Source organism: Lytechinus pictus, chromosome 1 (genome assembly GCF_037042905.1).
Source record: "Lytechinus pictus isolate F3 Inbred chromosome 1, Lp3.0, whole genome shotgun sequence".
NCBI classification, from domain to species: Eukaryota; Metazoa; Echinodermata; class Echinoidea; order Temnopleuroida; family Toxopneustidae; genus Lytechinus; species Lytechinus pictus.
Window position 1 is genome coordinate 31,765,901 of NC_087245.1, and position 72,089 is coordinate 31,837,989.

General features: G+C 35.1%; 3 protein-coding genes across 4 annotated transcripts; 2 read left to right on the forward strand and 1 right to left on the reverse strand.

Moving 5' to 3' along the window:
- Nucleotides 1-9,035: 9,035 nt before the first annotated feature.
- On the forward strand, nucleotides 9,036-27,348 carry LOC129278351 (rho GTPase-activating protein 18-like). Its single transcript, XM_054914574.2, has 7 exons — nucleotides 9,036-10,073; nucleotides 11,357-11,428; nucleotides 13,660-13,828; nucleotides 14,730-14,821; nucleotides 17,429-17,506; nucleotides 23,465-23,624; nucleotides 23,928-27,348. The coding sequence occupies exons 1-7, from the start codon at nucleotides 10,005-10,007 to the stop codon at nucleotides 24,062-24,064; spliced, it is 777 nt and encodes a 258-aa protein (XP_054770549.2). The 5' UTR covers nucleotides 9,036-10,004; the 3' UTR covers nucleotides 24,065-27,348.
- A 7,210-nt stretch (nucleotides 27,349-34,558) lies between these two features.
- On the forward strand, nucleotides 34,559-49,690 carry LOC129261081 (rho GTPase-activating protein 18-like). The gene is made up of 7 exons (XM_064100442.1): nucleotides 34,559-35,710; nucleotides 36,173-37,406; nucleotides 37,990-38,064; nucleotides 39,852-39,902; nucleotides 41,903-42,102; nucleotides 43,353-43,435; nucleotides 44,036-49,690. Exons 2-7 carry the CDS (start codon nucleotides 37,170-37,172, stop codon nucleotides 44,125-44,127), a joined length of 738 nt encoding a protein of 245 aa, XP_063956512.1. The 5' UTR covers nucleotides 34,559-35,710; nucleotides 36,173-37,169; the 3' UTR covers nucleotides 44,128-49,690.
- An 806-nt stretch (nucleotides 49,691-50,496) lies between these two features.
- On the reverse strand, nucleotides 50,497-57,418 carry LOC129278473 (uncharacterized). Of its 2 annotated transcripts, XR_010293773.1 has the most exons (7): nucleotides 57,116-57,392; nucleotides 56,515-56,590; nucleotides 55,963-56,026; nucleotides 54,216-54,337; nucleotides 53,567-53,594; nucleotides 52,845-53,141; nucleotides 50,497-52,666 (listed from the first exon to the last, which is right to left on the reverse strand). XR_010293773.1 is itself a non-coding variant. In XM_054914658.2 (6 exons), exons 1-6 carry the CDS (start codon nucleotides 57,228-57,230, stop codon nucleotides 53,040-53,042), a joined length of 507 nt encoding a protein of 168 aa, XP_054770633.2. In that variant the 5' UTR covers nucleotides 57,231-57,418; the 3' UTR covers nucleotides 50,497-53,039. The 2 variants fall into 2 exon arrangements, 1 of the variants encoding a protein (XP_054770633.2); XM_054914658.2 differs by having other exon boundaries at nucleotides 50,497-53,141; nucleotides 57,116-57,418.
- Nucleotides 57,419-72,089: the final 14,671 nt, after the last annotated feature.

Here is a 72,089-nt window from a genome sequence, read left to right on the forward strand (position 1 = left end):
TCAATGAAATCTGTTCGTCTAAAATTAGGATTGAGAGCTGAAATCGCCAGAGAAACCAAGTATTGACATGGAAATAGTTCAGAGCTATCTTCCATTCATTAATGTTATAGTACGAAAGGGGTCCAAGAATGTCATCCATGTTTGAATGACAGAAGCATTTTTCTCATATTTCAATTCTTCAAGATTCCCGATGATTTTTTGTCAGTCGTTGCTCAGAGGAAACGATGTCTAGCGGAAACATTTATTTGCATTCACACCTCCCAAGCCCGCTGGATTTGTAAGACAGGAAAACGTCTCCTTTGTTTCTTTACGAATTGCAGACAGGCAAAAGGACATTTTGATCGGCGACGTGAGGAATTTGGGAGGTATCGGAAAGAAAGGGCTTCCGAATTTGGTGTGCCTGATTTAGGTCTGTCTGCGGTAGGCTGCATCAAAGCTGTTGCCAATTTAGGCCCTAGTTAGTCATGATTTCTCATGTTTTCTAATTTGTCAGGGAAAGGTGAAGAGGCATTTTATAAATAAAAGCTAATTTTGATGTCCCATTCCTGGCTTGCCAACATATGATGTATGCACTTTCTCCACTCCATGGGGTGCATTCCAACAAGATTTTTTTAACCTCACTTCTCATCATATTACAAAGGCTTTCGCATTCTACCGTGTACTGTGCCATAAGAACACATGGTGTTTATGTTTATAAATGCTTTATTTGTGCAGGAAACCTTTCACTTACCATTCTGGGGCATATTTTAATAATCTGAAGACCCAAATGTTATGGAATCTCTTATCTCCTATTAAAGAATCGTGTCACATTTAACTACCGATAGTTACACTGCTGATTTTATCCATGTCATTCTTGCCAAGTAACTGATTTACTGAATGAGGAACCCCATGTGCAAACGGCCTGGATGCTATCTATAATTTATCGTCTGATTTTCGCTAATCTTAGCAGGTGTTCCGTTATGAAGGCATGGGCTTTGGAAAGCAAAATGATATACCGTAATTTGTGATGACAAAAATTGTCTGGGAGACGAAAAGATCTTGGTTGCTAAGGAGCAGGGATATTACTGGAAATGGGATGGGATTAAGAGGGATTAAGCTTGGGGATGGAGTTTAGGGATGGCAGAATTGAAGGCTAGACTAATAATTACTTTCAAATGATATTTTGTTTCTTCAAGTCCGTAGTAGGTTTGTGAGGGTGAGCTATCAGTCAATGACCTAAATCATTTTAAGGAGATCACTTAAATGTTAAATGTTTCATTGCTGATGATTCAAATACATATCTCTACAAATAATATGGATGAAGGGATTAACGGAAGGGGGTGTCCTTAAAAAATTAAACCCAGCCCCTGGCATGGGGGATCTCATGTTCCTTATCCACTGTGTCAATCTTGCTATAATTTGGCAAACCTACAGATCGTGCAGGATTGGGAAAAAATGAACGTTTTTACCAGGTGAGACCAACTGATACTTTTGCAGGAATAAATTTCTCTTTGTAATTTTACGTCCTTGTGCCGCCGTTAGGTACACCCAGAAAGTCCAGTTTGCAATCATCCCTTGACTGCGCATTGTGTCGTTCATGCTCCTCCCACTTTCCCCATGATTCAAAATGGGCGCATTTTGAACGACAAATATTGGAATTGAATTTTTACCGTATTCAAAATTTCACGCCGATCTGAATAACTGCCCGCTGTTACCCCATCCTCACAGCGTTGCTGCAACTCTGCTTCTGATTTCAACCAATTCCTACTACTTTTATAGATAGGTCATGATGCACGTGCATCATTTGTTTTGGTACATGATGTAATCTGTTAATAATATATTTTCCTTTTGTTCAGTGGCAGCCAATAGAGAATCAGCCTCAAACTAAGAGAAAGAATTTTAACCACTCAAAAAAATAACAAGCTTGATCACTCTTCTGTTTTTGAGCGGGTTGCCTGGCTTGATTTGATTTGCAGACAATTACTGGGGGATGGAAGTTATTATTATGAACCGTATCTCTCGGAATGGCTTGATTGACAACAGGTAATTAGCTCATAATACCCTCCGAAAACATCTTCATGGATCCTTACTGCGCGGAGCAGTGCAGCAAGGGAAGAGGTCATACAGTTTGTTTTGAAGCTCTCTCGTTCGCGATCGCACGTTTCAAGCGATGGCAATAATGGGCGGGAAATAGTACAAGTTATCGCCCCCCTGTTGAAGTCTCTCGACTTAATAGGATAGAACAAAGGAGGGTTTGGTGTTTTCTTGGGAGGGGACTTTGTGCCTTTTACTTTTCTTTCTGTTGATGTAAGCTCTTTATTGAGTGATATGTTCATTTCTGGTTATTTGGTTGATTGCTTGTGTAATGAGATTTGTTTCCTTACACCCATTAGGGGTTCTAGCATGGGGTAAAAAGGAGTATGCTCTTGCTTGCTTGATGAAGGTTGTACATTATTGCTGACGAATTCCTAGTGGTCATGTGTCAATTTTCTCAGTTCAGTTTTTGCTCACTCCTTCCTATCTCTCTTCTTTACTCATTCTCCCTACCCTCTCTCTCCATCTTCCTTAGAAATGGTTTTAAAACTTTAAATCCTCTACTGAAGCTCACTTTGTCTTTCAGAGTGGACATTTTCTAAACGTGTTCATACATAAGGGTATTGAGTTGACTTTGTCCGTTCATTTCTTGTTTCTTTTCATTGATAAAATTACTACAACAAATTGCAGTTTTGTTTAATTTATATTCAACATTTGTTACGAAATTTCATTGATTTGTCTGTATTATCGATTATATTGAATATGTATTGTTACTTTGATTATATTTTGAAAAAATTGTTGAACGGAAATAAAATCTAAATCTAAATCTAAATCTAAATCTTTGTTCATATTGATACTAGAAACTAAATAACCATTACCACTGGTAATAACATCGCAATCAATGAGAACTACCATTGATCATGGTTACCATGGCAATTGCAGTCAATATCAAAGATACCAGCAACAAGTAATCCAATTTAACATTTTCAAATGATCATTCTTCCAAATCATTGAATGATTCAATATTTGAAATACATTTAAGTTCATTAACTGTCAAAGCTGTTTTTGATCAATTATGTCTCCAAGCTAGACATCATTCTTTAGTGCCTTGCTCATGTTGACAACTTGAAATATGATATCTGACATTTTCTCAAGACCTGATTTCTTTCTGAGCCAAAAGAGTGTTTCCTCTGCAGTCTCCCTCATGATATAAATATATTTCCTTTAAAATATAAGTTCAAGATAATGGAAATCTAGTATTGTAAAAGTTCAAGTTTGTGAATCAAGATGTTGTCCTATGTGATGATGATCGTGTTAGTGACAGTGAGCTCAGGAAAGTCCAAAAAACCTTGTGGTAAATCCCGGCTGTCATCCATGAAGGCTTCTGGTTTCCTAGCGGAGTATCTATCCCACAATGCCAAGTACATAGATGTGTCATAGATGGATTCAATCTGAGAGTTTGGTTCCTGTCAAGAGACCAGTCACGTCCCTCTCATTTTTGTTCTAGGATTGTTTTTGTATTTTACGCGGGATGTAAAAAGATGTTGTAAATGATCTTTGAACTCTTCTATATCGGGCTAACGGTTGTTCAGGCTTTTCTGTAACTTTTCAGATTTTAGGAAAATGAAAGAGCAAAATTCACTTTTCGTAATCCCACACTTTGTAAAAAAAAAGAAAAGAAAATTATTTTTCTATTGAAATGTCCATACCAGACCAAATAATTGCCTCAATCTCTGATTCTTATTCGTGTAACACACTGTAGACCCATCTGAAATTTTGGTAATAATTCAAGAATATTTAATATAATTACTGTTGGTGAAAGTGATTAGACAAACTATCATTTCCAAGGCGATTTGGATGTATCCATCTTTCAGAAATCAAGCTGAAGAAAAAGTGCCTTCTTTCATATTGCCAAAGAAGTGATAGTTTTGTCTTATGTATTAAAGGAGCACCTTGAGCACCTAGCAAGGTGGATACGTGCGCTATACAAATCCTATATGATTTTTTTTTTTTTTTCCACTGAAACCAAAAGGTGATTATTTACTTATATTGCACATTGGAAATGCTCTCATAGAAAGAAAAAAAAATTTCCCTAAAACCAAAACTCCAGATAATTAAGAAAGTAGTCCTCATCACTTATCACAACCTCACTGAAGTACCAGTTTGAAATTTACACAGCCTATAGGGAAACAATGTTAAAGGGATGGTCCGGGCTGAAAATAATTATATCTAAACAAATAGAGTAAAATTCACAGAGCAAAATGCTGAAAATTTCATCAAAATTGGATAACAAATAATGAAGTTATTGAATTTGAAAGTTTATCAATATTTTGTGAAAACAGTTATATGCACATCGCCATGAATATTCATTAGGTTGGCTGGTGATGTCACATCCCCACTTTCCTGTTTCTATGTTATTACATGAAATCATAAATGTTTCATTTTTTCATACATGTGTAAATGTGTCTCCTTTATGATGAAATAAGTTGCGGCAATAAGTAACTAATGCACTTAATCTGTTGTCAATCCAATTGTTTTAATTCTTGGTAGAAAATTTTTGAATAAACCTAATTTCATATAATAAAATACAAAAGAACAAGTGGGGATATGACATCATCAGCCCACCTAATGAATATTCATAAAGACATGCCTAGAACTGTTTCACCAGAATAATGCAAATCTTTAAAATTCAATAACTTTGTTATTTGTCATCCGATTTTGATCAAATTTTCAGCTTATTGCTTTGTGAATTTTACTCTATTCATTGAGATATAAATATCTCCAGTCTGGATCATCCCTTTAAAGCACTATTGTTTTTGTTGTAAATTACTACTGTTTATTATTGTTATCGATTGTCTCAGATTTAAAACAGCCATAACTGTCTTATTCCTTGTTGAATTTCTTTCAAAGTTTCAACATTTTTTGGGGGTCTTATTCTATGCTTTCATTTGAATCGATAGTGAAAAATCAAACAAGCATATTGCTGGAATTTTCATCAAAATCGGATGTAAAATAAGAAAGTTATGACATTTTGAAGTTTTGCTTAATTTTCTCAAAACAGTTATATGCACAACTCAGTGATATGCAAATGAGAGAGTCCATGATGCCCCTCATTCACTATTTTTTTTTTTTTGAATTGTACAATATTTGAAATTTAGCAAATTTGACAATAAAGACCACCTTCACTTCATCATATACTGTTGAAATAATGTTAATTCCAGATGTTCAGGGAGAAATAATTTTTTTCCATACGACCATGAGGAGAAAATTAGAATTTTTCATATTTCATATAATAAAATACAAAAGAAATAGTGAGTGGGTGATGTCATCAGTCTGCTCATTAGCATACCGACCAGAATGTGCATATAATTGTTTTGTGAATTTAAGCGAAATTTTGAAATTTCATGACTTTCTTATTTTACTTTCCATATTGATAAAATTTTCAGTGTTATGCTTGTTGGATTTTTCTCCTTTTATTCAAATCAACTTTTTTTTTTGGGGGGGGGGGTGGGGGATGAACTTGTCCTTTTAGGTTAGATCTCCCCTTTAATATTGGCTTTGAATAGGCTAACATAAAAAAAAACACAAAGAAAGATATGAAAAATTAACCCCCCCAAAAAATTCAACTAACATATTAACTGGCCTACAGTCATCCTGTACACGGCTTTAGGCTATGAGGGCTTTCATTTGAGGTATCCTCAGCTTAAAATTATGGATTCACATGGGATTAAAGGATTAGCTTTGAGGAGATCAGTAGTAGATATGAGATCATTCTCAAAGTTCCTTCCTTCTCCTCGACTTATTCCTCCCTTGTTCTGATGTAAACCAGAGCTTAATGCAGTACTCTTTCATGGATTCGGCTCCTTTCCTTTCATTTGGTGGCATATTAATACTTGTTATTGTCTGTTGATCATGGCCACCCTGCACCATGGAAAGCAGTATCTTTGTGTCTTCTCATTGTACACACTTCTAGATAGATTCATATTCATTCATTGATCCATATTAATAAATATAGAAATCTGCCCTCCACTGGCAGTACATACACAAGATATACGGAAGACAGTAATTTGGCACCATTAAATATTGAAAGAAATTAAATGAATAAATATTATTGAAATACAAATATAAAAAGAAATAATGTAATTCAATATCAATTTCAGTTTATTCAACCATAAAAATATAGATACAAATATCATATTGTGTTCGTATGCAAAATGCTTGTCAAGAATGGCCAAAAAAACAAAAGTAACAAAATTAATAAACAACATACAAATGTAAGCAACATAAAAAGTGTTAGTTTAATTAAATGGATAAGTTATGTCTTTTCAGTATGGTTGCATGTAGGTATTGATTTAAACATTTGAGAAGGGCATCTCTTGTTATTAACTACACTATGCAAAAACTGCTCATTAGTAAAATTTTAGATTTATTAACTTTTCAATATGTATGTTCATAAGATGAATCAACATTTCAAAACTCTCTTTTTAGTTAGTTTTGCTTTTGACTTTAATTTGATGTTCAATAATGTATATACATTTAGAAAGTGATATCGACAAAATAACACAAAAATATGTTGAATATATCCCCAATATTAATGTTTGAAAAAAGAATTAGATTTAGAGTTTGAATTTTCTTAATCTCCTACATTCATTACTTGTAATAACTACTATTGAAATCAATAAACAGCTGATATCTATCATTCAATGACATCCCATAGTTATTTTCACATGACCCTGTCTGTCTGTATCCTCTGTCAAGCTGAATTGGAAATATTTATTTATGGTAATTCAATTATGCAATATATCCTGATTATTATTATTTTCTAAATTTGAATCCTTATAAAGTTGAATATTATTTATTTTGTGAATACGCTTTGATGCAGTATAAATGACTGATGATTATTTTTTTATCCTTATATCGAGGTATTTTGAAATACATCATGTAAATATACTAACAATTTAAGAAGAAAAGTTCAATGCAACATTGTCATCACTTCCAGTATCACATTCCTTTCCTAACTTGCTTTTACATTTGCTTAAACTTTCCGAATACCAGACACACTTTGCCTACCCCACCCCCACGTGTCATACCAATTAAAGATAAAACTTGTCAAGCTCTTATTAAAGGAAAATGAATGAAGAGAATGATATTACACTTTACAAAAATAGCTTGGCTTATGGAATCATTTCCCATCAACTGACGTAGGATGCAGGAAGCATTTTGTAGAATCATAATCTCCACCGGTCAGTCAGAGTAGAGGCGCTATCGGCCGTAGCAGGATATGATACACTCATATGATGGACCACAGCAGTTATTCTGACAATCGGGGGGGGGGTGGGGGGGGGCCATCATGGACATGATTTGCTTTTTGAAAGGATATTCGCTCAGTGATGATGTGATTTATTGATAAATATAGATAGATAGATAGATAGATAGATAGATAGATAGATAGATAGATAGATAGATAGATAGATAGATAGATAGATAGATAGATAGATAGATAGATAGATAGAGTGAAAGATCTAGAGAGAGAGAGATAAACACCATACAGACAGTATATTGAGTGAGTGGTTGATATAGAAATGAGAGAAGTGGTGTAGAATAGAGAAGAGGAAGATAATGATGATTGAGAGGAGGGATGATAAAGGAGGTGAAGAGGTTAGAAGAGAGAGAGAGAGAATGGATAAATGGATTGTTTGATTGATAGATAGATAGATTGTTTTATTTATAGATAGATAGATAGAGTGAAAGATAGAGAAAAGGGAGAGAGAGAGAGATGTAGTGATTGAGAAAGAAAGAGGTAAAGAGAGATTTAAAAAAAATCATTTGAAATTGAAATTGGACTAGATGTGATGGTTATTCAATCAAAATGTCAAAAACTTGTCAATTACATGTAAACATGAATATATTCCACATGCTAGAAAAATCTTGCTGTTTGATTTGTAAATAAATGATAATCAATTCTGGATTCATCCTATTTGTTCATTAATTAGTTACATGCCTTTACATATATGCAGTCCCCTCAACTTTATTCAATAATATTTTATTTTTTGGCAGAAATTTTTACTTTCCTCATATTTTCTGAAAGTGATTAGATACATTTCTTTGGGATAAGTGCAACAAAAAAACACAAGTTGTTATTAGTATTAGTAGTTATCATTATCCCTGAAAACGCTATTTGAAAAGCCATGTCATCAGACTAGCTACCCTGTAATCAAACCTTGCCTAGGCAATCTCCCACAGAACAATACCTTCTCCCTTCCTACCATGTACTTATAGTCACTTAGGATGTTTCTTGTGTCCAGAATATTTTTTGCCTGAAGCAGTGTACAGTGAATATTTCATTTTCATACCGACCACAAGATGACAATAGGAAGAAAAAAAATCAGTAATTCCCCTCCATTATTTCAGGTAAAATTCAAACCAAAATTAATCAGCATTCCTAATAAGTTGGCTTGACCTTTATGTAGTCTACATCCTGTTGTGGAGGAAACTACTCTTCGACATATCATGCTATCAATTTTTTATGTCTTTGGACCACCAACCAGCCCTCACCTATTTCCTTTGGCAGTTCAGTATGCATTGTCTCTTGCCTTGCATGTGCAGCAACGTCCTCTGCACGATAAAAATTTCCTATTTTATAAACAGAGCGATCAATGCATGCCCTAATTTGGCACAGCTTTGGCTCTTCGATACCTGATCTGTTCAGGCAGTTGTTGGTAGTCTGTATTGTCTCATTATTTCGAATGTCTGCTTCCTTGTAGATGTCTGCAGCATTCGTGTTTATAGGATGTCCGTGATAACATGTGGCAGCATGTTCAATTTCTACGAATTGCATCTCAAAGAAACCTGACTTTCTTTCAAAGGCAGTGCCGTACCATCCTGGTTTCTTGCAGAGTTTACCAGAGGTCAAGGAAATAGTACAAATATTTTCAGGAAGTATTTACGGTGGACAACGCAGATCTGTCATACCGGCGCAACAAACTGGGTGTCTTGAATCCCTTGTTGTACGGGAACACATCAGATATCAAACTCTTGTGTCCGGATTGGAATATGCATTATGATTAAAGAGCTTTGAAACTAGTCCACACCGAGTTTATCGACATTCTGCACACTGCTATCCTTGTCAAAGTAATAAGGACGTTCTGACAGAGCATTGCCAAAGAGTTGTACGTAAGAGGGACTTCGCCAAGAAGCCGAAGGTTTATTGCCATTGATTCTTGAAACAACTGACATTCTACAGACTTGATGTCACATGAGCGGGTTGGTTTGGACACGACTGGATCAATTAATTGGTATTACTCATTTCAGCCTGATCTTATTACTTTCCAGTGGAGCTAGTATTGGTGTACCAAGAGATAGAAGATTAACAGCAGCGGCACGAAGTTTGAATCATCTTCCTACATGCAGGAGATGACCCCACTGTCTTATGGATTTTGATCATCATTGCTTTGCTTTGCTCTCAAGAACTTACAATTTTCTTCATGGTTTCTCATATTCTGGTAGTCAAGATTGAAGAAGTGTTGTGAAGATCAGGATCAAGATATACCTTTATAAAAAAAAAAAAATCTATTTTTGTTTCAACACCTGGAACCAATTGTTTATTTGTTTTCTTGTCCTATGAGAAACTCTCCTATGATCTGAAGATCTTGTTAGTGACCAATATTTCTCTTGACCTTGTACTGAAATCAACATCATTTCTTTTGACGTTGGTTTGGATTGACATTTACTTCAAGCACCTGTTACGGTTTATTTTGATGACACTATCTACATGTACCTGTACATGTATATTCCTACCACCATCCCTTTGTGCTGCTTTTAAGCAATCAGCGGTGTTAGGTTACCCCGCTACCTCAGATTGCCTCTGTTTGGATTATAGGGATTATACTCCAGGAATTATGTCCATGAAATCGTTCTATTTCTGATTGCGTATCCTATCCTTATTTCTTGTAAATTGATCCCCCCAAAAGAGCAAGTAGTGTTGTTTCTCCATGATTGCCAAAATGATGCTTGGATTGTGTAGTTTTCTGTCGAGGAAGAGATCGAAAGCGAGACTTCAGGTAATTTGTGTACTGTTAATTGCTTTTGTATTGAAACAAAGCACCATGTTTCTCTTGAATATATCTATGTTTCACCCTCTTTGGAGTTGTTTAAGATGAATTTTGACAAAAATTGAGATCATATCCTTGAGTCAACATTTTCCTGTTGGTCATTCAAGTATATTTCAGTCTAATACATGACACATAATTGTTGGTAATGTCTACATATGGATGTGTACAACTGTGTGTGACATTTTCGTATCTCTCATTTGCATATATATATCTTGCTTGTTGTGCATATAGATGTTTTGTGAATATAAAGAAAAATTTTAAATGACTTGACTCAGCATTTTGCTTGTGTGATTTTTTCTCAATTTATTAAAATCCATTTTTTTTTTTGGGGGGGGGGGTTGGAAGACTTGCCCTTAAAGGTATACATTATGAACATCCTCATGAGCACTCCCTACTAAGTAATTGATTATTTATCATACTCTTGTGAAAAGAAATATGGAACTGATCAATTTCACACATTTATTTTGGATTTATATGACTAGGTTCCAAAGGATGGGATCATATTTCACCATAATATTATTTCTTGACCGTTCACCAAGAGGAATAAACACCTAGTAGCAGTTTTGTTTTGATTATGTTTTGTTACTTACCAGGGCCCCGTAACACAAAGATAAGCAATAAATTTTACAGTGAATGTGTAATTGATTGCATATATAGTGATCGATGTACTCAAGAGTTAAAATCAGCACTTTGATCGAACACTAAAGTTTGTGTGACAAGGACCGGGAATAAACATCTGGTAAACAATCAGTTTTGAGAGCTTATAGAAACTCAAATAGGCAATTCATCATTTTGTTTTCTGGAAGTTTAGATTTCTTCATGAAGGTTGTTTTTTATGGAAATTAATATTAAAGTTATTAAAAGGAAAGTAGATTTCATGACAAAGTCTTAAAAGTTAAGTCAATTGTCACCATATCATGATCTGGTTTATTTACATATATCCAACTCTGTGAAATCTTGAAAACCTGAAGAAAAAAACGACCATAATGAAAATCACCAACACAGAGAAGAACATGTTGTACAATGTATTATTATTGCTTGGAAAAAGACCCGATATCTGACCGAAATGCCTTGCTTATTTTTAAAAATTTTTAGCAAGTATACATTTTCTACCAGAATTTTTGCCCCATATTTTGTGTATTTATACCGTATAAACGTTTTCAGATCATTACCCGACTGGCATTTATGTTTAATAATACAATACATTTTTGTTTTTTCTTTTGTGTGTATAGGACCTACATGGTGCTGATGAAGTCTTTTTAAGGCAAGAAGATCTATTCAAGAGCCTTGCTACAACCCTACCAGTAAGTACCTTTTCAGATTGATTAGCCTTTGTAAAATATTAGTCATATGAAGGAAGTGGTGTTGCGGTCTAGGTAGGTGGTAGAATACGTCCTGGACATTGTAGGGCGATAAATCAGACCACTATATCTGCTGTAGATGTAGATGGATATAGTTATGTAGACCCACTGCTTCCAAAGGGTCCAGCGCAACATACATTGCACCCAAGGGTTCATTACATGCCACCGCGCACAGAAAAATCAAGCCGTAGAAGTCGTGTGTTGTGGACCCAAGAAGTGAGATCCCAACACGCGCGACCCACTAGTTAGAAATCCACTGCCAAACGCGGTTCGTGGTGCGAGGTTAGTATACTAATATACTAACCTCGCAATACGTGTGAGTGCATACATTGTAGACACCAATACCCTTTGATATAAAGGTATTAAACTACAATTGACTCTGTCTACCCAGGGAGAGGTGAATCAGACCACTATATCTGCTGTAGATGTAGATGGATATAGTTATGTAGACCCACTGCTTCCAAAGGGTCCAGCGCAACATACATTATAGACACCAGTACCCTTTAATAAAGTATGAAACTACAATTGACGCTCTCTACCTGGGAGACCTGAATCAGACCACTATATCTGCTGTAGGTGTAGAAGGATATAGATTTGTAGGTTCAAGACCCACTGCTTCCAAATGGTCCAGTGCAACATACATTGTAGACACCAGTACCCTTTAATAAAGTATGAAACTACAATTGACGCTGTCTACCTGGGAGACCTGAATCAGACCACTATATTTGCTGTAGGTGTAGAAGGATATAGTTTTGTAGGTTCAAGACCCACTGCTTCCAAATGGTCCAGTGCAACATACATTGTAGATGCCAATACCCTTTAATATAAAGGTATTAAACTACAGTTGACACTGACAGTGGTGTATAGTGGTCATTGTAGACACCAATACCATTTAATAAAGTATTAAACTACAATTGACACTGTCTACCCAGGAGAGGTGAATCAGACCACTATAACTGCTGTAGGTGTAGAAGGATATAGTTATGTAGGTTCAAGACCCACTGCTTCCAAAGGGTCCAGCGCAACATACATTGTAGATGCCAATACCCTTTAATATCAAGGTATTAAACTACAATTTACATGTACACTGTCTACCCAGGAGAGGTGAATCAGACCACTATATCTGCTGTAGATGTAGATGGATATAGTTATGTAGACCCACTGCTTCCAAAGGGTCCAGCGCAACATACATTGTACACACCAATACCCTTTAATAAAGTATGAAACTACGATTAACACTGTCTACCCGGAGAGGTGAATCAGACCACTATATTTGCTGTAGGTGTAGAAGGATATAGTTTTGTAGGTTCAAGACCCACTGCTTCCAAAGGGTCCAGCGCAACATACATTGTAGACACCAATACCCTTTAATAAGGTATGAAACTACAATTGACACTCTCTACACAGGAGAGGTGAATCAGACCGTTATATCTGCTGTAGATGTAGATACAATTATCTGGGTATGAGACCCACTACTTCCAAAGGGTCTTGTGCAGCTTAGCCACCAGTTTCCGTTAACAAGTTATTAAACTACAATTGACGCTCTCTACCTGGGATACCTGAATCAGACCGCTTTATCTGCTTTAGATATAGATATAGTTATTTGGGTTCAAGACCCACTGCAAGTGCAGTGGAGGCACCACTACCCTTTAACAAGGTATTAAACTAGAATCGACACTTTCTACCCAGGAGAGGTAAATGGATACCCAGTAAGAATAGATTCTTGGAATGATGTAGTACCCTTTCATTGCAGCCAAGCTTTTGTTGGGGTTATAATATGTAATATTATGCATGGTAGATTCGGTTCATGCTGTTGTTAATTTATATGAATAGTCATGAAGTTTTGCTAAAATAATGATAATATTCAGTGCTTGTATAGCGTATGTCACATACCATTTAACTTTTCTTTATGCTTCCAACGGACTTGGATATATTTGTAATGATAGATTTTGAACACAGTTGAATTTCATTTGTTTTTAATATTGCAAAATTAATATTATGAATTTTGTTTCACTCTTGGCTAATTAGTTTCCATTAATTACTCCAAAACACATTTCGGTAAGGATGTGATAAAGTTTTGTTATTTGTTTTATATTATACAGGTATTTTGTTTATGTGGATAGGAATGATTTTGTTTTAATGTTTTTTTTTTTTTTTTTTCTTGTCTTTTTCAGAATATCACTATTGCCAAAGATGCACAGGGTACCACCCCAGTAGAATTCCTATCAGGAAAGGATGTTGATAAAGTGAGGAAGATAGCTCTGATAGAGCTGACGGCCATGTTTGACAGGATGGGCATCGAGTTTGAACCCATCAGAAAATCAACCAAGAGGAGAGTCAAAGGTAATAAAATCTTTTTCATTTGTACTTTTGAAGCCACTTAAGATTTTGCTTCAATATGTAAAGTTGCAGGTGAATAGGGTGGATATTCTAGTCGTTTATTCAACCTATGTAGAGTCTACTGTTGAAATGCTCTATTTACTTCAATAATTTGAGGCGTCTATTTGATTTTGCTAGTTATGTCTTAATATGTTAAATCTATGTGCAACTTGAAAACTCAAGTTATGAAAAAAAAGAAATAAGTATTCATTTCACACACTTGTAAAGGTCACAAAGTGAAAAATCAAAGTTCATCTTTAGTAATGTAATGAACTTCGATGAAATGTAACAAGCTCATTCCTTAAATTTGATCTTGATTTCAAAAGTAATAATTACCGGTATACACTACTGTGTTACTCACCAAATATCAAATGAAATATTGATCACAAATTGATGAGTACTAAGTTCTTGTGAAATTGGTATAAATGCTGCCATGGTAAAATGTGCATTGAAAGCCTTGTTGAAGCAATTCACTTCCAATACGTTAAGGGCCTCAATCCTCAATGTTTTAAAATATATGCTTGCAAATTGCGCCCTAATTGTGACTGTCACTGATGCACGTTAATCGTGAGAGATTGGTCGACCACAGTGTACTTTACACACTTCAGTTTTCACCTATAGTTCGACTGATTAATCCTTCTTATTACCTGTGCTTGGTTTTTATCATTCAGAGGAATATTTCTTTGATCTAACAACTCTTATTTGCGGCCCATGCAATCATGTACATCTCAGGAAAATGTGGTCGACCCAAAAGCCCCTCACGATAATGAAAATCTGTGGCATGTATAGTATGAAATGCCCAAATCAAACTATCAAATAGAAACAATTATCATTTTTCTTCTTTGTTTGTGGCTTCTTTGTACAGAGAATGGTGTATTTGGTGTTCCTTTAAGAAACCTCATTGCCAACGATAGAATGTGGAGCCCAGAAACAACCACACCTCTCTTTCTCCAAAAAGTAAGTATGAGGTACTGTAAAGGACTTTCACATGTCATTGATATATAAAGTTCTACTTAATTATGATCTGATTGTCATGATTTATATTAAGAGTCACAAATGATAGTAAACACATTTTTAATGGCAACAAATATGTTCAAGGAAGAGTGATAATACCCACCCTAAATAAAAGGTATTTTCTGAATTGAAAGGTTTTATTGTGAACATGATAAACAGCTACACTGGAGAACTGTTATGACAGAAAGTGTTTCTTTCAGCATAATATTGTTAAATGGGGCAGAGCTCAGCTGCTGAAATAATTTTGAAAGTATGGGTATTACTGTTTGATAATACAAAAGAAAATTGAGTTCACTGTGTATATCAAAGGAGAATGACATGAATAGAACTTGACCTAGGACATTGATACTGGTCAGACACCAGTGGCGGGTCCAGGCGGGGGCCCAAGGGGTACATGCCCCTCTATATTTTGAAAATTGCCCAGTGAACATATATGAAAGTATTGATATGGCTAAATCTAAAAAATTATAATGTGCTCACCGTCTTGTTTAAAATTTGCTCCATGTGCCCCCTTTCATATGTTTCAAACTCCTGTATCCACAACTGGACATATCAACATATAATATATTAGAATTTCTTTAAATTTTTCTTGAGAAATCAATTATTTTCAAATGCATTGAGAATCAATCAAAGCTATTCTATTCATTATAAAATATATTTGTGTAAATATTCAGTTTTCTCTTTTAATGTAATATCAAGGCATTATATGTCCCAATTATTTTGGACAAGGTCTTACATTTTTCCTTGTTTGCGATGTTGCCCGTGGTGATTGTTTTATAATGAAACCTACTTTGTTTTGAAACCTACTTGAATCACTCTCCCATGGTCATGAAAGTGTGAACTATAGTCAAGGCTATGGGAGTACATGTATGTTGTATGCACATGTACATGTATCATATGAAGTACTTACTTTATAGATAATTGATATATAGCATTTAAAGTACGCCTTATATTGAGTTACTTATTCAGAGGCGCAGAGGAAATATATTATGGAGAAGGGGATTATTCGAAATATGACAAAAATAATTATGTTTTAAAATTGGATTTGAATGATTCTGTAGACTACATATTGCAAATAGTTTGAAGAGAGTGCATCCAACATAGTGGGAGCACTTTCAGCCAAAGTCTTTTCACCTAATGAGCATTTGACTCACTCAAAATGCTTTATAAGAAATTGACTGATCTTGCAAATCAGTTACCTATTCACATTCAACAAAATTGATTTGCCATTTTCATGCATTTTAAATACATGTACACACATAAATAGGTTCTCTCTGTCATTGACGCTTGGTCTTTACAAAATTTGTATGACTTTGTACTCATGTAGGTACACGGGAAGGACCTTTAAGGACGTTCCACAGTTAAAGTGAAATCCATGTCATTTTTACAAAACTTTGCACATAGATACTTTAGAACCTTAATATTCGAAATATGCAAAAATTAACATAGGTCCATGTGCTTGATTTTTTGCTATAGAGCTTCAAAGTTCACCCAAATTGATGTTCTTAACAATTGCGCATTCAAAATAATTTGGCATTTTTAGACCGCCCAAGATTACTACAATGAGTTTAAACCTCCATTACTCATTCAAAATACATGAAAAAGTCATCAAATTTCGCAAGAGAGTTAATAATTGTATCGTTAGAATGGAGAATCTATTAATAGTGCTATTTGTTTGCAATTTTAAGTTTAACAGCACTGTCAGTTCTTAAAAATGGCGTAAAAGATAACAAAATCCCAATCTAAAAAATGTAAAATTTCAGTAACAAACTACAAACGTACAATAAATGCTGCACTTTATTCAAAATCCATGTCATTTTCACCAAAATTTGCAGAGTTGTAGAGGAAGGTATACCTAAGAGGTACAAACATTAAAAAATAGGGGTTCATGTGCTTGTTTTTAAACTATCAGCATTTTTATTAGAGCAAATGTGCTTTTTAAAACACCAAAAATGGGCCGAATGCTTAGTATCTATGTGAAGAAAAAATCAAAACCACTCTACCATTTATTCAAACTCGGGCTAATATTCCTGATTCTTTGTATTTTGAAATTGTAGAGAATATTTTTTTGAATGGTCCATGGAATAATTCAATTTTTTTGCTTCATGAAATAACGCATCGGATCTGCAGTTAAAGTGCAGAAGATGAGAAAAATCAGCTCATACCCGCAGCTAATTAATCACCTGTTCATCCATTGTGACGTCAGCGCGCAGAGTGTAAACTATGCGCAGATCATAATGCGCACAAATATAACTGTGGAACGTCCTTAAATGATTGTATTTTACATCAAGAGAAATAACTACTGGGGTAGATTAATGCACAGTGTTTAAGGCAGACAGTTGCAAAAGCAGTCATTTTTTTTAATAATTTGCTTTGTAATTGTCTTGCTATTCATGAATTTTTAACTTAACCCTTTCAGCATGTGCTGCTGGTCGATATTTATATTCATTTGTATATACTGATATGTATTTCATTGATTAGATATACGCATTCCATGGTTGTATGTTTTATGTTGGTAAAATATATTTAATCATTTATTTCTCATTTCAGTTAATAGGTTACTTAGAAATCCATGGTTTAAATGAAGAAGGAGTGTTGAGAGTACCAGGTTCATCAGCAAGGATAAAGGTAATGAAAGCCATTGATTAATTCATTCTTTAATCAATCTATTCATTCATCCATCCATCCATCCCTCTGAAGCGGGGGTTGGTTATAAGCCATTCATATAATATTAGATTATTCATCTGAGAATTACAGATGCATTAATGTAGAAATTACTCACTGGTTGAGGGTTTCTTATGTATTGATTGGGTGAATGATTAATTGATTGATTCATTAATTGATTCATTAACTTATTGATTCAATGATTCGTTGATCTATTGAGTAATTAATTGATTGATCCATCCATTCACACATTCATTCATTTCTTCATTCGTCCACTCATTAATCCATGTTAGATGACATAGTCATGATAAATATATCAATATCTCTTGCTATCATGATAGCCACTTACAGAGAAATTTACATTTCTGTCATGAAATGCATTTCTCTATAAGGTTGGTGGAGTTCACTTTCACTGACTAGAGAGAAATAGAATGAAATGTAATCTAACTAAAACAATGGAATGACCTACATCTAAGATATTTAAGCAAACACATATTATCAAGTGTTATAGTGTGAATGGGATATGTTGTTTCAAACCTGAGTGTTTTTGCCTGTAATTGTTTCCCTTGAATGCTATCACAATTATGAAAAGAGCCAAACTGACCTTACAATAATCACCAGGTTTCCTGTATCACAAAGCAAAGCGATTGATCGTACTGTTTATTTTTATGATCGATTGCACCCAATGACCAATGTAATTAATCGTTAAAATCAGCACTACGATCAATTGATTAACTTTGTGTTACGTTACCCAGGTATTAGCTTTCACTTCTCACTTATGATGGACAGAGTGGATTATATTCTCAGCATTGTGCAAATATATTGTAGTCCATGTTCGTGACAGGCGTATCCTAAGTCCACTTGGGGGGGGGGTAGAATTTAGTTTAGGGCACCAGAGATACTCGGGCATGAGGAAGAAAAATTACATAACAAGCAGGTGACAAAGGGGATAGGGAACACAACCTTTGATTGTTTTGAGGTAGGGGATCTTTAATACTTTCTATTAAGGGTAAGAACAGAAATTTGTTATATATATATATATATATATATATATATATAGAATATAATACACTATTACAATTTAAATGGTTGTGTGACTTAGCTATATGTAGAAATGAACTAACTTTACCTGTTGCATACTGGAACAGGTTGGTTCCTTCACAAAACCAATGGGAGTTATAGAATTCAGTCATCAGTGGAAAGTTTTAAAACAAGATATTGTAAAGTAGTCAATTTCTATGAGCAACAGTCACAATTGTGCATTGTGGGTGTATCCTCTTCTCTTAATACTACAACAGGATAGTCACTATAATCCATTAGAAAGGCAGTGTGGAGCAGTGATGAGCCATGAAAGCATTATTTCCTTGCATTTGATTCATTGGCATACAGATGGGGGGCCATGGACCCTTCCCCTCCTCCCCCCCCCCCCCCCGACAAAAAAAATAAAAATAAAAAAAGAAAGAAAATCTTGACCAAGAAAAATAAGAAATTTAAAGAAAAGTAAAGAAAAATTGTAAAATATATTCATTTCTGAATATTATATCAAAATGGAGCACAAAATTAGATTTTGAATAAAGAGGTTTGTATTTATTTTGTTAGTTCACCTTGCTCGCTTGCAATTTTTTGTTAGAAATTTCAAATTTCGCCCCTTACGCCATGTCTTTCCCCTTAAAATGTAGGGTCCATTGCGCAACTGATATGATATTCATACTGTATAGCCTATTGTGCATTGAATTGAGAATGCACTGTTTCCTGTTGACATGATGAGTGGGAGAAGGGAATTTAAAAAAAAAATCACAGAGTTCTCTACGTGATGAGAGGAAGTTGAGATAAATTCAACTAAAATATTGTATCGGTGTATTAAGCCCCTTTCACAATTGGTGGTACGACTGTTTACAACCGTTGTGATTGTGTGCAACATATATTGTGACCAATTGATCGCAAACGATCGCACAAGCAATTATGAAAGCCCTGTTAGTGAAAGGTTTATGGAAGCAGCAATCAACTTTACTTTGTAAATGGTTATTACCATTATGTTATGGAATGCAGTGCTTTTTATTAAAATTCTACATATGAAATTTGTTGTTTTTTGTCAGATTTAAAAAAAAAAGTTTTTTTTTCTTTATTATTTTAACTTCACAGCATGTCCACTCATTTTATCTTCTTCCTCACAATTCCATAAATCTTTTCAGTAAGAAAAGGAGATAAGTACTTAAATTGTATGGGAATCGTTACGCTCAGATCAACAAGTTTACAAAATACTTAACAACTTTGTAAGAATTTTATGGACTCTGGAATATCTACAATAATGCTTTTGGAGAGATCCATTTTATAACAGTGGTGTAGATGACATTTTGGTTTGTATGATACAAAGGTAAAATTGTAATCATAAAATAAATAGAATATAAAAAACACAATCAAAACTTCACAGAAATCATAAAACAAGGATGATACAAAATGCAGACTTTGCATTCCCTTGTCAAAACTATCCTCTGCCGAAAACGTTTTGCTGTAGCAGCTGCCAAGAGTTGGAATGCTATCCCTCTTTCAATAAGAAATGCTTCCAGTGTTCTTGGCTTCAAATCTCCCCTTAAGACATTCCTTTTTCCTCAATAATCAATTTCCCTTTTTATCTTGAATATTGTGGTAATTATTGCAAATGTTAAATTATTATTCATACATTGTACGCGCAAGGTACCTTTCGTTTTTAGCGCCTCTAAATATCCATTATTATTATTATTATTATTGTAGTATTTGAACATTGAATTTGACAAACATTGAAAACAAGTGGATCAATCTTAATCTGAGAAAGATATTTACGGGGAATGTGTCACATGATGTAACGGAAAATAGGATGGGAGCGGTGGTGAGGTGACCATGAGATTAACCATCCAATATTTATTCATAGAAATGTGAATGACATAATAACATTGTTTTATTGATAGAAATAATAAATGCTGGAAATGTTTGTAACCTTGGGTGAATTATTGTTTTTTAAAACTTGGAGAGGGGAATGATCAATGAACTTGGCAATAACATCATTGGAAATCAATCTGTCTCAGTGATTTAAGCCTTTGTGATAATCATAGCTGATGTTTGATATTGATGATTCATCAGTAATGACATGGACTAATTAATCTGTAGGTTAAATGAAGTATATCTGATTTTAAAATGCCAGACAGTTCTAGGCTTGGGGTGTACTAGCTGAAATATTGGTTCAATGTACCACTCATAATGGGGGGGGGGGGTTACATGCCGTTAGATCTACATTAAGTTTTACTTAAAGTCATGCTTTAAATGTTGATGCTCGCATGATGTGTGATGCACAATCTCATTGATTATTATGCAGTAACTCACATTCTCTTCGCATGATTAGACCAATGTGGTGATACCTTACACCTTACGCATCTGCGCCCTGTTGCATAAAAGTTTCTATTATGGTACGTTTGCAATCCAATGGTAACTACCATGGTAACCCTGATCAACAGCCAATCAAAATCAAGGATTCCATGCAAGTTACCATTGGATGGCAAAGTTACCATAATGGAACTTTTATGCAATGGGGCCCAGGAATATAAGTGTGACTCTAGTTACACTCCAATTTTTTGTAAAATACTCCCCAGAAGTAATAAATTCACATTTTAAAAACACATTTTGTCCTTTTCATATTAAATCCAAAACTCTTCAATTCTCACTTCCTGTGTAATTTTGTTGTGAGCAGGGGAAGAAATGTATTATGAATAAAAATAGAATGAAAATTGCAAGAATGGGGCAAGCATATCATAGATAAATTGTCATCTAATTATATCATAAAAATGTTCATAATACTAAATTCAAAATGAAATCTGCACCTGAGCTTGAAGCAGTCAAAGACCCTATAAAGGCTATGGTCTTGATGCCCCTCTGACTGACCTTGAAAATTTCTACACCCTTTTAAATTTTTTCCTAGTTATGATGTAATATGTTACCTGCCATCCCAAAACCACCAACAAGTCGCCCAAAACAAATTTTGAAACCTTGTTTTGAGCTTGAAAAAGAACATCCTGAACTTTGAAATGATATATGTAACTTGTCAAAATTGATCAACAATAACCCACTCAAGTCCTAGATTGATTATAGAAGAAATTCAGAATATTAAGGAGAAAATCGGGTTTGAACTGAAAGTAGGGTTCACTCAGGCATGAGATGTACACACTGCAATTTCAGTGAAACTTCCAAGCAGTCCTGAAAAAAAATGGTAAAAAAAATGTTTTATCTCATCTTTTATTTAACTTTACAACTTCAAGTTTCTACATTATGAAGATGAAGAAGAAGAATTACACCTTCGATAAGTTAATTTTCCAATTTTTTTCTCTTGGATGACCAAAATACTATTTGGGATAATTTTTAGAGAACCTTACCTGGTGACCTATTGTTGGTTATTGGGTGACTAGTCACATATAGAAATGTAGAACCTTGCCCTAAAAAGAAAGAAATTTAAGGCCTGTGGTACATCGCAATTGCCTTGGAAGGTGTAGTGTGCCTCTCCCATATAATAGTATGCCAGGGAAAATAGGAAAAGATATATTTTGCACAGGAAGTATAACCTTGTTTCTGTTTATTACTGCACTTTGATGGAAGGCTAAATTCGGGCAATGCTTTCGACTTGTCAACTTCGATCCCTTTCAAGTTTAATGATGTGTGTTGGGAAATAAAAGAGTTCTGTAATGCAGTTATGTACATGTGTATGAATTGGATTCCAGCCATGGCACTGCTATGAAGGAAGGCATTAATCTGTATTTGATGCTCTAAACCCATGGGAGAGGGTTTCAGTAGATAAAGGCAGAATCCATGCCAATCCTGCATTAAACAACTCATTCAACTGTTTGTATAAATGAATCTAAAAACGTAAAAGAGTTTTCACATAAATTCATTATGCACATTATGCATACCCTCAGGATAATGGGCATCTTATGTTATATTTACCAATAATATGTTAACCCAGGGAGCTCTGGCCCGCACAGCGGGCCGGAGCCCAGGGGCTTACCGTGTAATTCGCCATACCCCACGGTAGTAGCGTGAGGTATGGTCTAAATCATTTTAAGAGTAAATAGTTAAAACAGAAATTAAGCACTTACCACGATTATATGGATGAAGGTCTAACGAGTGGCAGCTTCCTGACATCGAGGCACAGACTGGAACCTCAAAAAACGAAAAGTTCTGTCGCGGTAGCTCTCCTTCTTTCAAAATTCAAAACAAAATGGCCGATCGAGACCGAGGCTATAGCACTAGCGCATATAGACTTTGTCAAATTCGCGCATGCGCCCTACACCCTCGGTACCGGTCTCGAACGGCCATTTTGCTATGATTTCTGAAAGAAGGAGAGCTACCGCGACATAACTTTTCGTTTTTTGAGGTTCCAGTCTGTGCCTCGATGTCAGGAAGCTGCCACTCGTTAGACCTTCATCCATATAATCGTGGTAAGTGCTTAATTTCTGTTTTAACTATTTACTCTTAAAATGATTTAGACCATACCTCACGCTTCTACCGTGGGGTATGGCGAATTACACGGTAAGCCCCTGGGCTCCGGCCCGCTGCGCAGGCCGGAGCTCCCTGGGTTAATAATATGTAAGCTTAATTTTGCATTACGTGAAGGTTTTTTTAGAACATTATACTTCATTGATAACTTTCGAGTATTGTAAAAACAAGATACATAACTTGCATTATTTTTCCCTGAAATGTTGCATTAATTTGCTATTTTAATTTGCTATTTGGCTCTTACTTGGATGAATAAATGTGATTTGATATTTTTCTCCACATGAATGAACTGCCTTTGTGTTCTATGAATATTTGTTATAAAAGAGGAAAAATCAAAATCCTTTCTTTGCTCCCATATTCATGATGTATTAAAAAATATGTTTTTTAAATTTTCTATTACTACAGCAACTTCGAGAAGAGATTGAGCGTGATTTCTACGATGGCAAGTTCAGCTTTGAAGACCTGCGGATTAATGATGCAGTTGGACTTTTAAAGCAGTTCTTGAGAGAGATGCCTACGCCCATCCTTACATTTGAATACGTGAATGCCTTTGCCATGGTTGAAAGTGAGTATTCCACATTTTAAGAGTTTGATACCACAAGAGGAGGATGGGGAGTTAAATCAACTTCATTGTAAATAAGGAGCATGCATTTTGAAACCATATTTCCTACAAACAGCTAATTCCTGTAATAAATCTACTAGTGTGGAATCTGTGTTAGATTTCAGTTGTTGATATGTCAAGTTCTTTATTTAGCGACCGAATGATAATAAAACAACCCTAGTCGTGGGACTTCCTATTGGAGATACTGGATAAGTGTAATTGCTTGATAAACATATAACCTTTCTTTTGTCCTTCCTTTTTTAATAGAAATCAAGGACCGGAAAAAGCAGCTACAGTGCCTTAATCTCCTCGTCTTGGTGCTACCAGATACGCACAGAGCAACGTTGAAGGTAACAGTTTATACATGTTTAAAAAGTCTTGGGGAAATGTTAAATTTCGAATGAAGTTTGGTGAAACCATGGTCCCCACGGTGACGGGGACGCAACCGTTTTCCTCCGGGGGCATCACTCGGGGAACTATAGTTCCAACCTTGGCCCTGGGAAGCGGGTTTGCTGGGGGTGCTGCATGTATTATTCTCTATAGGCAGCACCCCTGGAATTCTGGTAGGTGTTAACAAATGGAAAAATGTAAAGTAAATGACCTACATGTATATTTTGTAGTGAACCTTTTTTATTGCTTGTCAAATTTACGTCAGCACTCCCAGTAAAAAAAAATGTTCTCGGGGCCCTGGTTCTAACCACCTCCTCTGGCAGCTGTACATATTGGTTCACATGATATATTGGTACACATGTAGGTGTTTAAACAGGGTACTTTTGTACTACAGAGTGCGAAGTATGATGAAAAGTCCTGCTTCACCATGCATCATATTTCATGTGTAATCTCATTAATGAGAACAGGGTGGCATCTATCCCCTCAGAATGATCTGACCATCGTAGTGATACGTTATATACAGTGGTGCTTAAAAGTTAGTGAACCCCACCAGAAAATGCACTCCTTCATGCTGAGTGTTGAATGGAGAAAACAACACTACAAAGTTCGGCGAGCCCAGAGAAATAAACTTTATTGAATGTAATATTTTATCACAATTAAATATCTAAACATGGCAGAACTTGAACACTTGAAATATGTTCATTTTCTGAACCACTGTATCTACACAACTGGAAATGTAAGTGTGATTTTCAATCACATTTAAATCTCTGAGAAATCATAAAGTTCATAAGGTAGTATTTGTTGTCCCAAATAAATGAATAAATGGAAACTTGCATTTTTACATGATATTTTGAAAATACATGTACATTAGAAAAATGAACATATTTACACTTTTAAGTTAAACATTGACACATTAACAGTTATGAACATTAAACAATAAACCTCATCGCAGAATCACTCAGATTTTGCAAGAAGGTCTGCGTAAAAGAAAGATTCAATATTTGTTTAATTCTCTTTTGTTAGAGGTGAAATATGACATTCCTTTTCCTGGGAAAAGATTCTTTGAAATATTTGTCAAAAATTTAAGAAAAGTACAAATCTTTGACTTTGTCAAATCCTAATTCTTCTAGTCATGTAGAATAACACCAAGTTACCCATTTCCCGTACCTGAAGGGTTATGTTGATCACAAGTCTATCCCTCTGTTATAATCAGAAATTCTTATTATGGAAAAGGTAATAATCAGCAGGTGTACCTTTTCTTATGGTGGGACACGTAGTGACTGATTGCAGATAGAAGGGATCTGTTAGTAATCATCAAAATCTGTCTATTTTCCAGAGAGTACTGACAGATCCCCCATGTGGGGATGCTTAGCAGGTGTACCTGGACCCTGTAACATCAAACTTAGCAATTGATCATAGGGCTGATTTACGATTGATCATACACAATAATCGGTGCAAGCATTTGTAGAAATCAACCCCACAATCAATCGCTAAGCTTCGTGTAACCAGGCCTTAATGATGAATCCTTCGTTGTCATTGGAGAAAGTAGATATGTTTAATTATCAGGGCATGTCTCTGTTTCCCAGATGGGATAGCTTATATGATGCACCACCCTTTCCTACATTCTTAAGTTTGGATTGATTTCAGAATCTTGGAATCAATCATCAAAGTCTGTCTATTATTTAAAGGGCAGTGACAGATGTCACTTGTATACCTTGCAATGTGGCAAGACTTCAGAAGGTGGACCGCCCTTTCCTTTACCTTCGATCGGCTCATGGTCGATCGAAGACGTGGAAGGGAAGACAAAGGCCCTCCAATTACATGCCCCAGTAAATCCCAGTCGAAAGTGTTCCCTGTTCGTGACAATTTATGGAATATCCCCAAATAGGCTGCAAATGGCTGCCAGAAAAAGAGATTAAAAGGCTTTCAGAGGAAATATCTATTTGTTATCTTAGCTTGAAGCCAGGACTTGTCATTTCATTCTGTGGCAGTCCATTATACTTTAAGCATTCACACATGACTTTTTGATCCTTGTGATTTTTAGGTTTTTAGGTTAAAAAAAAATTAAATGTTATAGTCGTATGACAACTTTTATTATTTCAAATTGCCTTCATTGTTCGATTACTTGTTTTGTTTTACATAAAATTGTTATAAACACGGTAATGGATCTTGCAAGAGATTAGCATTGTGTGGTAAATAAGCAACCTTATTGAGATTACTACTGCTTACCATAAACCGTTTTTAAATATTTTCCCAATCATTTGTATAATGTATTGCATCATGTTGAAGACTTCAGTCTTTACAAATAAATCATTAACCTTGATATGATATATACATTAACTTAAGCAGTTAATACTGTATAACTATTTCTGTAGCCATGCGCAAGTACAATGATCCAGGTAATAAAACTATGAATTGTTTGTCTGCAATATGCTTTCTTTTTTTGCAAACTAAAATCCTTTAGTTTGAAATAAAACATTGTTGCATTTCCCAGGCATAGAAGATTCAGTTGATCACAATCAATTATAACATTTATATCTCTGTACGTTACACTCCAGATAATGTGTTAATACATTATCTCCTGTGCAACAGAATAAACAGGTTTTTGAATGACAAAAATTGTCAGGTATCATAACGTGAGATATAAAGTAAAGACAATACATACATTTTGTTGATTTATTATTAGGGCTGTAATAAGAATGCTAATAAGGGCATTTTTAGTGTATAGGTGTGTATATTTCCAATTTCAGATTTGAATGATATATATATTCGATAAAAATAGAAAAGAATAAAAAGATATGTGTGTGAATGAAGATCCCAGACCAGAAAAGTAAGTCTCTTTTTTTCCTTGCTATATTACGATCCAAGCTACATATTGTTGTTTTGTGTATTTCATCAAAGATTTATTATTCTTTTTAAGTTAGAGAAACATTGATAATTACTGTGTATGAACACACCACTGTAAAGCTAACCCACCGCTGGGTGTTTTGACTTCAGGCTGTTATGATGACCCGTTGTTATCATCCTGGTTGCTAAGCATGATGGGAAGACAGGAAGTGAGAGCAACAGTCTCTGTCATGCAATCGCATTTCTATCCAATTTTCTTTCTTTCTCTGTCTCTCTTTAAAAAAAATTTTAAAACAAATTGAGTGAAGCTATCAATTAAGTTCTGTGCAGTCCTGTGTAAAAGTCTGCCACACAAAACTTTAAGCAGTCTTAAAAATGTGGAGCAAATTCTAATACGATACCAGGACAATTATTCCGTCCGTGTATCTTGCGAGTAGTGGATCCTCTCCACAATAAAAGTGAAAAGAGGAAAATAAAACAAAATTAGATTTTAAGGAAGATGTTTTGTTTCTGATGAGTTTACTAATTCATGTTACGCAAATGATGATATGTTATTAATCCTTTTTAGTGAGTTGTTTTTTTCAACAAGCCATTAGCCATAATTGTTTTTTATTGTACATGAAACAGAAAGTAACAGTTAACTCACTTTTTTAGGTTTCAAACATAATATCCTTTGACATTCCTGAGAGTTGATAAGTAGGGAATAGGGAAGTAATTTTTTTAGCTGAACCCATGTAGGTCCTTTCGTACATACATAATGTATGATTATCAGAGTTGGAGCGTTTTTCAGAAGAAAATTAAGATCCTTAGATGTAGAGTTGCTTAATGTGTTTGCATTTTTGGTCATATGGGGCTTAAATTTATTTGGTTAAGTGATGCAATCACATATTTCATTCTTGACAGAGGATATTGAAAATGTGTATCTGTCCAATCTAAATTCATTAATGATCTTGGATAGCGCTTACTTCACCTTTATTATGGCAGATGATCAACAGACAGAAGACACAGGTGAGGAAGGAGACATGACAGGCCGATATCTCTGCCCCCTCCCCTCCCTCCTCGCCCTTCTCTTTTTTAATGCAGAACATACAAGAGTTGTAGAATGTTTAGAAGGGTAATATGACATTCAACCCAGTAAGCATTTCTCACCCACCATTTTGGCACAAAATACCAGAAAAATGCTTGATGATAAGTCATTATTTACCACTGTTGCCCCCCCCCCCCACCCTACTCTTTCTCTCCCTCCATTTATGTATTTCTCTTCTTTTAAATTCTTTTTGCCCTCTTTGCAAAGACCTTTACATGATCGCAAATGAGAAGAGATTGGGTTTCTTCGAAGGGGGAGCGAGACATTGCCCCCAGCTGTCCAGCCCCGCCCACTCATTCAGAGCGATTGAGTGTGGAGGGATGCCAATGAAATTACTAAAAAGGAAGACGCGCCCCCTCCCCCACCCTCCATATTTTAATTTTGCAGAGATATTTTGTAATTTATTAATTAAAGGACAGTACCCTTTCTCAAGGGTAGGGGGACATTCACCCCAGCAAGCCAGCCCCGCCCACCCTCCTGGGATGCTGGGAGTCTAGTGAAGACTATGATCAAGAAACAGAAGGCCCTAGAACGAAAGAGAAAGAAGGAGAGAGAGAGCATCCTGTTAAGTCTTGACTCAGATTGGAGGAGAGTGAGTCAGATCATATCGCGATGAGGGGAAGCTTTTCATTTCTTCCGCTTCCCACGCTCGGGTTTCGCAAGGTTTACTCTCGCGCAGTTTCTTGACACTTACCATTTTGGAGCTCCTCCATAAGATTTTGCAGCCTTACTTGGCACTTGAGTGGATGCCATGGCATGTGCTTGAAATCTACCTGCTTGTGGCGGTTACAAACTGATCCAGAGGTCATTGGTTCGAGATATGCATCGCGTCTTTGCGATGGCAACCTCAAATTCTTTCCCAAGACGTATTGCATATTATGTAAAATCTTAACACATTCATATATCTGGAGGTTAGTGTCATCACTGACTCTATCCAGAGATCGGTATCATGCAGGACATGATGATGTGACATTTGATATGCATTTGTGATCCTCACAGTATAAACCACAAGGCAAGGTTTTGGTGTCATTGAGTACTTCCTCAGGGAACTCTTTTAAGGTGCTTTGGAGGTGACACGACATTTGCTTATGAGAGAATGGCTCCAGGCTTTTTATCATCTATGATGTAGGGTTAGGGTTGCAATAGGTTTGTGTGTCAGTGTTTAGGGTAGGGTATAGTGTTAATACATGGTTAAAGTTTGTCGTTTGTGTGGAATTCATAGCAGAGCATTTGTCGCTGGCCCAAATGTCATGGAATCATTTTGGATAGTTCAAAACTTTGGTGTGGCATTTCCATAGCAATGATTTAGTAAACCTACATGTAGGCTAACTCAGACCACACTTGTAAGGAGTGCCATTTTCCAACTCATTTACCAAGAAAAAAAATTGATCATTCAGGAAGTCATTCAGGAAATAAGTTTTGTTAGAAAATGAGAAAAATGGGACATGAGTATACAAAAAAAAGGTGTGAGATTCCTCTTTTTAAGTGTTTTTAACTATTTTTGCTGTTGATTTCAGCTTTATTATAGCTTTCCTCTGAACAAAATTTTTTGGAGCTCTTTCAGATCAGTTTCAGGGTTGTTTTTTTTTCAACACTTTTTTCAGTTTTTATTTTTTATTTTTGATCACTCACACCTTTAGTACATCATTTTATGTCATGAATGTTGAAGTAAGATGGAACCTATCACTCAAGTATGGTCTAAAATGCTTGCTTAGTATGGAGTTCAATCTGAGTTTGATTATCAGAATACCACCCGGGATAATACCAGCTTGGGACTGGGATAATAACATATCTATGAAGCATCCAGGGCCATTATCCTGATTTATAAAGTAGATTAGATTTTTTAGATTTAATTTTCCGCAATCTGATAAAAATTCAGATACAATAGCATAAAAAAGTAAAGACCATTACCCCAGCTCTCACCTTCTTTTGGCACTTAGGGCTTCCGAGTACGATGACTGTTTACATACCGGTGATAAAATCCCTTTTTAGAGAGAAAGAAGGCGATTTTATCATGTCCTCAAAGTTAATTGACAATAATTGCACCCTTGTTGAAGATGGGATGGCATAGATGCATCCTATAAGGGTCAAATCTGTGGCATGCTGATATGCTTTTCACACTGCACTTTTTTTCCTTAACCCTGGGAAATAGGTGCGGCTAAGGGGGGTCTTAGCTCCACCAATTTCCCGGGGTTAAGCTTGGCCCACTTCGGTTTCACACTACGTTACTACGTTTTGGCAAAGTGGGCAAGCACAGTAAATAGTACGGTACTATCTAGCCCTACTAAAAAGCAGGGTTAGCCGGCTTTTTGCGGTGCTAAGAGATGTAGTGCGAAACGAAAACTGGGCTAAGGAAAAATGTGGCTCAGCATGAGCCAATCAAAGAAGTAAAAATTGCACGTTAATCACAAGCTGTGTGGCAAAATCATTAATATTCTGTGCGATAATCCGGGGTTTAAGCGTTAACCAGGCTAAGAAACACAGTGTGAAACAAAAAAAAGATAGTATGGGGTTAAAGGCCATCGCACACCTTACGACTGTTCGCAATCCGATTTTGGAACAAATCGCATTTTGCTCATTTTCTGAAAATGTGAATGGAACATATCATTTTATTTGAGGTTAAAATTAATTGAAAGAATACTAATATAACCATTTTGAAAGATTACATGCCTTTATTTTGGAGTAAAAGCGAAATTAGTTTCATATCGTAGCCAATCGTACGACTGCTATGACGTCATTACGACTAGATATTAAATTCGCTTTTATTCCAAGAAGGATGATAGCATCGTCACAGATTTGAACATAGGTATTCGTACGATGATTTAGAACATTACACAGTAAGATATTCCAAGTCTCAATATTAGCATCAAATTCTACTACATTTTACTCTGAAATCGGGTCGCAGACCAATCGTAAGGTGTGCGGTCGCCTTAAGGATAGTCCGGGGTTAAGTATAGTATGGGTTATGGAAAGCGTATCAGAGAGCAGTCGGTGATCACACCTTTGATGAACTTGGTTAGATCTTAATGATTATATGTATTTTGATGATCCATTAGAATCTAGGCCATCCTCTGTTTTATAAAGAGCTTCGACTGAATCAGATCAGTTGTCCCTGCTATCTCTGAAGTTAGGACCTCTTAAAGTTGGGGGCTCTGTTGATTTAAACTACCATTACTGTTTTCTCTGATCAAGGAATTTTGCTATTCAGAGACTTCTGATGTTTCAATTTAGATCAGAACAAACTAAGACCTTATCTGCCTGTACCTCTATTCATTTTCCTTTTGATTTTCACTGTTCAGTGCACCTCCGTCGATCCTCGACCCACCCCTCCTACTCTCCTCAACTTGCTTCTTCCATGTCTTTGGCCATCCCCTTCTTGAACCTCCCATCCAGAGAACTCAGAGAACCTTCATGCTTGTCATCCTTCCCAGTTTGTGTTCTTACCACTGTACCACCCCATTTACTTTCACCAACCGGTTCACTACTTGATACTATACACACACAAAAAATGATGTTATACAAAAGAAATTTATTTTTAGCCAGCAGATTTTATTTCTTTCCCCCAATTACATTTATGGAGCTTAGTTTGTAAGAAAAGCAAGGCCGTTTTGTTCAACCTATCTTTGTACTTTACATGGTTTTAAACAATGACTCACGTCATACTCCATGGAACGCATTCAATGCATCCACATGTTTCTTTGATATCTGCCAAGTTATGATTTCCTCTCTTTTCCCCGCAAAATATGAGATCATGTTGTGGTTTGAATAAAAAATTAATAAGCCAGTGATTTCCTTGTAATGTCAGTGAATTTTGTCACGAACCCTTGAACAAATATTTGGCTTTATTTGATGGTTCCATCAAAGCTTTGTAATACTCAAGCTGCATGGTGACAAGGAAACTGATAATACGCCACACCTGTTCTTGTTGCTGCAGACTTATTCCCTTCTACTTTGATAATAAGACAATGAAATATTGCCAAATTCGTCATAATATGAACCATTCTGAAAGTATGTTATGCCAACATGATATTAAGATGAGTCAGATATTTCCTAAGATATGCCAATTTTTTTTGTATTTTGTCTAGTATCCAAACCTTCTTCCTTCAACTAATCTTTTGAAAAATAATACTACAGAGGACTTTTCATAAAGCAAAAAAAAATCAGTCTCTGCCAATCGGGTGCAAGGAGTTGAGTTGCTTTTAACACTTGTCAATGAAACAATATTGCAAAATTGTTTTATGAAACACTCACCACAGCATCAACAATTTGTTGTATGTCTAATCAGAGCTGACCGCTGTTCTTGATTTGATTGGCTAAGAAACACTGTTATGATGAATATGATAGCTGCTAGATGAAATTAGATTTTTTTGGATATAATTCCTTTCATAAAATACTCCCCAGTCCTGAGATGCCATGGCAGAGTGGTCCAAGGCGTCTGACTGGACATCTGAAGCCTGGGGTTCGATCCCCGGCCACAACACCTATACCCGTGAGCAGTGCATTTAATTAGTAGTGCTGTTTAAACTACATTGAAATAAATAGAAATGCTATATGAATTTTTTTTTTTTTTAATGTCCCCAGTGCACTGTTGCATCAAAGATCCAATTATACAATTGAGTGTAACTGTTGGTCTTAAGCAATCCATGTATAATTGCAATCAATTGTAAATATAAAGCATATCTCTTTATGTCGTTCCCCCACCCCCATCTCGTAAAAAAATAGATTAAAGAAATCTACAAAGATCTTCGGGTGTATCACATGCCGCTATCAATTACAATACAAACAGTTTCCATTTCTAATTGAGCACTTGACCTTAATTTCCAGAGTAGCAATTGCAACCATCTGTTTCAACCAACAAGGACCTTGTGATATTTTACACTATTAGGAAAAGGCTAAGAACCGATATGTGATGACAATGGTGAAATAAACAGTCACGGACCTGCATGGTATACTACATGTAAGTTACACTGTGACGTAGACGGTTACATAGTACGTGATTGACCCACGTTGTACTATATATAGAAGTGATTCTGTTCATGTTTGGCCTTGCTGCGGTAATGGGGGTCAGTTGGTGATAATCCAGTGAAACTATTTCTGATGTCATAGTGATTATCAGGTGTGGTTTCCTGCGATGGTAGAATGGACGATAGATGGTGCTTGGCCTAGATAACAACGTCAAGATTCAGGTTTGGCTTCGATAGCTGTGCGTGACATGTTGTGAAATTACGCAAGTCAGGTGATAGGAATATTGATTGTATTCAAGAAACATGCATTAAGATATCAAATAGCAACATTTTATGCTTCTGTGATTAATTTTTATGTATCTATTTAATCACCTCACTGTCTGTTTGAAAAAAATAGAGGGCTTGAACCTCAGATCTTTGAATTGGTTAATAACTTCCCCATAAACCAATTATACATGTATCTATGGAAAAGGCAAAATCAGTTTCACATTCATTCAAAATTACTTTCATAGTAGATTAGTTGATCCCTCCTCAAAAGTATATGCCCATTATGCCACATGGTTAACAGCATTGAATCCTGTAGGAAGCTAAGAAGAGGGTCCTTGGGTTTATTCATTTGCACATCCATTCAAAATTACTTTCGTAACAGAACTTTGGACCTATTAGACAGTGGCAACACTGGCTCTGGTCCGACGATCCCAGACCAGTAAAAATTGCTGTCAGGCCAGTAACTTTTCAGAAATAGCCAGATATACTGGTCTGACATGACCAGTAAATAATATATCAAACTAATATAAATGATATTTTCTCCTCTTTAGTAAATAATAAAATGGATTTGGCACCTTAAAAAATGGTTTTCCAAAATTGAGAAGTGGTTCTCATGAATGATGTTGCGTGTGTGTATGTGTTTACCGTTTATTAGTATTTTTTGTGGGGGGGGGGGCAATAAAAGCAATAAAAGATAGCAAAAAACAAGTCTTTATGATTTCCTCTATTTTGGGGGACCAGTAAATTTAAGGTTCGGACCAGTAAAAAATTGAAAAACTGGGTATCTACTGGTCCAACATGAATAGGTTGGACCAGTAGAAAAAAGGGTTAGTGTGGAGCCCCGTTTAATTAGAACATGAGGAAGAAGATAGCTAGCCAACCAAGGTGTGTAGATGAGAACAGTAACCTGGAATTCAATTGAATTTGGCCGTGTTAACTATTACGCAATCGATTCTATAACATTTTTAAGGCTTCACAAGTTGATATGCAATGTGATAGGAGACAGAATTATGCAGACAGGTCTTTCCCCAGAGGAAATACTATGTCTCAGACAATAGCGAGATAACTAACTTGATTATTTCTCCTCCTCTTCGCAGACTTCCACGTCTCCTTCCAACATAATTAGTTTAGTCATTCGTTACTCGGTTCATTAATGGAGCTGTTTTTATTACTTCCTATTTATTATTGATGTATATAGTGCAAAGAAGTGTCCAAAAGAGATCTATGAGAGATGAATGCTTTTGGAATTCATGCTTCTGTCATATTTGTTGATCTATGTTTATTACTAAATTTCAATTGGAAATTACATCTTTGAGAAGGAAATCTGCACTATTAATAATAATGATAAAAGGCAATGTGATTCTGAAAAGGATATAGCATTCGTTTATAGAGACATTTGAAAAAAATGTGTTTATTTGGGTTATATTTAAAAAGATGAACAATAGGACTTTTACTACCATTTGAAATTTTGTGGTGAAGTTTTTATTTTATGATGAATCTTATTTGGTTTAGTTTAAAGTACATGTACACAAATTCTTGCATTCCATGGGTTGAAGTCAAAGGAAAAGATTTATTCAGCTTCATAATGCCCAATCACTCTTTATTGACAGAGGAAGAACAAGGCATAGCTGTTATTAGATGATGCTTGATACGACCCAGAAAAAAAATAGACCAGGACTTCCCCTTGTTCCAGTTCTCTGATGGACTGGAACCCAACAATGGTCAGTTTCTATCGTTGGTCAATTAAACCTGCGACCGCCCCCCTGAGGCGCGGAGAACGTCGTCTGACTCTGTTCCAGGTCTGTCATTGGCTTACCTGTCGACAGCAGGAAGGGGAAAAGAGATGGATGAGCTAGATTAACCCCAAGGAAAATTATTTTGAGAAGAATGTGTCTATGCTATGAGGAGTCAATTGATGACTTATCATATTTTATATATGTAGGTGTCACTTGTATTTAATAGACCTTGGGATTGAAGTCTTCCATGCAAAACCCTTGGCAAGCGAATGTTGCAATTTTGCACATTCGTACAATAGAATTCAACACTTGTAATAATTAGTTTTCTCCCTTACCTTTATACTGGAGAGTTTGATAAGTGGTTTAAGTTCTTGTTTAACATCTACATAAAAATTATTAGTATAAGCAATGTAATATTGCAATCTAGATTTAAAGAAAACAACATTAATACAATTGTCATGAATATCTTCAAGAATTGTTTCAGGGTGCGAAGAGTTGAGTAATATAAACACAGCTCGAAAGTACTGTATTCCCTTAAGTATGTTGTCAGAATTATATTCCAACTCTGCTTTTAGCCAATCAAAAGTCATGATTTCGAGGTGCTTACAGCAGTAGCTTCCAAATATCTGTGATAATTTTTATGAAGCAGAACCCTCGATACTTCATAATTTTCTTCACATCCTTGGGACTAAAGTTCCTTGAAAAGTGCTACATGTACATGTACATTCCGTGAAAAATGCTACTATCCATGGGAATGATGTGTACGATCCGATTATGGAAATAGATGAATATACAGACCTGCTAACCAGTACGTTTTAGCCGTATTTAGTACGTTTTTGCAACCAAAATACGGCAGTACGTTTTTCATAAAAAAATATGTTTTTTGTATTTTTTTTTTTTTTTTTACAAAATCGTAATTTATTGAGAAAAATCATCTCTATATGTCTCTATTTCATAAAATGTACACAAATATGGTTATTAGATCAATTTAATTTCAGGTAACTTGTTTTTTTTTTCAATCATTTTGTAAAAACCAGTGTGAGATATACACAAGTTTCAATGTTTTTTTTTTTTCATCTGCAAGAGCAGTGCGCATTTTAGCTTGCATGCAGCTTGAGCGCCGTGATGGGCGAGTGCGCCAAGCATTTTATTATGAAATACACTTTTTTGGGGGAAAATACAGTTTTTTGTGTCACAGAATACAGTTTTTCATTCCCAGAGGTTGGCAGGTCTGAATTTATCAGGCCGCTCTTTCAGAAAACTTTGTCAGTCATAAACTCCCAACAAATTAACCATAACAGTAGTTTGTTTACTTTCCATTGATCATTAATGAAACAGGGGCCATGTCTTTTGCTGTCATTGGATTCTGTTAATGGTCTTTGCAGATTATATTGTTCATTAGTATTCTGTGTCTGAAGATGATGTGCTCTCGCACATAATTCTTCAATGTTCTATTTTCAGTTCATGTACTAGGGGCAAGCTATTTGCATGGGAGTCTCAAATTTGGTTACTGTCTCTGCCCCCCCCAAAAAGAGAAAAATGGTTTCTTTCAGAACAGTGATATACAAAAGATGGCAGAGTGAAATGTTACGCCTGATCTTGACTTGCTCGCACATTTGAAAACATATTTATCCTTTGTCAACAAAATTGTAATTATCTTAGTAATTTGTTGTTGGAACAAATTAAGAATTTTATTAAGAAGCAGCATCTCATTCTGATATCTGAATGTCACTCAGAGTTGGACTTGTGTTACATTATTTGTCTTGTGGTTTAACTGGTTATTCCTTTGGTTCATTTACACACTGTAATCCTGCCACCTTAATAATAATCTCACCACCTGAATTTTCAAGTTCTTTCTCAATTTTTTGTTTTTCCCCTCTGGGCAATCCTCATCACTTAAACATTTACAAGTCTCTTTTTATTGGTAACATTATCCTGTAGTTTTCTTTTGCAACTCTTTGTTATATGTCTGAGCATTCTGTATGATTATATACCCTATATGCATCTATGTACGGTATTTAAAGTCATTGTAAAACAAATGGTATTGTAAAATGTGAGCAAACAAAAATGCCACACTGGAAAATAATGTGAAGTTGAATCTAATTGAATTACTGTTACTTATAAATAAATTGAGGCTCTATGAACAATGGCAGTGTGACCACTCGTACGATACTCTTTTATCCATCGATCGCCTTAAATAAACATTTTCCATCTTTTAATGGCTGTCATCTTGGTCTATTTTCAGCTCTTACTCTCGTACCTAAGTCGTGTGGTGAGCAACGAGTCACAGAACAAGATGTCCTTGAACAATGTGGCCATGATCATGGCACCCAACCTGTTCTCTGGACGAGCCATCTCAAGGAAGAAGTCACCTGACTACTCGGAGCTTCACATAGCGGCGGGGACGTCAAACATCATGCGCATGCTTGTCAAATACCACAACATCCTGTGGGTGGTATGTAGTATTTCCGTTTTAGTATGGTGGTTGGTGGCATGGTTGCACTCAGAGGCACGCTACTTTCTTGATAGTTTTAAATCAGTCTGCACTTACTCCTCAAATTGACGATTCTAAAATACTTTTCCCTCTCATATTGTTCTTAATTTCCTGAAGAATATCAAATATGGATACAGTGTATAACATTACATAAAAAAAAAAATTAGTTGACATAAATTTCAAGATTTCTTTAAGTTACCAATTTGCAGCTTTATAGAGTGATTTCAATGTTTTCATGGCATTGCCAATTTAGAGAGTGTAAATGATAAGCTTCAATGTGAAAAGTTTTTATTCAGGGATGGTAAAGCATATGGCACTAGAAGTGGTATCAACTTGTTTTCAGTGCATTTTCATCTTTCTAATCATATTGCCGTGTTAGAGATTGCTCACTCAAAAAGGTTGCAAAAAAACCCAAAAAAAACAAAACAGGCAAATGCAGTCAACTTATAGTTTGCATTCCATGCTGATTTGGTGTCTTGGTTTATAACGTTTTTCACTCCATTATCTTTCATCTTCCTTTGCTTTCTTTCTCTTCATCTACCAGGTTCCTTTCAGGATGTTAGAGCAGGTGCGGAAGATGTATGAGGTTGACATGAAGAGAGCAAAAGACTCCAAATCGGTAAGAACTATTCCTTATCACACCAATATCTTTGGGGTTTATATAATCACTTTCGTCTACAAGCTGTTGGTCTATTTCTCAAATATCCTATAACCACATTGGGCTAAACTCATAGTTTATGTTTACTCGGTCTGCAACCAGTTGGTCTACTTCAAAGATCTAAGACCACATGGGCTAATCCCATTTGGTCTATGCTCAATCTGGTCTAATTACCCATTGGTCTACTCAGCACTTGGTCTAATGCTGATATAGTCTAATTCTCAATTATTCCAATATCCAATTGATCTGATTTCCACATATTGTTTTTACTTTGTCAAATAGAAAATTTGGTTCATAAACAGCACATTGAACCATATAGACTGTGTTTGACCAGGTGGCTAACTATATAGATGAAATGGGTATATAGCCTTACTGGAAATTAGACAAAATGGTAAAGTAGCTAAACTGTAATTATACCAAAATGGTTGGTAGACAACCTGGTTGTAGAGAAGTAGGATTGGACCAAGTGGTATTTAGACCAAATGGAAAGTATATGAAACAGGTCTATAGACTAATCAATAATTTATATATCTTTGCATATATATGTGTGTGCCTATACACCCATCCATGTACAAATGTATACACTGTATATATACACATGGGCTAACAGTACACTAATGGGCTGATTTGGGATTAATGCAGTGAAAGTTCATAGGGGCTGCATTTAAACCATGTATATTCCATTATGTTGAAGAAGTTGTGGTTCATAAATTCTTGAGGAATTTCGATCATGTTGGATGTTAAGAGTAATTAATGAAATAGTGTTTTTTTTTTAAGCTTGTTTTTTTAATTCAGGAGTAATTGTAAAGTATTGAATCAAGTGGATGCATCAATGGCATTTGACAGAAATGAGAGACAATTTTGATTGTTATGGTATCTCTCAATAATACATTCAACCAACATCACAAGGAAAATTATCTGCCTTTCATACTCTTCTACTTCTTGTGATATGTAGCACCATTTAATTTCTTTTTCGGAAGTGTATATTATCTGTGCGCTCTTGTAATATTTCGTTCCACTGCTGTGTGTGTGTGTGTCTAGCAAAAATATTTCTTTTCTACAATGAATGTAACAGCATGTACCCCCTTCTGTTTCATTTTCACCTGTTTTATTTAATGTTCCTTGTACTTCCCTACTGTCCCGTTGCTCACAGGTTGAACATTGGTCAAGTGTTCAAAAATAAAGTAATTTTATACCAGATTTATTTTTCTCCTTTTGATTTCGTGAAGTGAAATCTTCACAAATTTTTGTAATATCCATAAATGTAAAAATCTGTTACTTAAAAGACTTTATGTGTAGCAACCTTTAAAAAATGTGGATCATATTGTGATGCAATACCAAGAAAGGGATTTCCTAGACTGTATTCAGTATTTGGTTCATGGGGTAGTGGCGTTCATATTCTAGACAATTGTGAAAAGTTCCCTCTGGTCACTTGGAAGGGGTAGATATTTTAGAATTTGGAATCATGTTAGAATGGGAATTCTTTTAAAGTATTGTGTACATTAATGATATATCAGTTTATCTATTTTAATTTTCCTTTTCCCACCCATAATAAAATACTTATATCAAGCCATCATGAATAGGTACATGGCAGATTTCCAAATCTCTTTAATTTTTACTTCATTGTTGTAAGGAGTGAAGCAATATCTCCTTTCTGAACTCATTCATTCATCCATCCATCAATCCATCTATCTAGACAAAAAAATCTACCTTGTTCTATCTTTCCATCATGTCTCTCCCCCATCTAGGTCATGACGTTATTCAAGAGAAGCAAAGATAAGAGGAGTGGCATCTATGAGGTTAACAAACACACGCAAACTTTTACATGCATTGTGCATTATGAAATGCATCCTTGCCTAACATTGCATTAAGCTGTGCAGAACCCCGGCGCAGTGCTTTGCATGTTGCCATCAAATAAAACAACTTGTCGATGATTTAACCTCAATTTTCGCTGCATGTTTATGTCTACATTACAAATTGGATGCACTTCGATCGATCTAAAGCATGCAATGCACCTTAATTTGTCGCTACTTTTATGATTTCAATTGGCATGATATAATTTTTGTAATAATGATATTTTTTGTTGTTACTTTGTATTATTTGACAGATTTCTTCAACTTCTTTTCTTTTATTAACTCTCTCATACTTTTGATCACTTTTTCCTTCTTTATTTTGTTTACAACTTTTTCATAACATGTATACAATGTCATTGTTGCTAACCCTATCTGGGCAATTCCATAAAATATGTACATCTGACCCCCTATATGAGGGACCTTCATGAATTTTTTTGTGTCAGATTTTTTGTTCTTTCAACAGTCTGTAATGTTCTCTAATGGACCATGACTTGGTCAGTTTATGAAGTGAAGTAAGGCTTGAGAAAATTGGGGGTCGGACGTACAAAAAGGTTGATCATTTTATGGAATTGCCCATCTATGTTTTAATATTTCTTTGATCTACATGTATGTGATTCTATATGCTCATCTAAATTCATCTCGTAACATTTATGCATGACATATGAAATGAAACTCTTAATTTCAAGAAAACCCTGTTTTTTTAAGCTTTGCTATTATGGAACTGAGAACCATATTAGGCCTCACGGAATCTTAGTCTAGGTTCTTATGCTGCTAGTTCACTAGCAGCGATACGCATGAAATGATAAACAAAACTGCAAAGTATTTGATTATTTTTTTACAAGTGAGCTATGGTACAGGAATAGAACTATCAATGCATACAATTGTATAGGAAACACAAATGCAGAGTCACTGTTGTATGAATGATTTTTAATAAAATCGTATGTGTTTACTTATATTTCATATGAAATATTGATCATTCATTTCTTCTTTTAACCATAACTTCACTGTCTTGTGATAAAACTAACTTCTTTCCTTTAATACAAATAATCAACAGTATCAGTCTTGTTTTGCTCTATGCTGTTATTGTTTTTCTACTATTGAGTTGCAAGTTTTTGTCAACTGAGTATTTTCCAATGGACAGGGAGCTAATTTGTACCTTGTACTCATAAAGGCGTAAAAGCTTCTGAGAAAAGCCGCAGCTCCAAAATGCATTTAATCATCCAACAATCTACCCAGCTGCATGATTACTGTATTAGCTTTGTAAGCTGACCAGAATGTTCATTAAAGCTGCATGTTTTAACTATTTAACATCCTTTAATTGTACTTTTTTGCTTTGTCAAGTTAATTGGAATACATTTCTACTAACACCAAATGTTTTAAGGCATTTACTTTTGTAACAAGGGATTCACGTGGGAAGTTAACAATGAACATAGTTACCCCTTTTCCCCTTTTCTCTCTAGATTTTTCTCTGTTTCTCTCACTTCCCCCTCTCTTAAATACATTTGTTGATTCATAATTAGCTTTAATGATACAAGAAACGTTTTATTCAAATATTAATCATAAATTACCAAAGTACTATTCTTTGAAAATTATATTTCCTGACATTTTGAACATGCACACCTACATTTGCTATAAAATGTTTTCGTTCATGCACACGTTTCTTTTTCTGATTCTGAACTACCACCCTCCACTTCTGATTACTCTTGCAGATGCAATATTTATGCACTACCTTTAATTAATAATTGAAAAAAATACAGTGAGACATTAATATATCCAATAGGATCAGGATTGCCAGTAAAGATGAGTATCATTCATAGCAAATAACTTCATATTATATCAAAGAGGGGAAATCCTCGTCATTGATTTCACAATAAATGAAGTGGTCAGTACTCGTAAGCATATTTGGTTGCTCTTATACAAAGTTTTCATCTAATGTGTTGATACAGGAGGTTGAAGAAGGTATCATTCGAATCCAGACGCCCGGTTCAGTGGAGAAGGTCCTCACGACGATACAGCTCAGCGAGAGGACCACGGCGGGAGACATCGTCGCCAAGTTCACCGAGGACACGCCCTTCACGAGTATCGAACCCGCCCCCATGAAGAGGAATAGCCTCAAGAGACGGAGTAGAAAGAAATCAATGCAGAGGTTAGTAGCAGTGAAAACCGAAGAAAACGTTTTCACAGGGGAAAAGATGATTTGATCCCAAAATATGGAAAATAACCTTTTTACTAAGGGACCCCAGGGTCCCGTAACGTGTTCGCTATGGTCATAAGGTTAGCTACGGTCATAATGGACAAAGGATATGAAAGAATGCCACTGATTGGTTCCTGGTTAGTGTTTTGAACAAAATAGCCATCTAACCATAATGCTGATTGGTCATCGATATATAACAATTGATTGCAAACCTTTGTGTTATGGAGCCACAGAAGTTTAATATGGGTTTGGTTTTTTTTATCTCATTTTGGAAAGAAGGAAGAAAAATATTTTTTTTGATGTAGAATGTCTTATTATTTCCCTCCAGGGGCTCATTTTGTGAAGAGTTCCAACTGTCGTAACTTTGCCATTATGGCAATTACCATGGTAACAGGGCTCAGCAGCCAATCACAATCAAGGTTTCATGGTCATTGCCATAGTTGTCAGTCTCTATGAAACAGGGTCCAAACTAGTTTAGCACAGTCATTTTACAGGAATGAAATACATGGGCTAAGAAGCACAATTCCTATGGTAACTGTCGGTTGTTTTCATAAGAAACATCCAACAACTCCTTTCATGAAATACTTTCCAGGATTTGCCTTTCATATTTGAGCGATGTTTAAAAGCAGCTGGCACTGCATTATGTAATAATAATAACAATAATAGACAGTTCTTGTATAGCGCATAACACATTATGACTAACTTCTCTATGCGCGTCCATAGGACTTGGATATCCCGGCTGTAGCTCAAGCAGCCTTCCGGCGCTCAGTGCATTTCAAGGAATAAATTCCTGCCAAATACCCATTCACCTCACCTGGGTTGAGTGCAGCACAATGTGGATAAATTTCTTGCTAAATTTAGATTTAAAGTTACTATTATGGTAGCCTTTACATCCAATGGCAACTTCCGTGGGATCACTGATTTTGATTGGCTGATTAGCATTGTTACAATGGTAGTTACCAATGGATGGTGAAGTTACCATAATAGCAACTTTTACTTGATACAGCAAAGGTTTGCTTTTTCAACACAACTCAAATATGAAGTGCAATTCCTCAATTCATGCATTGCTATTTGATACTTAGAGTTGCATATTTTTTATAAAGAGTCCCTAGTTTTCATTTCTGCTGGGGATTCAATTTTTTTTTTTATCATCACTAACATCACTTGATATTTTTCTCTCCCATTGTCATTATGTCTGACAGGAATTCAAGTTATGATATGATTAGCAACATCACCTCAAGTAAAGCACCAAAGTTCTATCTCTATGAAGTTGGGGGTAGCATAGGTAAGTTGAAATTTTTGTAAATTATTTCCCCACTAACGTAGAATAAAGCTATGGCCTTTACCATACCCTCCTTCTTGCCTGTGTCTGTAGATAACACCGTGGGTTTTTTTTAAAATCGCAGAGAAATCTCACTGGTAGCGAAACCATAGATATTACCTTTTTAGGTACCTATGAAAGTACTGAGTATGGAGTACTGATTATAAGTTTCTTTCATAAAGCCTTTTTATTTGAACCTATTGCACAGTGTGGAGGGCGCATCCAATATGAAATTCAGCACCCAAATATGAAATTAACAAAATTATGTTGTCATCTACCTCTAAATTTCAATTATGATTTGAATCTTCTAATTTATACAAGAAATCATAAATATGCTCTATTTAATTAGATTAGGAGCCCCCACAATTTGTATTTGTTTGTCTGGATAATCTTTTAGATATTCTGATGTGATGTCCAATATAGAAGTGTTTGTGTAGATATATTTATATTGTTGAAATACAGAAAGTTTCTGAATAAAATTGATTTTTTGAATACTCTTTATTCTTGTATGCTGAGCAACACTTGATGCATTCTTTCACTTTCCTCCTTTTTTTTTGATAACAGGAGAGCGGTGTCTGGATCCCGAGACAAACATGATGGCGCTGGTCAGGGTGAACCCGACGGCGGAGTGGATCATCAGGTGTAGGCCCACATGAGGTCGAGGAACTCTCATCAGACTCATTTAATTTTGATAAAGTCTGTGAAGGAGACTGTTGTTGATTGGGGTTGCCAAGTCTCCCCGATTGTCGGAGAGACCCCCTGAAAATTGACTGATTTTCGAGTGGAAAAACTGCATATTTTCAACATCTACCTGATCCATACGTTGATTTCTTTCATTGGATTGTGTGTAATCGAGTAAAAACACTCTTTCCTCAGTAAATTCTCCCTGAAAGGTAAATGTTAAAGTTGGCATCTCTTGATTATGCCTGATACTGTGGAAGCACTGAGGAAATTGTGTCGCTTGTACCATTGTACTTTTGTACGTGTGAGAAAGACAAAGAGGGGATTTTCATGGTGCTTTAAAAGATGAAGAAATCGACCTTGTGTAGAGATCTTCCTGTGAGGATTAATATTTTTGGTTGGTAACCAACTAACTTTGCATACCTGTCCTGCACATATCTCGATCAGCTACGCAAGACTTTTCTTCTTTCCTGGAAGTGACTGTTCCCAGCGACGCTTGCAGATAGAACTGTTCCTTGCAATGTTTCCCTGTGGAAAAAGCAAGCGACACTTGGAAGGTAGAACTGTACCTTTCATATATCCCTGTGGACAATCTGGCAACACTGGAATGGCTAAGTGGTCCTTTGCAATACTCTTTGTAAACAAGATGGTGGAATCTGTCAAAAGCTCGTGCAGAACTTTATGTTACCTCAACTGAATTTTGATATACCAAGTTCTCTCTCTACTTTAAATGAAAGTAGACTAATCCTCAAGTAATATTGCAAGGAGAGATTATATATTCCAATCTCCATTAAATGTTCTGGTAGCAAAATTGCAATTTTTCCATAGGGCAGTTTAAATTCTGTAAAGGATTGCAGTCAAATATTGAAAGGCAATGTTTCCAAAATATCTCTTGCAAATATTGTATGCAGGATCATTTTCTGTTTAGTGTGACTAGATCACTTTGGTCTTGCATACTTTAAATTATGCCTAGTGATTGGTGTGTGAGATGACATCTATATGGTGCAAGTTTGTCCTTTCTTTACCAGATTTCATCCTGACAAAGTGTCTTTATATTGTACTTGGTATGCGAGAGATATTTGATGAAAAAATATTTATCATTTGCTACCATATTATTGAAAGATTTCAAGTCACATGCCAGAGTTAGTGCAATTTACTGGAGCAGTAATTATATCCAATCTTATGTGAATAACTGATTTGAGAAAACAACATTCCTGCACAAAACATTATTAGGTCCAAATTGGTAAGAGGCTACATGTACATTTTTCTTGTTTTAGCATGGTGTAAGCATTTTGATGATGAATCAAAAGAATTTATATTGCTGCACTAGGCACAATGCTTGGGCTACTCCATATTTACATGTATGTTGTTGATATTGCTTTCTGATGCCTCTGCAACAACTCTTCTTTGATGATCAACAATCGTTAAAAGTGATTCTATTCAATTTTTGAAAGAAAAGAAGCCAGTATAACAAGCAATCAGTTTTGAGATACAAGCGAACTGTGAATTGAGTATTAAAATGGTACCAAAGTAGAATCATCATTCTCATTTGCACACAGGGTAAACTTTAGTACATTGTGTACCTGTGGTCTTGATTCAATCTGATACTGACAACATTAATTTAGTAGGCCTCTTAGTTTATCAAATATATATGTAAGAGATTTTTTTCGAACAAAAAGGTTTGATTTATACCCAGATTCAGAAATTTTGTAGCGACCAAATGTGGATTTGACATATCGTAGACCAAATAGGTGTTGGTACCATAAGCACATTCCTTCTGCATTGTACTGTTGCTTTATTCAGTGTTGCAAGTTAATATGCTCAGTTTTATGGGATTTGAGATGGTGACGCTTTGGAAACGACAAAATATTTAAAAAAAAGACACATACAAAATTTCCTTTTAGAAAATGATGTGAAAGTGACAATTAGTGTTATCACAAAAATCTATGATATTTTCATAATTGTAGCTGCCAAATTATAAACTGGTGAAATATTGAAAGTTATTGGGTGCCCAAAACTAAATGATCTTTTTTAAAAGTCTTTGTGGCATAATTTTCTATTTTTTTAGAATGACATGTTATATTGACAAAATTACTTGAAAAGATCAAAGAACCATATTAGCCAATACCACTTTCGATCTGCAGACTGCATACTGTAGCATTGAATTTTCTCAATGTTTAGGGATATGTTGCCACTCTTGACGGTTACTTTCATTCATAAATTTAGTTTGTTCATTTTCATCTCAGCTCAGAAAGATTCTATAATGTGAAGGAACAAAAATAATAAAATGTATATATTTTTTTTCTTGAAAGGAATGTGCTCAAGCTTTGTTAGTTTCTTCTCATTTTAATTCTTCTTTGTTTTCTCTTGCCCTTTAAAATGTTTACAGCTTATTGATTATGTTGCAACTCTCAACAATTTATTTATTTTCCAACAGTGCTGCTTAAAATGGATTTCCGTTTTTGATTTGTAATGATTTTTCTTTTTGTCAGTGTGTGATGATAGCTGTGGATTGCTTATACCCATATTTGTATTTTCAATAATCTTTCTCAGATTTGTTCTTGTTATTGTTCATTGTGTGTTGAACAATATTTTTTTTGCAAAGGAGTGCAATTTTTCTTATGCTTTCATTATGACCAGCAATAGGTTTACAGGAATCGATACAGTAGGTTACAGATCCATGTTAAAATTCTGTAACTTTTTTTGGAGACATTTTATGACTCAATCCAGAAATTTGAAAAAAAGTCCAGTGGGTTTTAAAATGAGGTGCTAAGTTGTATGTCAATGATACTACTGCTTTCATTGTTAGATACTGCAAACATATAGCTATGCAAGCATATGGCATTAACAGTTTTCTTGAATGAGAGATAAACTGCTCTTTACAAAGATCAAGACTGCGTTGTTCACAGTTGTCTTTTTTGGTGTAGTTCAACACAGATAAAAGGTGCATGAATGGCTCTTTTCCTAGAAAATATATAAAACTTTGAGATATTATTTGTTGAATATCCAAAGAGGGGGAAAGAAACATATTCTTTATTGCCATTAAATTCTCATGAAGCTTTCGGCAATATGTTAGTGTTTTTGTCGTGTGCGAGTGAGGCTGCGCAATCTATTACAAAATGAGTATGGTAGAACAACATCTAATTTTGCACTCAGTACTATAAGAGTTTGAAAGATGTTGGAAGGGATGTTGAATGGTGTAGCATAGTGTATATAGGTATTATAAAGTTGAACTATAAAGGAAAAGAATTAATTATCTTGACATTCTGTACATATAAAGATGTTTCATGTTCAGTGTATGATTAGAAGTATGATACATGTAAGTGTAATTTGTGCAAGCGAATGGGTCTATTTGAATAGACCGTGTAGATTACTCTGTATATATGTACATGAAATTGCGACATGTCGCATAGAACAAATTCCAACTGCCCGTGATTGAACAACTCATTGAAACTTAATGCTTTGATGTGATAGTGTGTAGTTTATATTCAGTGTAGGATGATATGTCAGGGAGATTCACTAAAGCTCATGCAAGTTTGAATATCGGAGTACAATATGAGTTGATTGGCATCGCCCTACAATTTCTGTATCTGTTGTATGATACTATTCGAGAAAACATTACTACTGATTTATATAAGGTATGTCTGATGATAATGAAAGATTAAAAAATGCAAGATTTTTTTTTTTGCAAACCATTTTTTGCTATACAAAATTGACACGTTATTAACACATTATACCCAGCCAAGATAAGTGTAAATTACCAACTGAAAAGGAATTGCTTTAATGAAATCAAGTTGTATGCAATCAAGTATTATTTAGCCATATGTATGATTCTAAGGAATTCATATTAGGAAGAAATATTCAGAAGATATTAATATGAGATACTATCTATAACTGTTGATATCATTATCCCAAGATACCTGATTATTCTATTTCTTTTTATTGCTGTATTTCTATTTATACATCTCTCTAGATTTCTTTCCTGCTTTTAATTTTTTTTGTCAATCAAGAATATTGTAATGGCTTTTGCACATGACACTTGTTGGATTTGTCAACCTATGAATTTGTTCAGAAATGATTTTTAAAAAGGATTTATGTCTGCATTAATATGAAAGGAAAACACTCTTTTCCCCATTCATGAAATTTTACCTGTTTCATGATTTTGAAATAAGATTTTTTTTTTGGGCATATAAGATCATCACACCAATCTGATGTATTTTTTCAGTGAAATTGTAGTGTTATTTTACTTCTGTTAAAGACTCTGATTGATTGAATGTGCATAACAGTATGAGCACAAATAGATAATCATAACATCATTGTGGACTGGGCCATTCCACTTGAGAAGCAAAATCACATAACCTAACCTGGTCCAAAATATAGCAGACTTTGAATAAGAAGTATAAAAAACAAAACATCCATCATGTTCAAGAAATCTCTTGGTATATAATGCAAGTTTTATTTCTGGCATTTATTTCTCAGTGCAACATATACTGTTGTGAAAATCCATAGCAAAGTGATCACCAGAAACCTTAATTTGGCAAATCTATGGAGAAATCATTAAATTGGCAATGCTCTGGAGAGTCTAAAATTCTTATTTTCCATACAATTTGGCAATCATATACAGTTACTTTGATAGGAAAGAAAACTACTGTTCTTGGCAGTAATAAGAAGAAAAAACTGATCAAATCTCATTCTCTTTCTAGTATCTTTAATATTTCTTCTCTTGCATTTATCTCTTTCTGTCTCTGTCATTCCACCCCTCTCTTTCTTTCATTCTTTGACACTTCTCTCTTTCTTATAGGCACAAATACTTACACAATCTGTCTTTCTTTGTTTTCTCCACTTTCTTCTCATCTTTGTTTCCTTTTATATCTACCTTTATTCTTTCTAATTATCTGTTCAATTTTAATATTTTTATTTTGTCTTTTCTTTCTATATATTTTCTTTCTGCTCTCTATTTGTCTTTCTATCTACTGGCCGTGATGTGACGTACAATTCTTTTTTATTTTTTACTTTTTCAACTGTACGTGGAGTCGACTGAATGCCATTTATTGTGCTCCATGGGACAAATATGTAGTGATTTAACCATTTCAGACACAAGAGTGAAAATTTGAAAGTAACAAAATATTTTCATGATCATGACATCGAGCAGCTGCGCTCTTGTTTTAATTTAAACTTTTTTTCAGTTATCATTCATATTATATTTGAGCGATTATCAAATCCTAGATCAACTCATGGAAAAGTGTCATTCTTTGATGCATATTGATGTATTATACTGTATTTATATTAACTACATGTATAATGATGTATCATTCATTGAAAAAATATATTGTAAGAACTATATATAATAAGTATATATATTTGTGTCAAATGTGTGCATAGATTGCATATATTTTCCACTTTTTCACATATTTTGATAAGAGACGAGAATATTTTTTGTGAGTAGGTGATAGACGCACTTACAGGAATATTACACAGATTGTGTATGCATTGATTAGTGTTCATAATAAAGGCACTTACTATGCACAATACCATAAACCCACGCTGTCTTGCCGTTCTTTGTCAGTTCAATGCATCTAGTTATTTGCTGCTGCTAGTGCTGCTGCTAGTACTACTACTATTACTACTACAAATACTACCACTACTACTACTACTGTAACGGTTTATCATTCATAAAAAATATATTGTAAGAACTATTTATAAGAAGTATATGTATTTATGTCAAATGTGTGCATAGATTGCTATTGCTACCACTAAATACTACTACTACTTCTATTACAAATACTACCGATACTACTACTATTACTGCTACTACTTCTACTACAAATACTACCACCACTACTTTTACTGCTACTACTTCTACTACTTCTACTACCACCACTACTACTATTACCACAAGTACTTCTACTACCCTTTTGGGAGGACAGAGCCCTCAAAGGCCCCCCCCCCCTTCACGCCAATGATGACAAGTATAACAATCAAAATACGGGGCTGTTTGCTCTATGATGTACAGGAAAGAACAGGATATTAATTTCCTGAAATGTTAAAAAAAAATATCTGACTCGAACCTCTTCATACTTGCCATCTGTTCCTTATTTAAAAGGAAAGTCCCTATTTTGGGTAATAGAAAAACAACCATTTTCGCCCATAATGACCGTGTCCCTATATTTATGAAATTTTGCCATATAGTTGTTTAGAAAAGTTAGCAATGTCCCTACTTAAATTCATTTTCTTTTTGTAATCCTTTGTCCCTGTTTATGAACTTGCAATGTTGGCAGACATACATCTTCATGAAAATCAAATATCTGATAAGATCTGGAACTATGTCACAATGCACACATGAATTCTCTCATTTCAAGTAGACTTTATTCAATTCATTTGCATAATTTTTTTCTTAAACCATACAATTCACTGAACAAAACATGACCGGAACGAACGATTTCATATCTTTATCTAAAAATGGAAGCCCTTTGTTTTAAGGTCCGACAATGACAGTGAAAGAGCTAGAACTAGGGATTACTTCGCAATATCACATCCTTATTTGAAATTTTTAGAATATGAGTTTTCTGCAACCTTGTTTAGCCGGTCCCCAAGGTCTCTAGCCCAAGCTGTAATTGACTACAGCCAGTCGACCATAACTCACAGCTCAATTTGTCACATGTACCAACCCAAACAGTTTGGATATTTCATATCCATGGAAATTTTCTCAATGAATTTCTAAGGAATGCACACAATTACTGTACATATATATTTCATAATGCAATATCACAAATTATATAAAAGCAAGAAAATACATTCATCCAAAAAGTCAAACAATCTGAATTTCTTTAAAAGAATCTCCAGACTTCTAAGAATTGCAATAAAAGAGCAAATTGCAGAAGTATACAAGTAATATTTCATTATTTATAGTCTCTATGACAATATGTAAACAATTCAACTTTTTTTTTTTACAAAGGTTTTCTTATTATTTCATTATTCACCATGACAATTGGAGTTTGAGAGTTTAAAAAAAAAACAATTCAAGTTAAACATTAATACATATTTCAGTAACTTAAAAGGACACAATTGTCTTTATTATCATAATACCCTTCAGCATGTTTGTGAAGTTTACTACATTGTACATTCAGACCTATAAATAAGTAGACATACCTTGTCTTTAACTATTGCAAATGCTATCCTTAATTTAAAAGCATGATTTTGTGCTTGGAAGACATCAAAACATAATATTCAAATACCTGTATTATAAACTAATTCAAAAGAATCCCTGCATTTTGAAAACTTTGTGCAAGAGGACATCAGTACATGTACAAATAACATTTTCTGTGATGACCCTGTGTTTCCCGCTAAATGATTGTGAAATTCGTAATCATTAAATGTTGTCCTTTTAATGAGACACCTACTATTATGCATCATCACAAACGTAATATCGCACTGGGTGATTTCAAATTCGGTGTTAGTATTTGAGTTGGTGTTAAAAAACACATTCCAGATTGCCTTCACAAAATTCAACACCTTACATGAAAGACATCATGTCATGGGACAAAATGAATTTGTACATGTTATCATACTGGGTGATTCCAAATTCAGTTTTGGTGTTTGTGTTGGTGTTAAAACACATTTCAGAGTGCCTTTCCTGGCTCTAACACCTTATGCAAGTTTACAAAATTAATGTCGTCCCAAAAGATACACCATGTATCATTACCAGCAGGCATAAAGTGTGAGTTCAAATTGAGTGTTAGTGTAAGCATTGGTGTTAAAACACAAGTCACTTTACCTTCCATATCTCTATCAAATATGTGAGTTTGCAAAATAATCCAAATCACAGTGCTAGCTCAACAGCTTGTGAAATTAATCCCAGGTTCATTTCAAATCTGGTGTTGTGCTAATGTTAGAATCGACCCAACACCAAAAGATCAGCACCGAACTAGAAATCACTCGATGACTGCCTGCATTAATTCAAACATTGTTGAATCATCCCCTACAGATGTCATCTAAAAACAGTAAAACATCCATTACGCTATACTGATATTGCCATAAAACAAGCATAAATATAAAGTTGTAACTTGTTGAACGCACTGTAGGTGTAGGGTGTGCAATGTACACACAGTTGATGAAAAGGAGCAGGGAGGTGATAATTTCTTCCCACAAATCCCCTTTCATTTCCTTTTAACCCTCTGCCTACTGTAACCAGATGATCCCTGTACAAAGCCCATGGGAATACAGAATTCAGTAGTTAAGAGATTAAAATCTTTTATAATTAGGTCCTCTATGAAAATATCTCTACTATACATCTCTTGAAATGGGGAGTGTCAGTTGGAACATACCACTGAGATGTATTTCCACATTAATTCAGTTCAGTTTCATTTTTTTTTTCCATACTAGAGCACCAGGTATTTGTAGGGGGGGTACCAGGGTTTTTGCCTGAGGTTAGGGGGAGGGGTTATAGCCTAAAGGTGATATCATTAATATCTTCTGTTTGCAGAATGGGAACCCAGGCCTCTCATCGTTTTTCTTCTTTTCTTTCTCTTTTTTCCGTTTTTTTTTCCTCCTTACTTGAAAAATCAGGGGGGCTGCCCCTGGCTGTAAGGACATATAGATAATGTTATCTCATTAATTCCATCTGTGCGGCAGGTGTTGCACAGTAAACATGGATAACTAAGAAAGAATTGATAACATTTGATTTTTATATGACGTTCATATTTTTCTAATAAAACTGCTGACTTTACATTCATACGTTTGTCACAAAAGGTACCCATCCCTATGAAGTATAATTTTTTCTTAGGACCTAATCCTATGAATAAAATTTCAAAAAACTATATATATTTTGATGATCGAAACAGATTTATCTGAATTAAAAACTTTGCACGTGTCGATCTTCGATCAGAGCTCAAACAATGGTTGCCAATTTAACGTTTGCCCCATAGAGCATAATATCACTACACTGGTAGAATTCTTTCGGAGCTTGCGGGTTCTGTGTCACGTAAGCAACCTAGAATGATAATGAAACAAGACAAAAGGTTAGGACCTACTATTAATCAGACACCTGCTGGAAATTAATTGTGAAATACATGTACATTAGTTGGATGATATTTCACAAAGGGTGGCTTGGGAGGTATTGCAAGAAAGCAATCAATTGCAAATATCACTTGCAAATTTACAAGTGATCAGTTTTTTACTAAAGAAAATCAATTTATACTTGTTGATATAAAAAGCAGACTGGCAATCAATTACAAATTACCTACTTTCCCAAAACGCAAATGAACACCCATGAGTTGACGTTAACACACCTTTGCGAATTCAGGCCAGAGTCTTTAAGACAGCTCATTCCAATTCTTGAAAATGGTATAAACATATTGGTAATAGCAATCTGAATTCTAAAACTATTATGTGAAATAATGAAATTGATAACTTTACCTGCAATGTCCCTGGCTTATCCAACGGCCTGAAAGATAAGAAAAGATCAGAATGATAAATTAATTTTTACAGGTTGTGAAAGATGCTCATTTGCAAATGCTCTCACAAAGAAATGCACATTTAGCCAAATCAAACCATAACCTGAAATTAACGGTAAGACTGATCATAATGCTCACATCATAGCCTATACAATAGCATAGCATATTAAAATTCTATAATGCATATTTTGAATAAAATTTGCCAGAGACTTATCAGATAAAACAACATCCAAAACTGTATTCTCTTATTGCAATTCATGCATGGGAATGCCTGATTTAATTGAGCACCGAAAAAAAAATCAATAAATTTGAATCATTCAGTCTCCAGACTTTAAAACAGAGGTTCATGAGTTCTGATCCCAGCCATGGCATAGTTTCCTTCAGCAAGAAATTAATCCACACGGCGCTTCTCTCAACCTAGGGTGAGGTAAATTGGTACCTGGCAGGGGTATATTCCTTGACATGCTCATGCTGTAAAAAATGCTTGCCGGTTGAGGGTAATAATATCCAAATCCCTTTTAAGCACATATGATCTTAAATATTACATGATATGTCATGTGCTTTACAAGAACTGAGTATCATTATTGTAAAACAAGGATTTGTAAACTTACACGAAAGGCATGGTGACGTTCATAGAGTAGAGAGTGAGGGACGGGTCCGGAGTATCCTTGGTAGAATGCAACAGCTTGAAAGTCTGCTCTCCATCAAAACTCACAGATATTTTGAAGTATCCCTGTTGGTCAATCAAACTTTATTTGCCTCAATTTTGATATCATACTATAATAAATTACATTATCATTAAAGGGATGGTCCTGGCCCTGAAAATAGTTATATCTAAATATCTAGAGTAAGATTCACAGAGCAAAATGCTGAAAATTTCATCAAAATCGGATAACAAATAACGAAGTTATTGAATTTTAAAGTTTATCAATAATTTGTAAAAAAGGGTTATATGCACATCGTCATGAATATTCATTAGGTGGGCTGATGATGTCACATCTCCACTTTCTTATGTTATTACATGAAATCATAAATGTTCCATTTTTTCATACATGTGTAAATGTGTACTCATTATGATGAAAAAGGTGGGGCAATAAATAACTAATGCACTTAATCAGTTGTCAATCCAATTGTTTTAGTTCTTGGTAGAAAAATTTTGAATACACCTAATTTCCTATAATAAAATACAAAAGAACGAGTGGGGATATGACATCATCAGCCCACCTAATGAATATTCATAAAGACATGCCTAGAACTGTTTCACCGGAATAATGCAAATTTTAAAATTCAATAACTTTGTTATTTCTTATCCGATTTTGATGAAATTTTCAGCATTTTGCTCTGTGAATTTTACTCTATTTATTGAGATATAAATATTTCCATCCCTTTAATAAAGTTACTCTTTCTGAAAAATCAATTTTCGGATAATAGCACTGTGGTCACCAGAACCATTTCGTAGTACACTGTACTTGCCTTGTGGTCAGTTTACTAATAATTAATCAAATATCTAAGAAATCTCTACTTCACAATTAAAATTTGCCAGAAAGATACTTCTCAATTTCAAATTTTCTCTTTCGCCTTTCATTTTCATATTTATCACTCCACCTCCCAACAGTCCTCTGCACAGTAGCGGACCGTGACCCGGAGGAGACAAAGCATTGGAGGGGCACTGTATTGTCTGTGAACAATGCTTTGTCTCCTTCGGGTCACGGTCCGCCACTGCCTCTGCAGAACTAACCACATGGCAAACTGTAACCCACCCCGTGTTAACAACTGAACTGAACATATATATATATAACTGGAAATCAGTGTTGAAAATTTCTATTCACTTATCAGTAAAACTGATATGCCTATACACAAATAGTCCAAACTTTGAACTATTGGTTGTGATGTATCTCAAAGGAGAATTAAGAAGACAACCATATCAATAGGGTCAAGTACATTCCAGATAATATTTACATTTCAGATAAAGGTCACTTCAGGTATTCATTCTGTACTTTATTATGGAAGCAAAGGTCACCTGACAAAATTCTAACATAAAGGTTTCTCACAATTGACTAATTGATTGATTCTATTTCTGTTTTCACATCAGAGAAAGGTATACATGAGAACATAATTATTCAAAGGTAATATGTACTCAAGTATGCAATAATCATATAGGCCTTCTCATTTGTAACTGAGAATTCATTTAATGTGTATACATTTTTCAATTCAGTTGCTGAAATATTTGCATGATTCAATCAATGAAAGGCCCAAATTTAAATCATATTTCTACATATAACTCCATTAGATTGCAGAAAAGTGAGAAAAAAAATGATGAAAATTGAAATCTATTTTATTCATAAAATCAAAACTTACCGGGTTACTTGCGTAATAATGATCAAGGTTTTTCTGGAAAGTAACAGTAAACTTGCTGCCCTCCCTGAGTTGCAAAGAAAAAAAGCTTGTCATCATCAATCTGTGATTAAAAATAAATGTTTATTTCCAATCCATTCTTAACCGACTGGGGTTATAGACAAACTTAATAATCTTGAATATGCCTTACTTTAAAATCCAAATGATACAAATTAATGACATTTTTACCCTTACTTTTATTGCTATGGTACATGTATCTTTGTTGTTGTTATTTGAAAGTATATATTTATATATATACTTTAACTATATATACATGTATATATATATATATATATATATTATTATTATAATGATTAGATTTCTCAAATATCAAGTACATTGTTTCATCTTTTGTATGAAATATTTTACATTTTTAAGAAATATTTATCAGTCCTGTTCCCACTCACACTCTTTTTCTCAATAACACTTTAATTAGATCAGATTTCACATTAAAAGTTGTTTCATCAATCTACTTATGATTTTATTTCTGATTCATTTAAACCAACATGCACTTACTTGATAGCAAGAGTGGTTCCTGTGCTGGCATTACGACTACCACACGGACCAGAAGTCAATCCGCAGTCCGCAGATGCTACAATAAAAAGAATATAAAAAAAATGATCTGTTTTCAATTGATTATTGTTATATCCATATCAAAATCATGTTCAGTTCATTGATACTTAAGTTTCTCGGCAGCACAAAGTAAGAAACTCTGACTTCTGAGTCAAAGTTTGACTCTGGAACTACATTTCATTACTCCCTCAATCTACCCATCATATCAATCAAGTATCAAATGTGATCAAGAGCTGTAATAAATAGTCATAACAAATTTACCATGACATCACAAGCTGTTTATAAATCAATGTACTTAGAAAATTGTAATAAATTAATAGCAATGGGCCCAAAACTGATTGTAACAGATTTTATAGAACGAGACATCATATTATCATAGGCATTGCATTACCCTATTTAGTGTTGCGTTGTATTCTAAAGGTAAGTCACAGACTCAATTAATACTATACAAACAGGGTGATTGTTGCAGACTGCAAGTGTATACGATGGAGATCAAACTTCAGCATTCTACGACGACGACTACGACTAGTACGAGCTCACGTACCTTCTTTGTTAATGCCCATCATTGAGCCGCGTTGTGGAGGGCTCAGCAAACACAGGTGGGCTGTCCCGATGGAGACAACTGCACAAAATATGGTCACGAATACTAGATACTTCATTTTATTTTCAGTTTTAATGACTCTACTCGTAGAATGGTGTCGAAAATTACCCAATAACAGCTACGTATGAGACCGGTCGTGCAGATCGAAGACTCTGAATCATGTAGGCCTAAAAACGTAAACAGAATTATTGTGCAACTCTTGTCACATGATCAGACATGTGACACAGTTCAACGCTGCGAATCAGTGGTCACATGACACAACCCTGGGAAATTCCGAGGGTTGTTACCAGAACTATGTTGTTCGTTTTTGCATGTAAACAAGAGGTCCACAATTTTGAGATGTTTTTTTTCTTCTTCTTAATTATCACCAATAGACAGGGGCAGACAAGATTCTGTTCGGTACTCCATTAGTGTCAGCTTCTTGAAATAGGCCTACATATTTTCCCTTTTACTTAATTGAATATAATATCAAATAACGTAAACAAAGTTGTTTTTCAGGATGAACCTTGGCACGTACCCAAGTTCTCTCTCCTTCTCTTAAGTTTTTTCTCTATACTCTAATGTGTTTTTCTTGTATATGATTTCAAGTCTACTAATGCTTTTTCTTCTACTTTTCAATCTTCCACCTACAATATTTTATTTCTGAAAACTGATATAGGGACGTCGGCCTATATACTAACTGGAAACAACTTCTGGCGTTTCAGTATGGTTTACTCTATTATATCAGTGTATATTATGACAATCTACTGTGATTTACAACGAAATCCAATTTACGTATCATTGTGGAAACATGATGTAAAGCAAGAGTTTAAATTTCGATGTTTTTAGGGCAAGGCCACTTTTCTCTGGGACACCGTTACCGCGCAAATGGAAGAGAGGGCACATCTCCAGCATGAAAAGGCAATTTGAAACAAATTCTGTGGATATATTCTCGCAATCTAGGAGCTCTAACTTATAGACTTCTGAACAAAGTTCTAAAAATCGAGGGGGCACGTTCCCCCCCCCCCCCCCTCCTGCACCGGATCGGTGCCAACTAAAGCTAGCCAGACCCTGAAGGGCATGTCTGATTTTGTTCAGTGACGGGAATTTGGTAAACATCTTATGACTGGCACTTAATGTGTTCATTAGCATGTTTGGCGTCTGCATAGTTTTCAAAGAGAGAGCTGACATCAAGTGACAGTTGAAGAATAATTTGAAGAGACCTCGAAGAAGCAGGACTAGTTTGAGGGAAGCTCGAGGGTTCTTCAAGCACTGTCGATGTCCGATGAAGCCGAGCGAAAAGCTAAGATCACCGTGAACGATCTTGAGCGCAGTTACTTTCATAACGTACAGTTGCAATTTCATGGCTTGCGTTTCAACTTGGTTTACATCCCCGTTTCGAAGTGATTCAATATAGTAGGTTTGAATCATCTCTGTATTTTCGGATGCTTTTCTGAAAGGTGCATTAAATGGTGCTTTATGTCCGAAAACTTCGCAAGGAATATCACTGGCGTACAGATGGGGGTGGGGCTTGGGTGCCGGCCATGGACCCCAAAATTTTCACGACCAAGAAAAAAATGGAAAACATAAAGGGGAAGGAAAGGGAGTGAAATACGATTTTGATTTGTGATTTTTTTTGTAAAAGTTAGATTTTTGTATTAAAAAGGTCAAAGTTTATCTCTCTCTCTCTTCGCTCGCAGCTTTTTAGAAACTTGGACCCGTGCACCATGTCTGCCCCCCCCCCCTCAAAATATTTGGCTCATTACGCTTCTGGCCCATACACTAAGGAGTAGATGTTAAAAGGATAAGTCAAATCATCATTGAAGCTGTCATGAAATGTCATTTAAAAAATCACTTTAACAGGATACTTACGTTGACCCAGTTGAAGTTTGACGGGATTGTTTAATTTGGCCATTTTTGCCAATCATAAACCAGGGGCCGGGAGGGGGTAATCGGGGCATTATAATTGATATACATCTTTAAATGATCTATATTCCTTTTAACATTATAATGAGACAAAAAGTCAGCCACCAACACACGACATGTCTACAAAACTGATATGTTGTTTCTTTAAAAAGCGTTTTCCGTACCCGTGTATATCATCAAGCATAACGTGATACTAATTCGATCTTTTCTTTTTCTCGTAGGCGGTTTTGGCGGTTACATCCCCACAACCAAACCTCTTTCTGGAGGGGTTTCTAACCGTTATCTTCCATCATCTGGGCCAGGTGTATGCAAATGCTTCATTCTGCGAGAAATGTAGCCTAGAACAATATAGGCGGTGTCGAAAGTCAGATACAAATTAAATCGTTTGGAATAGCATGATGCCAACATATTGCTTTTATTTCGATTCTTTTATCAGTGTATATAATAACTACTTTCATATTGATTTTTGTCCCATTACGGATTATGTTTACTCATATTATCGGCGTAATGAATAACAGTATTGAGGGGTAAGCATGGTATGTGAAGCAAAATTTCTAAATAGCCTCAAATTTCTAAAGAGCAAAGAGAGCGAGCAAAATTGTTGACCCTCTATATACGAAAAGTTAATTCTGTGATACATTTTGAAAATATCTAAAGAAGCCATACAATATTTTACTGTTTTTTTTTTCTTTTTCATTTCTTTTCTCATATATTTCTTGATGATGGAGACGGAGGGGGGGGGGCATGGTCCCCAGTCCCCCACCCCTAGTGACTTGTATCTTAATTGGATGTCACCTGCCGACATATTACCAAGATGGGTTTGACATATGGATCTGTAATCAGTGTACTATATCTCCGATCTCTTGCTTCATGTAAATAAATTTGATTTGTATTTTTTACATAATGTAAAATTCATTGACCTTTTGTTTTCACTTTGCTTTTATTAGGCAGCTTAATTCGCGATCAGGAATATTTTACTCTTGGTATGCATACAGGAAGTGATGGAAGTAACAAAAAAAAAATGGTTAAAGACATAACATTTTGGGTCATTTCATTTGCAGGAAGGTATTGATATGCTCCAAATATAATGGGCTTGAAGGATAAAGAAAATTCAAATAGACATGATAGAAGAGTAGGCCTTTATTCTATTTTTATATGAATTAAAGGAAAAATACATCCGGAAAATATCGTTAAAGGGACAAAAGTGATGCTCATCTTGTAAATCATGGTAGAAACACAGCATTCAACATGTACACCCTTAAAATGTTGGGCAACATACTGTCCACACAACAATTGGTTAAAAATGTATCCGGGAAATGTATCCAACTCTGGGTAGTTTTTAACCAATACTGTGTAGTTTTCACCCAAAGCAACCAATATTGGTTTAAAACTACCCAGAATTTGATAAAATTTTAACCAATTTTATTGTTGTGTGGACAGTATAAAAATGCTTCCCAGCATTTTGAGAGAGTACACAAGGGGGTTTCTTAATCACTAACTCAGATTATGTGACGAGCCTAGATAACTTTAGATTATGCAAATTAAATAGGTCGACCGATACCATACAGAACGATGGTGAAGATCGACAGAGTATCCCACTCTGTTAGGAGGCCAGAAATATGGGTCATCTTGACCTATTTGGCGTCACTCGAAACATATACACTCACATCGTCATATCTTCCATTTTGCGCTCCATAAATTAATCTTTTAAATCCATCTCGAGTAAAATATACCTCCAAATAACCCACTGAATTTCCGGTTTCTCAAGCCCGTGAAAGCCCCTGGAGCCGATATGGTGCCACTGGATATCTCAAACGATTGTGACCAAGAGGATAAAAATCGGTAACATCATCGAACTCGAGCATCATTGAAGGATCGCATCCTTTTAAGACACCAAAATGAGGTTGCAGCACACCCTCTACCTTGCTGTAATCAATACTTGAACTCGATATTTTATGACGTCATCCATTAGGCCAAGTCATTCCCGGCTATTTCATCTCTGCATAGTTTTCCTTTAAGACCGAGTTTTGAAATGTATGCTCATTTTGATTGATTCTTGTGCCTAGTGAGCAACACCACATATTTTTGGATAGACGTCATCCATGTTAAGGCGAGTCATTCTCGATAATTTCATCTTGGCACGTATGGTTTTCATATAAGAATGATTTTTGAAATTCATTCATGATTTGATTGATTATTGCACCTTGGGAGCAAAACCACATTTTGGGGATAAAACCTGGGGGGGGGGGGCACTCACGTATAATGGCAGTATGGGTATTTGCGATCACTAAGACCCCATTTTCACGCCTTGCATGCAGTTCCTAAGCATTATCATTTTCACTTTTTTTTTCTTTATTTGACCATCTCGTCTCCCCCATTCCTACGCTGCAAGTACGCCGATGTTAATTCAACACAAGCCTGGTATCTATATCGGTCCACACCGGAGAAGTGTTGAAATAACACCAGTTAAGAATCAAACCGATATGGGTTTAACACTAATTGGTGTTGCTTGAATGCCAAATTGGTGTTAGCCTAACGCCAAATCGGTGTTGTTTCAACACCTCTTTGGTGCTTGTGGACCGATATAGATACCAGGCTGGTGTTAAATTAACACCGGCGTTTTGCAGTGTAAGCCCCTCATTATGTCAGGCGTCAGTTCTCGAAGACCTCGCCCATTTCATGCTGAATTCCAGTTTCCAAGCACGCACAATTGCATATAGGACTAAGTCTTAATTATAGTTCGTAATTCACACCATTATGAAATATGATGAAAAACGACACTTTTAGTGTATATCGATATACACAGATAATCATACCGGTCATGGTGTTAATTTGTAGTTCAAAACCAATGGGTGTACTGTTATTACAACACCTTTACACTCTTTAGTGTTATGTTCAATCTCTAGGGTGTAATTTTAACACCTTTAAATGTGGTCCTCTGGGGACACCAACTGGTGTCAAGTTTTAACACCCAATATAGTTTTTACAGTGTAGGATGTCTCTACTCTCTACAACATAATTGAGGAGAAACACTAATAGATTTCTAAGCCCCACGGTATATTATTTTCAGGCCTGGCGTTTGAGACGATGATGCTCACTTTGGCCAGAAGGAATGGGAATTATATCCAGACGATTCTCTTTTTGTTTTGTCAGAGTTTGTTTCCTGTTGTAATCGATAAGTTGGAAATAAAATATAATGGATTCTTTTTTTAAGGAGAAAGATATATTATTGATGCTGGCTGTAGTTAATTTCTGAAGGCGAATTGACCATGAGGCGCCAGGGAATAACAATTTGTCACTTGTATTATTATTGTAGTGTCACCGCCCAAATTAGAGGGGGATAGGGGCTGAATTAAATTGATGTAGTCATGTAGACATTACAATATAGATACTAAATGTCTGTTAACAAGAATAAAGACACTTCGTTACATATATATGTTTTGTTGAGCAACTTTTCTCTCTTAATTCGTTAATACAATATGCCGAAATGTCCTACAAGAATCTCAGTTAATGACCTTCTTTCATATCTAAACAAGCTTGTTGATCAGAAATGATAATTACTCTCTTCACAAAATAATAGGTTTCGAACTTGACAAAGAACCCATTCATGTGTATCTTAATCAAAATAAATTCGAATGAAAGGAAATGAATGCTTTGCTTTGTCGTCAATATAAGAGTTATAAAAGCATACATAATATAATTTGGGGCAAACAGTGGTCATCAACTTATCCTTAAGGAGCAGAAACTGTGGTCTTGGTTGGGGTATATAGAGAGCTACACTAATCATTTTAATCTGGTGTAAAGTTTCAGTGTTAGTAACACCTATGGGTGTTATTCCAACACCTTTGGTCGTTACATTTACACTCTTTAATATTATATTCAATCTTTATGATGTAATTTCAACACCCCAGGTTGTGGCCATCAAAGTGCACCAACTGCTGTCAGGTTTAACCAGTGGCATACTGCCCCCCCTAAAAAAAAAGACAAAAAGAAAGAGAAAAGGGCGAGCGAAATATTATATTATTTTTTTAGTATTGTGTCAAAATCTATCACAAATTTTGATTTTTGTCGTAAATATGTCAAATTTTTTTGCTCGTTCGCAACTTTTACAAATTTTGCCAGATACGCCATATCTGGCCCCTCAAAAATTCTTGCTCATTACGTCACTGGGTTTAACACTCTAGTTTTGACATTGTGCGCATACTTTTCCTTTCCTCTTCAGGGGCCCGTCTTACAAAGCCAAAGGATTGCAATTGATCCGATCAATCGAAACCATGGAAAGCCAATAAAGTCAACATATAAAATGCACGTTTCTTCCAAAAAAATCTAGATATGGATGTATATCCATAAATTAATTCATTTCTTGACAATTTGGTGTGTTCTCCTTTGTTACAGATGACATTTTGCAAATTTCCTGTAGAAAAAGAATTATGACACTGATGGATTTCCATGGAGTTACAATTGATTGGATCAATCGTAACTCTTAGACTGGTTTATTCCCGCACCCCGGTCCCACTCCCGCCCTGATTCGGTTCGGGGTGTCCATGTCCCATCACACACACCTAAACATGAATATCCCTCATGTTTTTTAGTTGATGAGACGATGCACGTTTAAAGTTTCGGATCGAATATCCCGATTTGTGCATTTTTACCCGGAGCCATTTTGATACCAGACGAGAAAATTTAATCAATCTCGTAAACGAGGAGCATGCAAAGCATGATACATCCAGGCGAGAATTTGCTTCAACATAATGTATACGCCTCGGGTTATTTCGAATTGTCTGCCTATTTCATTATCATGTTTGTGTATAATTTTACAATGTCCTTATCAATGTCACTTGTGTGCCTCATCGTGTTCTATACAATTTGTTATCGCAAGAATTTTGAATTTGTGAAAAAATATAAAACGTAACTTCTTTACACCATCCCTAATAAAAAAAAGAATGCAATAAATGAGTTATCCCTTTTCATTTAAAAATAAATTATAAGATTTGCAAATACTCAAACAGAACATAAGTGACACGGACTCGCGTATCTATTTCTACTTCGAAAATTATGATCAAAGTGGAAATTGCTATTTTTTTCTCTTCAATCTATCATACTATATACTTTCTTTTCTTTAACTCCTTGATATTATCATTTTTCGAAAAGAAAAATCAAAACAACAAAGGATCAATACAAGGGTGTTCTTAATTTTTCAATTTTAACAAAATTAAGAAAATTGAGAACCGGCTAAATGGAAAAACAACATGAGTTAAATTGTCGCTTTATACAAAACGGAAAACAAACTATTTAAAGTAAAAAGTGAAAGACAAAGCAGAAAAATATGCGAAAATTAAATATTAACCCCACAAAATAATATATTTTTCAAAAGTAATTCGTTTTTTTCAGCTTTCCATTTGAAGAAAGATATATTCTGCTTGTCACAAACAAAAAGTACTAAATTCTTATCCATGTTTGTTTGATTTATTTTTTCATTTTTCCTGTTTTGTTACCAGAAAATAATTATTGATCTGATAGTATCTTAATTAAAAGACAATGTCGTTTTAGAATAAACCTGCTTACCTAAGTAACAATTTGACATTGACTATAACGAATGAAAATGAGCTTTTTTACTTTCTTTAGTAAGTTAGCTTTTTTGCTTCAGAATACTCTTCTGTTTTGATCAGTACACCGACATAGTTGAAGTAAAGGCCTACATGGTAAAATGCAACAAGATGTATTTTGTAAAAATTGTGATGATGATGTTCTTTCTAGGAAATTGAAAATGACATTTCACATAATACTCCAATACTATCTCTACAAGCTATTACGTCTACAGTATCAATTGACACCACTGAGTGGATTGAAACCTTTTAAAGGATTGCTCGGTTCAGATGTATACAAATACACATGTTCAAATGTGTGGTGTATGTCCAGTCACTATGAACTTTGGGTACTAAAATATTGAGAGTCGCGGCCAGGTCTTTAACTTTTAATGAAAGACGATCGAGATTTGCGTTTGAATAATGAATCCATCATCAAGTTTTATTTGTTACTTTCTTTGTCCCACCCTCTTTCTCTTTAAACCAATTTTGATTACTTGGTTGGGGCAACGCCCCTTCCCCCCGCTCCGAAGTAGGTATCTGGCCGTTAAACTCGGCTAGTATTTCAAGTCCATGGTCAGACTGAGTAAACAATCGTACATTGATCCAGACAGCTGTGATCGAAGAAAAACGGGATGCGAGCTATCAATTTCTGTCTTCATCATCATGAAGCAAAATTGCAATGGCAGATTCAGGGGTGGGGGATTAATATGGCCTCCAACCAGATTGAGTGGGCTAGAGCGGCGCTACGTGGGGGCAGCTGGCACTCGCCTCTATGATTTTTCAAGCAGTGGGGTGGGGGAAAACTGGCAGAGAAAAAAATGTGAAGGAATAAAGGAAAAAATAAAGGAATCAAAAGGGAGAAATGAAAGAGAGAAGAAAGAAGGGTTAAAAAAAAAGAGTGGTATTGGTCGTGTAACTTCATAACATCCCTGTACTTGATTTGAGAAAACTAGGTCGTCCTACCCCCTATCAAAGTACACCGGCGCTGCCTCTTGGGAAATGAATGATTTTGATACATTGTTTGATAACCACGTTAGTGCAGGTCTTATGTAGCTGTTTAATCCGAAATTTGCTTCAACTGTGGAATTTTATATTACAACATTAATTTTATATTATAACATTATGTTATACTAAACATAAATCATTCACATTCTTCAGAAACATCCAACAAGATATATTGACCAACCATGTTTGAAACCATTAAAGTAAATTATGTATGAAATATTGGTGAAATGACGAATCAAAATCATGACAAAATTAGGTTGAGCTTGTTTGACGAGTGTTGTGGCACCTGGGGCATATTTCAAAAAGATTTGGAATCAACTTAATAACCACTCAGTCAGACAAGATTGTTCTTTTTTTTTTTGTTGCTTTTAATTGCAGCTTTATCTGGAAAGGGTCATTGCTTATATTATTTTTTTCTAATCACTTCACCGAACGTTTCATGCAAGAAATATATCGTGTGGCCAGAATTCACAAGGTTATTTAATTTCAACCCATGTCCACGAACTCAGTCAAATACCTGAATCTTTAATTTTGTGAATCACAATCAAGAGGCCTGCAATTCACCATTAAGAAAATTCCATATTACCAATGTCATGTTAGGGGGTTTACCCCCCCCCCCCATTGTGCTCCCTAAGAAAAGGGAGGGATATGCCTATTGTTGATCCATACTCGATGGTGTTTAGGACGCAGTGAGTCGCAGCTGAGTAAAATGTCTTCATTTGGGAGTGATGACTTCTTAATTTTCTGGAAACCAAAAGTTTTTCAATTGTTTGGGACAAAAACCAACTGGTCGACCCCTCCCCCTCCCTCTTAGCAAAAAGCTTGATCCGCTACTGATTTTTTTTTATATAAATAAAGACAGTGAACAATGGAATGTCAAGCTCTGTTTATTGTAAATGCCCAGTGATTCGCGGGTGCGTTTAATGCCGTCAATCAAGGCGTCAATACAAAATCAGACGATTGTGAGGCGGTCAACTATTTAAAAAAAAAAGCCGTGCGAATGTATTTGTCAAGTCCCTGTATTGTTCAGAAACATTCAACTCTCGATCCATGAGACCGCCTCTCTTAACGACCACCAGCTGGTTAGGTCACGTGACTGAAGGGAAAAATCAGCTGTCTGGAGACGAACCTTCTGTGTGCATCATACCCGTACTACGTGATTGAGGGTATTTTGGCGCCTCTAAACGCACGCCACTCAACCAACAGTACTGCACTGTTTTATGCATGCGTGGACGCCGCGTACGGCGGCCGGAGTGACACCGAACTTGATATTTTGTTGCGCGCGGATTTCTCCTTTTATCATTTCATCCGATTTATGGTATTGTTGGGGTGATTCAATCCTTAGAGCTGAACTGTTGTTTTCCAGGATATTTATACGGCAACACGTGATACCCATCTTCATTGGAGGATATTTTTGTTGATAGTTTTGCTTTACAGTACACCGGAGGCCCCAGCTAGTGTCGTCGATAATTATATTTGCTCTTTTCTCATCGCTTGGATAAAGTTTTGAGTCATGCAATTTACTCGCTCTGAACTGCTCTTCGAAATCTTTGGAATTCAAATCACTTTCACTCGGGTGTCAAATTGAAAGGATATTCATTGGACAGCATTCAAATTTGAACGATTTCTGCATATTTGCTACCGATGATGTAAGTAAACATTTCCTTATATTTTCCGATTGAGTGCTTGATATTGATTAAATTTATTTTTTGTTTCTTTACAATCGTTTAATCGTCTCCGATTGATAATGATTGACATTTGAATGCATTCATCCAATTACTTTGACAATCGCTTAACTGACAATGAGAGGTGTAATTCATATTTGGAGGATCAAACATAATGAAAATTTATGATGCTCGAATAAAGAAGAAGAATATTTCGATTTGTTTATGAATATAAATATTGTTGATATACATGAAGTCAATCAACGTGACAACGATATTCCTGATACACGTGATTTACACAATGGCCCTTATTCTGAAATCAGGTTTAACTTAGAACACGGTCTAACTCTGTGATAAAATTATGGGAAGCCAAAAATTCAAAAATTTCTACCTATATTGTATATTTCTCATGTTTACTTCTTTGTTTCCTTTTGCTTTCATAACGAAGAATAATGCTTCAAAATACTTTTACCATTCCCAGACAATTATGAACGACTTGAGTGTCAAAAAGGTTAATAGATTGGATGTGTTTTGTTAGTGATTTACGCTCAAATTGGTTATCCATAGTTAAACCACAACTTTAATCCAGGGTTTAATTTAAACCAGTGTTCAGAAAACGGGTGATACAATTATTGTTATAAATGAAATCTAAACTTTTTTAAAAGCTTGATTTGTAATGCAGAAATAGACGCAGGCACTTCGAGGATCTTCAAATTGGGCAACGATATTAAAATCTAAATTTGAAATATTTAAGAAATAACAAAACGAAACAATACGATTTCAAGGCACTTCATTTTTTTTTCCTTTTTCAGGTGTATTTAAGTAGGCCTAAATGGAAAATTATAAAGAAAATATTTGCATTTTGTAAAAAAATTATTCATCATGTTATCTTGGAATGCCACCAAATTCTTAAATTCACTATAATTCCTGTAAACATACATTGTCATAAATTAAAAAAAAAATTGTAATACGTAAAAATATGAAATCTGTGAATTCCGCAGACATAAATGTTTTTTTTTTATTAGCCCAATATTCAATAAAGAAATTAATTTACATTGTAAATTATTTTCAAGTGAAATTATACAAGAGTTTGTCGATGACATGCTTTTAAAAATTGATTGTTTATGGATAGTGTATCGGTTGCATAAATTGGGGATTTGTGATGTGTCATTTTTTTTACTCTCACGGTATAATTATCACGAAATAGCGATATACCAGATTAGCTATCTTTCTTCTTATAAATGAATTCTTCAATCTTTATTTCAATCCATCCCTCTACCTATATCATTCTATCCATCCATCCATCCATCCACACATCCATTCATATATATCTATCTATCTATCTATTATCTATCTATCTATCCATCTATCCATCCATCCATCCATCCGTCTATCTATCTATCTATCTATGCTTATACCCTTTATAAGAGTATTTTACCCCGTTGACTGAACCTCTCTGTTTTCTGGTAATTGTTATTGAAGAACCAAAACCACAAACCATGAGCATGATGAATACACCAACCTGTGATTGAAATTCGTTATTTAATACAGAGATCAATTACCACCAGTATTTCCAATTGTTTATGATTTGGAGATTTGAGAGTCAACAAGTATCATATATTTATAAGAAAAACGAATCTTTAAATCATTATTTCTTAGAGCATTTAAAGTCGCAATAATTTGAATAATGGAGCACATTAATTTGATTGAAACATTTTGAATGTTCTCTGTGTAGAAGGTATTCAAAGCTTGTCACCGCATATCAGAAAACGCAGAATCAAGATTTCAAACTTAATTGATCGTGAAAAGTATTGGTTTGTTTACCCCATATCGACGGATTGTATCATTGTATCATTTTTTTTAATTTTTCCTCATTTTCCTGACCGCTAAGTCAATTTTATTTGCATTAATGTGTCCATATTATTATGTTCCCCTTTTTTCATGATTATATCATACTAATTACACAGACCATATCTGTTCATGCTATTCTTTTTTCCCTTTTTTGACCCCCCCCCCTTCAGTTTTTTATCGCTCGAAAACAAAATCAGGGGACATAGGTGGGGCTCGCTCTCTGCGCCTTGTATCACAACCCCTGCATAAATGTTTAATGTTATACTCAATGGCATAATGATTCAAATATTTTGAGAGGGGCACACATGGCGTATGGAGCAAAATTTCTTTAAGGCTTCGAGTGGGTGAGGCGTGCGAGCAAAATAATATTTGGACTTTTTCATACAAAATATAATTTTGTATAAAAGTTTTTGTCATATTATCCAGGAAAAAAAAATCAACCTAAAGTATCCCTTTCCTTTTCTCCCTTTTTAGGTCGGAAAACCACCCCGTCGGTACTGTAGTGGTCGTAATTTGATGCACATAATTCTGACCCCCCCCCCCAGTTGGTTGTAAATCATGTAAAAAAAATGTTGCTGTTTGAAAATCTGGGGAAAGGGGTGGGGCATCACTCTCCGCGTGGCGTGCTTGGCCTGCTTGAATCGTCACGTGTTTTTCTTCATCTTATTTGAATTGTTTACGGTATAATCACTTGTTCTAGATGAGAATAACACTTTCAACACTGGTAGAATATCAAGTTATTTGATGTCACTATTTTTTTGCCTCACATCACATTTGGGAGTTTCCCTGCTCGCGTCATTTGTATAGGGTGCCATTTCTAAATTTAGTTTATATTTGGTTTAGATTACGCCATTTAGGGAGATAATCTGAATTTGTCCGACACTGGAAAGAACCAGGCCACCTGAAAGTATAAGACCCCCTATAGTTTGAAAATATTTTCGACTGATTTAAAGAGCACACCACAAGAGATAACACAGAGACGTGTTTCACAATAATTATATCATGGAGCTACCACTTAGTATAGCTAAGTTATTAAATTGATATACCTGCAAACTTTGTGTATAGTTATCTAGTGCCGTACACTCTGGACGATGGGGTGCTGGTTTTGCGCTTTTGGGTGCTTGTGGAGTGGCTGCCCTTTGGGAGAACTTTTTTTGTTTGTTTTAGTGAAATTTAACTTGAATCAAGTTACTGTTTAGGTTCCCAGAGTGTTGAATTGTCACTTTGTCATCAGAGTGTGGATACTGCTGTTTTAAATATTGATACATGTATGTATTTTGCATCATGATATTGTAACTTTATATGTTTTTTAACCTTGTAAACTCAGGACATTGATGTAAAACAGCAATTCAGCTGATCTTTTTTTCCAGTATAAATATTTTCTGACAAATAAATAAATATCTATTCATTTACGCAAATCAGATAAATACGCCTCTTGGTCCATACCCACTTGGTCGACAATCGACATTCAGAGTTTGGTCTCATCTTCTCCTTTTACAATCAGTACATCTACTAACCATTTGGTTTCATTGCCATTTCGCCCATTTATTTTTTTACTTGTTTCTAGTTAGACCATATCCATTTCATATAATACCCTCTTGATCTGACACCACTTAATGCAATTGTGGTTAGAAGAACGATTTATAAACCAAATTTTCATTTGACAAAGTAAACAAAAATAATATTGATTGATTGATTATATTCGTCAAGAATATCACAGGATAGACCATGAAAGCCGAAAGGCTTTTATTTCCGATGGGGTCCTATTGTTAGTATAAAACGTTAATATATTGTAACAACAAAAAAGTACAAACTACGAAAAGTACTGGAATATGGTTTAAAAAAATACATATCCATCGATCAAATAATTTGCAAAACACTAAGATTATATTTTAACATATCCTACATTATCTACAATACTAGAAACCAACTGTACAAAATGTGTGATTTTTACTGGTAATACTGTTCTCGAGTAGATTCCAGGTTTAGGTGTTTCTTTAGTGCACTATTACAGTGAGGAAATTTTTAACAGCTTTTACTTAATAAGTAGACGAAATGTAAATTAGACCAACTGGGTATTAGACTAAATGGAAATTAAACTACGTTGGCATTATACCAAGTGCAGTGTATAGACCAATGGCAATTAGAGTCAATGGATAAAAGAAAAGATGGGTTAAGCCCATGAGCAGTTAGAATGTCTGATAAGTAGACCAACGAAGAAGAGAAAACAAACCGTAAATTTGTGCTTTGATGTAGTTTAACACAAAATAACATCGCTGTTTATTTTTTTATACAAAACTGTTTATTACATTATGAACTTTCTATAGTAGTTGTTTAACAGTTAATAAACAAGTGTTAACAACATCTCCAACAACAAAGTCGAGCTTGCAATATTTAATCTACAAAGAATCAAGCATGGTTGTTTTAATTGTTAAACAGCTTCAAGTATAATAGTATACAGCGTTGTATAATTTTTAATCAAAATTTTTACTGGGTACTCCACAATATGTTAAATAGGTTTAGAGCCCCCTATTTTGTAAGTCATGCGAAAAAGACCTTGTCTCTACCCACTATACTTTGAGAAAAAAGAAAAACATTAATTGAATGCTATTCTAATGACACGACATATCTTGTTACTTAAAATATCAAACAATTTTGTCAGATTTGGCTATGAATATCAGCCGAGTTAAAAGTTAGTTAATGAAATGATCATTGATTTGGAAAAAGAGACTACATTCAAGCAAACTTGGTCCCCATAACTTACTCATAAAATTTTATTCAGTAATAACTAAATTGGGCAAAACAAGCTTCCGGGACTTGACTATTTCCGGGACTTGAAATTTGATTTATAAAAAAAATTATCGGAATTATAACCCTTTTAACAAACCAGCCCATGGGACGAAA

What these genes read in the sequence shown, in the direction of transcription:
- LOC129278351 (XM_054914574.2), top strand. Translation starts at nt 10,005, where the DNA reads ATGATTGCCAAAATGATGCTTGGATTGTGTAGTTTTCTGTCGAGGAAG. An exon ending in GATCGAAAGCGAGACTTCAG is followed by an intron (nt 10,074 to 11,356) that starts GTAATTTGTGTA and finishes TTGTGTGTATAG; the next exon opens with GACCTACATGGTGCTGATGA. An exon ending in GTTCATCAGCAAGGATAAAG is followed by an intron (nt 17,507 to 23,464) that starts GTAATGAAAGCC and finishes CTATTACTACAG; the next exon opens with CAACTTCGAGAAGAGATTGA.
- LOC129278473 (XM_054914658.2), bottom strand. Translation starts at nt 57,230, where the DNA reads ATGAAGTATCTAGTATTCGTGACCATATTTTGTGCAGTTGTCTCCATC. An exon ending in GATGGGCATTAACAAAGAAG is followed by an intron (nt 56,591 to 57,115) that starts GTACGTGAGCTC and finishes TTTTTATTGTAG; the next exon opens with CATCTGCGGACTGCGGATTG. An exon ending in AACGTCACCATGCCTTTCGT is followed by an intron (nt 53,595 to 54,215) that starts GTAAGTTTACAA and finishes CTTATCTTTCAG; the next exon opens with GCCGTTGGATAAGCCAGGGA.
- LOC129261081 (XM_064100442.1), top strand. Translation starts at nt 37,170, where the DNA reads ATGGCTGTCATCTTGGTCTATTTTCAGCTCTTACTCTCGTACCTAAGT. An exon ending in ACCACAACATCCTGTGGGTG is followed by an intron (nt 37,407 to 37,989) that starts GTATGTAGTATT and finishes TTCATCTACCAG; the next exon opens with GTTCCTTTCAGGATGTTAGA. An exon ending in AGAGGAGTGGCATCTATGAG is followed by an intron (nt 39,903 to 41,902) that starts GTTAACAAACAC and finishes GTGTTGATACAG; the next exon opens with GAGGTTGAAGAAGGTATCAT.